General features: G+C 46.0%; 2 protein-coding genes across 2 annotated transcripts; one reads left to right on the top strand and one right to left on the bottom strand.

Annotated features, from left to right (window-relative positions):
- The first annotated feature begins 218 nt into the window (after window positions 1-218).
- Window positions 219-1,550, top strand: LOC140720824 (N-acetyllactosaminide beta-1,3-N-acetylglucosaminyltransferase 3-like). Its single transcript, XM_073035663.1, has one exon. The coding sequence runs from the start codon at window positions 329-331 to the stop codon at window positions 1,226-1,228; it is 900 nt and encodes a 299-aa protein (XP_072891764.1). The 5' UTR covers window positions 219-328; the 3' UTR covers window positions 1,229-1,550.
- Window positions 1,551-30,094: 28,544 nt separating this feature from the next.
- On the bottom strand, window positions 30,095-51,360 carry LOC140720832 (NACHT, LRR and PYD domains-containing protein 12-like). Its single transcript, XM_073035675.1, has 9 exons — window positions 51,256-51,360; window positions 48,986-49,152; window positions 45,152-45,323; window positions 44,988-45,053; window positions 38,556-40,389; window positions 37,366-37,452; window positions 37,040-37,210; window positions 32,604-32,774; window positions 30,095-32,116 (listed from the first exon to the last, which is right to left on the bottom strand). The coding sequence occupies exons 1-9, from the start codon at window positions 51,263-51,265 to the stop codon at window positions 32,029-32,031; spliced, it is 2,766 nt and encodes a 921-aa protein (XP_072891776.1). The 5' UTR covers window positions 51,266-51,360; the 3' UTR covers window positions 30,095-32,028.
- Between the last annotated feature and the right edge of the window lie 20,729 nt (window positions 51,361-72,089).

Genomic DNA, 72,089 nt, shown 5'->3' on the forward strand with positions numbered 1-72,089 from the left:
TCTCAAGCATCATGTAAATGTAAAGTTTTCTTTCAATTAATCCATATTTTTTCTCTATTTCAGGTGAAAGATGAGAAGACATCAGCAATTCTATGTGAAAGTAGTGCTGGGTGTTTTGATTACTCTGGGATTGTTCTTCGTGTTCTGGGATAATGACCAACGTCGAGAGACTGATGATGTTGCAGAAACTGTTCATCGCAAAGATCTGCCCAAGGTTGTTACTGCTGATGCAACTGAATCAGTGCTCAAGTCAAAGTGCCACGCGAACAGGACATTGCTGCACCTGTCCTCATTTCATCAAGAGAAAGAGCACATAAAAAACTTCTTGATGTATAAACACTGTCGAGAATTTGACATGATTCAAAATGTCCCAGACAAATGTGGTGGTCGAGAAGGATCTCAGAATGTCTTCCTGCTCCTGGTGATCAAATCTCACCCTTTCCACCAGGATCGGCGGGAAATGGTAAGGAAGACCTGGGGCAGAGAACGCGAATTCAATGGGGTCCTAATTAAGAGAGTCTTTATCTCTGGTGTCTCTCCTGACCAAAAAGAAAGTAGGAAATTGAATCAGCTGTTAGCCATGGAAAACAGAGAACACAGAGATGTCCTACAATGGGATTTCTTGGATACCTTTTTCAACCTCACCCTCAAACAATACAAGTTGCTGCAGTGGGTCAGTGAATTTTGCCCCAGTGCTAAGTTCATCTTCAATGGAGATGATGATGGTTTTGCCAACACCGATAACATGGTTGATTACTTGCTAGGCATGAAGGTTCACCAACACCTGTTTGTGGGCCATCTCATTTATGGGGTTGGGCCCATTCGCCAGACGTGGAGCAAGTATTGTGTGCCAGAAATAGTGACCACCATCAACTCGTACCCACCATACGTTGGTGGAGGGGGGATACTTATGTCTGTGTATACAGCTCACATCATTTACCACATAGCCCAAGACCTTGAACTATTCCCCATTGATGATGTATTTTTGGGGATGTGTCTGGCCAAGGCTGGACTAGCCCCACGCTCCCATAGCGGATTCAGAACAGCTGGACTCAGGGTTCCTTCAACCCAAGATGACTCTTTCAATCCTTGCTATTACCGTGAGTTGCTGCTAGTGCACCGTTTTCGGCCTTTCGAAATGCTATTGATGTGGGATGCGGTGCATAATGCTAATCTGAAGTGTGCTCGTGCTCCCCAGAAGTCTGCACCCACGAAAAGGACCACATGAGTCATGAGAGAATGTAGCAACTGTTGGAATGTAATGCAGTTTGTAAACATGTGTTAATCAGTTGTTTATGAAATGTAAGAAGGTTAATTCCTAAATTATATTGGCGGATACATTAATTCATAGGGTTGGTGCCTTCCTACATTCCACAAATGTTTGAAAAGCTGTCAGGTGTCATCACTCAGCCTAATTCTTACTGCACCCATAATGACATTACAATATTGACAGGAGCATCACAATTTAAGTCAATTGTAAAGTTATTCCAAGTGAGCAGTCCTTGTTGCATTGCGTGCAGATGGGTTCAGCATGTTCACTTGGGGCATTTGTATAATAAGCCACCAATAAAATTTTTAGTAACAGTTATATCTGTGTATTTTTTCTTGCCGTTTCTTACATGTCCCTTGCAAAATATGAAAGAGACAAATGTGTTTCTTGAACTGGAACTGTGAGGACAACAAAGAATCTAGATCTAAAATTGTCTCAGGGTTGGAGGAATAGAGAAACTTATGGTCATCACTTCTGTACTCAAATGTCAGCCTGCATTGTGTCTGTGTAACTACATATCAAATAGAAACACACACGCAGGAGATGGCTTTAACTGGAGTATTCACATTGCAGAGAGGGAAAGAGATCAATGAACATGTGGGGACAACAGATCAGTATGCATACATAGACGGCAGTCCATATGTAGTGCGAAGGGGAGTGGCATTAGATTTGGCAGGTGTCTTGTCTAGGACAATGTACTCGGTTGCCAGTGTCATGTTGCTGTCATTGACATGGCCATCACTGAGAGGTAAGTCCGGTAGCTTTGACTAGTGGCCAACCTGGACATCGGAGATCTGGAGAGGAGGGAACTTCAATAAGGCTCATTGTCCGAGGGGCAGCTCACGGCAGTGCAATAGAGCAATCGGTCACCAATCAACTAGTGGCCAATCGGCATTTGGGATTGATTAGTAAGAGTAAATTAATGGACGGTTGGACAAACCCAGTGGCCGTCTTCTGAGTAGAAACATAGAAAACCTACAGCACAATATGGGCCCCTCGGCCCACAGAGCTGTGCCGAACATGTCCCTACCTTAGACCTACCTAGGCTTTACCCATAGCCCTCTTTTACTAAGCTCCATGTAACCATCCAGGAGTCTCTTTAAAGACCGTATCGTTTCCGCCTCCACCACCGCCGCCGGCAGCCCATTCCACGCACTCGCCTCTCTCTGTGTAAAAAAAAACTAGCCCTGACATCTCCTCTGTACTTAATTCCAAGCACCTTAAACTATGCCCTCTCATGCCAGCCATTTCAGCCCTGGGGAAAGCCTCTGACTGTCCACACGATTAATGCCTCTCATTATCTTGTACACCTCTATCAGGCGACCTCTCATCCTCCATCACTCCAAGGAGAAGAAGGCCGAGTTCCCTCAACCTATTCTCATAAGGCATGCTCCCCAATTCAGACAACATCCTTGTAAATCTCCTCTGCACCCTTTGTATGGTTTCCATGTCCTTTCTGTAGTGAGGCAATTATAACTGAGCACAGTACTCCAAGTGGGATCCGACCAGGGTCTTATATAGCTGCAACATTGCCTCTCAGCTCTTAAACTCAATCCCACAATTGGAGAAGGCCAATGCACTATATGCCATCTTAACCACAGAGTCAACCTGTGTAGCAGCTTTGTGTGTTCTGTGGACTCGGACCCCAAGATCCCTCTGACCCTCCGCACTGCCAAAGGTTTTGCCTTTAATGCCATAATCTGCCATTATAGTGTAGGGACTGCGGTCTGCAGTCAGGTACTCAGGATCACTCAGCATAATGTTGCACGAACATTATTAGCAAAACACTCCGACACAAGACGGGTTTCATTTTGTTACAGACACAAATGCCAGTTTGGTACTACAAGTAAACTGCATTTCCACATTGGTGGAGAAGTGTGCTGACACCCCTCGCTATCTGTAAAAACTGTGACGAGATGCTAAGGTGTATTCAATATGGACTGTGCCTTTAAAAAGAGAGAGAGTTGGTGTACAGCGATTCAGAGAGAGAGAGAGAGAGAGAGGGCACCGAGCAGCTCGTGAGTCGCCATGGTTACGGAAGGGCGGGGCTATATAATGGACAGCTGGCGCTCAGCATGTTTGGGATATAGACAAGGTCAGCTGGCTTTTCAGACAGACACACAGACACACGGAAGACACAAACAGAAATACAGAAGAAATAGACACTGGATGAACTTTCAGTGCCCACGAAAGGGTGGGTTTTGATCGCAGTGTGGGAAAGGGGTGACCAGTGGAATGTTATCCGTGTGTTTAACCTTTGATAGCTTTACTGCGTGAAGGCGGTACTCCTTTGTGTGATCACAAAACTTTAACAGGACTTCGGAAGGCAACGGAAAGATCGACGACATCAGCTTACTTGGAAAACAAATCACCTCTCTCTCTCACTCTCTCTCTCTCTCTCTCTCTCTCTCTCTCTCTCTCTCTCTCTCTCTCTCTCTCTCTCTCTCTCTCTCTCTCTCTCCTCATTTCTACTCAACTTAATATCACGAATTGAACTGACGTCATCCCTATACCATCGTAAGACTGTATCATTTACCACCTAAGCTGAAGAAGTTTGGGGTTTTATATTTACACACTTACATTTGCATAAACTCTGCTAACCTGTTTGATTTATTTGGTTTTATATTACGAGATTACGTGGATACTGATCAGTAGTGTTTTGTTTGTAACAATACCAGACTCCAGGTGTGTTCCATTTATGCTGATTCTTTTAACCCGTTAGGGGGTACGTAACAAAACCGTTCCAACCCCTACATCACACCGCATTTCTGTAAACGCCTTCCACCCCTACAGCATAAGGCATCTCTGCAAAACCTCCATCATCCACCTCTGTGCATACAGACGACAGCAGACCCGAGAAAGATACCGTCGTGTCAGATTGCATGGCTCATAAAACACTGTTGGCCAAAAGAAACTACAGACTGATCAAGGGCAGGGAAGCAGATAAACCAGTTCTCTCTGTTTCCCCCCATTTTGTGGACTATGAATTGATTCTTGCATTGGAATAATTTAATCAGAGGAACTGAATGTGGACACAGGGAGATTCAGGTAATGATCTGCTAAACCTGAGACCGTTCTCAAACAAGTCGCCATTTGTTATGAGAAGGGTGTGGACTCTGAACTGATTCCTGACTCTGGGACAATCTAATCAGAGCAATAAACCTGAGACCATGCTCAGAGGAGCAGCTACTTGTTATGTGAAATGCCAGACATATCAAAGAAGCAATCTGTAGTCTCGTTAGACTCTGTCTGGGTTGCCTCATTTAACTGGTTTGGACCAGTCAGGGTGTAAAGATACGAATACACAAGGCTGGGGTGGGCAGACACAGGTACAATATGTTGGTTGTAGCTCTGCACAATGATCAGTTACCAGGTGACCCAGGTAGGTCAGGTGACCTTGAGCCAGTGGTTTGGAGATCCAATGGTTCAATTGATGAGGAACAGTATAAGATTCCGGAGCTTCATACATGCAGGGCTGATAACTCTCCAGCGGCCAGAGACCAACCATTGCCGAAAAGTAGGACCACACGGACACGTGGAGATCGGGAACATGAGGATCGGAAGATGATGAGAGGCATTGATCGTGTGGATAGTCAGAGGCTTTTTCCCAGGGCTGAAATGGTTGCCACAAGAGGACACATGTTGAAGGTGCTTGGGAGTCGGTAGAGAGGAGATGTCAGGGTAAGTTTGTTCACTCAGAGAGGGGCGAGTGCATGGAATAGGCTGCCGGCAACAATGGTGGAGGCGGATACGATTGGGTCTTTTTAAGAGACTTTTGGATAGGTACATGGAGGTTAAAAACATAGAGGTCTATAGGTAAGCCGAGTCATTTCCCAAGTAGGGACATGTTCGGCACAAGTTTGTGGGCCGAAGGCCCTGTATTGTGCTGTAGATTTTCTATGTTTTCTATGTTTCTATGGAATGCCTTGCCAGCGTAGACTCTTTTCCCGGGTAATACCTTTTCTCTTCATTGATTGTTCATGGAGTGTCAGGGTTTCCAGTAGGGTGCACACAGGAAGATAGTGTGTAAATCTACGTGCTTTTAGCAGAAATAATAAAAGATACTTGTTGGAAAATACAGATTCTCTGTATCTCACTGATCATTGTTACAAGGGATGATTCTTGTCACAGTGGCGTCCATCATTAACATTGCCCACTAACAGGACGTCACCTCTACAAAGTGTTACAATCGGGAATTAGATACATAAACCTGAAAGCTCAGGTACAGCGATTCAGGAACAGCTTTTTCCCCGCTGCCACCTGTATCTCAGTTTTGTTTTCTCTATATTTATTTCTCCTGTATTTCATTGTACTGCTACCGAAATGTTAACAATTTCACGACGTATGTCTGTGATATTAAATCTGTTCTGATTCTTTAAATGCACCTTTGAAACCTTTGATTCTGATTCAGATGCAGGGGGGATGTGTTAGTTCGAACTTCCATTCGTTGAAAGCCTATCAGAACCTCGTGTACTGTGCTGTAATATTCTATGTTCTGTGCTCGATCGAGTAACCGTATCTTGCTACAGTTAAGTAAGTCGATTAATTATTTAAAGCTATAACGCCTTGCTTTTCCAGACTACTTTCAATGCGTCAGTTAATAAAGTGCAGGAGAATATAAAAAACAATAGGGCATAAATATCAGTATCGACCGCTGGATGATCTCGATAGCTTTGCTTGGAAAGGACTCGCCAAGTATTATGCAATGAGGAATTGCCCTCGGTGTTCAGACTACGCTGGTCATGGGGTATAAAGGGAAGTATCTGGACAAACAGGAACATTAGCGATAGTCAGTATGGGCCAGTGCGTAGAAGGTCACGTCTAACCAATCTCACAGTGCTTTACGAGGTAGTTACCAGGAATGGGGTGGAAGGCAAGACAGTGGATGCCGTCTAACAGGGACTTCAGCCAGGAATTTCTCAAGATTCAGTATGGGAGGATGCTCGGGAAGGTACAGTCGCTTGGCTTTCACAATGAGGAAGTAAATTGGATTCGCCATTGAGTACGTTGGGGAAGCTAGAGTGTGGTAATGGATGGTTGTCTCTCTGACTGCGGACCTGTGATAAGCGGAGTGTCCCAGGGATCGTTGTTGTGCCCGTTGTTATTCGTAATTTATATCAACGATATGGATATTAATGTCGTAAACTTTGGCGATGTATAATTTGCCGATGAGAACAACATTACGGGTGTAGTCGACAGCGAGGAAGAGTACCGGAGCATGAAGCGGGATCTGGACCAGCTGGAGAGATGGGCTGAAAATATCCGATCGGATTTAACGCAGACAAGTGTTAGATGTTGCACTTTGGGCGGACCAGCCAGGGTTGGTCTGACACAATGAGAAATAAGGCACTGGGGAGTACGATAGAACAAACGAATCTGGGAATGCAGATCCATAATTCAATGAAAGTTGCGGAGCAGTTAGACAGGTTCGTAAAAACAGCGTTTCGCATATTGGTCTTCATAGAGCAAAGTACTGAGTACAGGAGTTGGAATGTGACGTTGATGCTAATTACGACTTTATTGAGGCCTAATTTGGAAAAATAATGTGTACGATTTTGCTCAACTACCGGTTATTGCCCGGACTGGGCGTTTTGAATAAGAAGGAAAGATTACATATGTTAGCACTTTATTCCCGAGCGTGTAGGGGTCTGAGGGGAGATTTGATAGAGGTATACAACAACATAAGGGGGATGGCGAGTGTAAATGCAAGCAGGCTTTCTCTACTGCTTTTGGGCAAATACAACTGGAGATCTGGGCGAATGGTGAAATGTGAAATATTTAAGGGAAACATGAGGGAAAACGTCTTCACTCAGACAGTGCTGCCAAGGCAAAGAGCAATTGTGATTTCGATGTCAACGTTTAAGAGATGATTGGATAAGTACTGGAATATGGATGGCCACGGTCCAGGTGAGGTCGATGGGAGCAGGCAGTTTAAATAATTCCTCATTAACTGGACGGGCTGAAGACCTGTGCAGTGGTTTCCTATGGCTGTTTGACTGTATATCTGGGTTAGAACTTCAGTGTCTCACAACACCGACCAATCTAGAAAGTCGATGATACTGTTCTATCCCTCTGTCCTTGCACACACTGAAGCATGGAGACTGAGTTAATGGATGGTTACAGCAGAAGAAGATGGAATCTTTGGAAATTGTTTATTCTGTATTCTCCAATTGCCTGCGATGGTTTTGAAGGAAGACAAGTGTGAGCCCGGATATTTGATTTTGCCTTCGCTGCGTTTTTAGTTTGTGTAGTTTTGTGTGTTTCATTTATTATTGATTTCAGAGGGAGACACGGATTCTACACCGGCCATGTGGATTCAGGGTTAAATGGATCGAAATATGAGCGTATCAACAGATACATTAAAACCACAATTTAGAGGTAAATTGGCATTTGGATAAATTGGTGAGTACTTGAACTGGGAATTTGGAATTGGTATTTTGGAAGAATTGTTCTTTTAATGATCAGCAGAAACTGCTGCAGAACAGTTTGTAATGCTGGTTTTAAGTTATAGGGTTCCACTGGAAAAGATGCTTTGAAGTCATTGTAGCATCTGCCCTATAATATGTAAATTACAGGTCAGTTTCGATAAAGTGGCAGTGCAGTCAATAGCTCAGCGATTTGCTTCCGTCGTCAGCCCTAACTCCATAAATGATCCTGCTGCTGCTGGGTGGTCAGATTAAATCCGTTATTTCCCTCAGCCCTGTTTCTCGGAGCACTCTAATTGCTGACTCCAAATATAGTTATGAAGTGTGCCGAAATTTCAACCCTCCTTGCGGAACACGGCTGCCCTCTGTCTTCCAGCCAGAATGCACTCTAATCATCTGCCTTCTGTTAGTAAGCCAATTCTGAACCAAACAGTCACGTTTCCCTGGATCCGTTGCCTGACTTTCTGACTGAATCTACTGTGCGGAACTGTTCAAACGCCTGACCAAAATTAATACATCCACATCGACTGTTCTGATTCTTCTGTTTCTTTTTATTTTCACTCTTTCAAATAATTCAATCTGACTCATAAAGGACAACGTAACATGTTGACTCTCCGTAGCCAGACTACGTTTCTCCAAATACTTATAAATTCCCTCTACAATAATCGTCTCCAACAGTTTACCCACTACTGACGTAAGACCCGGTCTACAATTCAAAGGAGTATCGTTAATATTTATCTACAACAAATGAATACCATTTGGCACATTCCAGTCATCTGGTTTCGTGGACAGTAAAGACAGAAATATCCTGTCCAAAAGCTTACCAATCCCTTCACTTGCTTTCCCAAATTACATAGAACATAGAATAGTACAGCACATTACAGGCCCTTCGGCCCGCAATGTTGTGCCGACCCTCATACCCTGCCTTCCATATAATCCCCCAACTTAAATCCCTCCATATACCTGTCTAGTAGTCTCTTAAATTTCACCAGTGTATCTGCCTTCACCACTGACTCAGACAGTGCATTCCACGCACCAACCACTCTCTGAGTAAAACACCTTCCTCTAATATCCCCCTTGCCACCCCTTACCTTAAAGCCATGTCCTCTTGTACTGAGCAGTGGTGCCCTGGGGAAGAGGCTTAATATCTTGTACACTTCTATCATGTCTCCTCTCATCCTCCTTCTCTCCAAAGAGTGAAGCCCTAGCTCCCTTAATCTCTGATCATAATCCATACTCTCTAAACCTGGCAGCATCCTGGTAAATCTCCTGGACTATATCCCTTCCGACACCAGGGAATCGTCTATCATAATATTTTCCAAGTTTCCAGCGCTTCCTCTTTCTTAGCGTCGGCATGTTCGAGTATATCTGCCTTTTGACGCTGTGTTCACATTGATCAATTTATTCAGTAAGGAGCCTCACTGCCTCCTTTGACTCCAGACACGTTACCTCGGTTTTCTCTGATCTACCCCACTCTTTCCAGACTCCTCCTGTTCTTCACAGTGCAACTCGCCAAGGCCTTCTCAACTCCCCTTCTACCTCTTCTAAGTCCGTTGTTAAGTTCTTTCCTGTCTACCTTGTGACTCGAGACAGCCTTACCTGATCCTTTCTTCCTGTTCTGTAAGTATTGTTCTTTCTTCCTCTTGACGTGTTGTTCCAACTTTCTTGTCTCCCAGGGTTATTTTACACTGTCATCCTTTCCCTGCGTCACTGAGACAAGCCTATACTGAACCCCGTGTAAGTGATCCCTAAACAATCCCCACAAATGTCCTGCGCATTTCCTTGATTCCATCATTTCCCAATTTACCTTCTCAAGTTCCTGCCAGGTAGCGCCATGCATCGCTGACCCTCCCATGCACTCTTGTCCTATTCCTGTGCAAGGTGAATGGAGGGGAATTTTGCCCTATCGTCTGAAATTTTGACCAACGGAGAGATCTGTCACCCGATCCGTTTCCTTTTCTAATATTAGATCCGGTATGGACTGTTCGCTAGTCCTCCTTTCTTCATATAGTGACATGAATCCTTCCTGACACAACTGAGAAATTATGCCATACCGAAACCTCTTACCCTGGGGAGGTTCCAAAGAACGTTGGAGATGTTTCATTTCCCCGTGTCAACAACATGGTACATGTCCAAATTCCGTTTCCCTCACTGTTCACGTCGCGTATTTTTTCTAAATCTCGTTGGAGGCTGGACAGAATACTACAAATGGGTTGATTCATGTTTCTGTGTTCGTCTCACAGTCCATTAACAAACGTACGCTCCACGTTGTCCTCCCTTTCTGTATCTGCGATCCAGTCCCTGGTTTCCAATCGTGTGCTTTACTTGTCACTGGCCATTTTCAAACATCTAAAACCCGGAAAGCCCTGAAGCCATCCCTGTCCTTATGACAGTGGAGTGTCTGTGATAGTTTGGAACATACTTCTGTGATACTTCAACCAATGTAACAATCACGCCAGCCGCATCGAACGTTTGCATTGCCACCTACCTGAACTGCATGAAACAAGCAATCTTCCGCCAATTATGCAATTTCCGGATGACCAGGCATATGATTGTTTGAATTAATGACATATTTGCCAAACCTGATCATCCAAAAGGGCTTTATTTGAAAACTCCGCTGAATTGTCATTAGACGCAGGCGTTATCTACACAGACAGCCATTTAAGGTAAACGCATACTTCATTCCATTCCTCAGCTCCTCTCTGAATTTCCTCTGTGTCAGTGTATAGATACAAGTATTGGTGCACATGCTGAGAATCTGCAACATGAACCCAAATTGCTGTAGGATATATACCGGGGAACTCAAATATCTGTCCTCGTAAAAATAGTTTTGTGTTTGCCATTTCAGGGAATGAGCTACATAGGGCATCCAAAATAATATGAAATTAGCTGATATAGAAAACAACAAAATCATCGATTTTCTGCGTTTTTCCACCTCGGCATCTTTCTGATTGTCGCTGCTGTGCCGAAGCTTTCTGCGGACTCTATTTGCCACAACGATATGTCTTACGGTTAACCCGTTAAACACCAGGATTAATCCGATTGGTAACAATGGTGTTAAAATACTGCCCAGTAATTGGTATCCTCTCCACTCGGGTGAAGTAGCGTATTCATATGTGGCGGTGCACCACCATGGCTTGTTGTCAATGATGACGTAAGGTTCAAGGGCAAAGTAAAACGGGACACCTGTCCCGCAACTCACTATACCCACGGTCACTATAACCACCGTTGCTGTTCTCTCGGTGCAGTATCGCTCCCGCAGCTTTCGGCAACATATTGCGATGAAGCGATCGAAGGTAAAACTGACCGTGAACCAAACAGAACAGTCCGTCGCTACCATCCCGAATGCAAGCGTCAGAGCGCATACAGGAGTGATGAGCAGGGATCTGGAATAAATGTAGATATTGTTGGTCTGTTCCACTAAAGCAACAACGATAACCACCATCAGATCCGCTATTGCCATACCAACCAGGTAACGGGTGATGTATTTGGAGAGTCCGCATTTTCCCCGAGATAGGATCACAATCGCCGTTAAATTAACTGCAATAAATTTGAAAAAAACCATTAGAAATATGAATAGAATAAATGTAGATATTGTTGGTCTGTTCCACTAAAGCAACAACGATAATCACCATCAGAACCGCAGTTACCAATCCAACCAGGTAACGGGTGATGCATTTTCCCCGAGAGATGATCACAATCACCGTTAAATAAACTGCAAAAAAATAATTTGAAAAAGAAATAGAAATCTGGTCAGCAACAACTCTCTCTGAATGCACCCATTCTTCCAATGCAATGCAGAGTAGGGTTTGTTTGGAAAGGGAAAGCGGAAATTCAGTGTGTACGGTCTCAGTAGCTGCACTCTGGCTGGAGGACAATGACGCATTGGAATGGTAGTGGATTGGCGAAACTCCGACAGTTGACAGCGAGGAAATGAACTCCACGATTGAAGTACTGGTGAGTCGTCGATCTCCCCAGTAACCGACACCATTTCCATTATTAGAGGAAAAAGTGCTGACAGGTTTGTTTGTAGCGATGACAAAGTGGAATGAAGGAGATATATGCAAGAGTTCTCATTTCCTTATTTGCAGAAGAACAGATCAACGTGTCGAAAATAGACTGGAACGTCATTTGAATAAGCTACCATGTTGCTATAATGTCGAATTGTCTGCACTGATAGAGACTCGGACCTGGAAAAGCAGAGACCTGCGTCACTTCATAAAGCCTAGCGACGTGAAATTATGAAACATTGACAATATTGGCACCGACTTAATTGACAAAGAAAAATTTGCGATCGAAGTATGGAAAATGTACATAAAACAATCAGAACTCTGAACCCTCCACTCTGGAAACGTTTCAGCCAATGGTAGCATCTGTGCTTAGTAAGAGCGCAGATACCGCAGCTGAGAAGCAGCAGATTAACGACGGCACCATACATAAAGTAACCAGCTCCGGTATCTTACCGGGGACACCAATCGCTACAAGTGTGGGATAGAAAATGGCTGCGATGTAGTAAATCGCTGGATATCCCATATTCCGTCAGAAGCAGCGTTCAGTTGTACGGAACGTTTCAGCTGCTCAGATGGACCAGTGATCGGTTTAGCAGACTTTTATTGAGGAGAGAGGAATTCCACTGAGGCAATTAACGTAGTTGTCACGTCAGAGACATTAGTGACAACCAACTGCACAAACACTTACGTTAAACTATTTTTACTCACTGTCCCCGTGTCATTAATATGACTCCTCAAGGGATATTGCAATCTATTTACTTTAAAACAAAATATGATGTGAATTTTGCATGTTATTTTTCATGATACATGGCTTCAGCTATTTAAATAGGATAGTTTTATATCTATGTAGCCTTCAAAGTAGGCATTCATCTTGAAGTCGATTTATTTTGTAAAATTTGACGGAGCACATTCGCTTCTGAAATTGAGGGAAGAAGTTTGTTCTGGCAGGTGAAATGGAGAACACTTCTTTATTAAAGGGGAACATTCGTTCATCCTTTTCTTTCGTTTGTTCCAGTCATTCCGGGCGGTGTGAGTGGTGGAATAAACAATGACATCTGACATGTATTACAATAACACTGCACTTATATTCCTCCAAACAATTTAAAAGATCCACAGCGATATTCCAGAGACCTGTGGTCAAAAAGGGAACGAGTCCTCGGGAAATTAGCGGCGGCTGTGAACAATTTGAAGAACAATGTCTTCCAACGTAGTCATCGGCCGTTTGGCGGGACCCTGACCTCTTCCAGTGAATGACTTGAACACCCCATACCCGTGACCTGCGATGCAGTCGATTTAAATGTAAAGATATTCTCAAACTAGCCACAATTCTACGAGTATTTCGCCATCCTTTCTCAGTTTGAACAAAAGTAACAAGTAAAATCTGTGAACATTCCGCAGGGTTTCAGGCTATATTTGCCACGAAGTTGTCTGTCTTTCTCCTGATTTGCTTTCAGGTATATTGTCTTTCATACAAACATAGAAAAAGGAAAACGCACAGTACAGTATAGGCCCTTTGGCCCATAATGTTGTGCCGAACATGCCCGTACCTTAGAAATTACTAGGGTTAGCCATAGCTCTCTATTTTTCTAAGCTCAAAGTACCTATCCAAAAGTCTCTTAAAAGACCCTATCGTATCTGCTTCCAATACAGTTGCTGGCAGCCCATTCCACGCACTCACCACTCTCTGCATAGAAAACTTACCCCTGACGTTTCATCTGTACCTACTCCCAAGTACCTTAATCCTGTATCCTCTTGTGGCAATCATTTCCGCCGTGCGAAAAAGCCTCTGACTATCCACACGATCAATGCCTGACATCACCCTGTACACCTCTATCAGGTCATCTCTCATCCTCCGTCGCTCCAAGGAGAACACGCAGAGTTCACTCAATCTGTTTTCTTAAGTGACGGTCACTATATGTGTGTGCAGAACAGCGAATGTGTTCAAGCTCACCTGTCAATCACACTTCCTTCTGCTCCTGCAGTGCACCGCTCCGTGCCGATTGTGGTTCTCGTACCGATGAGCGGCCCTCGGCTTATTGGAGAGAGTCTCACCACTCTGTTTCCATTGTGGAACTCGTACTGATATGCGGCCCTCGGTTGACTCAAGAATGTATCACCTCTGCCTTTAAATCCATTCTCACAGACACACAGACACACAGACACACGGAGGACACGGAGAGATATACAGAAGAAATAGACACTGGATGAGCTTTCACTGCCCACGAAAGGGTAGGTTTTGCTCGCAGTGTGGAAAAGGGGTGACGGGTGGAATGGTATCGGTGTGTTTAACCCTGGACTGGGTTGACAGCATTACCTTGTGAAGACGGTACCCTTTTGTGTGTTCACAGTCGGTAACTTTAACAGGACTTCGGAGGACAACGGAAAGATCGACGGCATCGGCTTACTTGGAAAACAAATCACCTCTCTCTCTCTCCCTCTCTCTCTCTCCTCAATTTTACTGAACTTAATATCACGAACTGAACTGACGTCATTCCTATACCATCGTAAGACTGTCTCATTTCCCACCTAAGCTTGAAGAAGTTTGGGGTTTTATATTTACACATATATGCATAAACTCTGCTAACCTGTTTGATTTATCTGGTTTTATATTACTTATATTACGTAGATACTAATAAACAGTTTTGTTTGTAGCAATACCATACTCCAGGTGTGTTCCATTTATGCTGGTTCCTTTAACCCGTTACGGGGTATGTCACAACACCGTTCCAACCCTTACATCACACCGCATATCTGTAAACCCCTTCGACCTCTAAAGCACTCGGCGTCTTCGCAAAACCTCCATCATCCACCCTGGTGCGTACAGACGACAGCAGACCCGAGAAAGATACAGTCGTGTCAGATTGAATGGCTCATAAAACACTGTTGGCCAGAAGAAACTTCAGTCTGATCAAGGACTGGGGAAGCAGACAAACCAGCTCTCTCTGTTTCCCCCCATTTTGTGGATAATGAACTGATTCTTGCACTGGAATAATTTAATCAGAGGAACTGAATGTGGACACAGGAAGCTTCAGGTAATGATCTGATAAACCTGAGGCCATTCTCAAACAAATCGCCATTTGTTATGTGAAGGGCGTGCACTCTGAACTGATTCTTGACTCTCGGACAATCTAATCAGAGCAATAAAGCGTACCGTGTCTTGCTATAGTTAAGTAAGTCTATTAATCATTTAAAGCTATGACGCCTTCCTTTTCCAGACTACTCTCAATGCGTCTGATAATACTGCAGGAGAATTTAGAAAACAATACGGCACAAATATCAGTACCGACCGCTGGATGATCTCGATATCTTTGCTCGGAAGGAACTCGCCAAGTATTATAAGTAATGAATTGCCCTCGGTGTTCAGACTACGCCGGTCATGGGGTATGAAGGGAAGTATCCGGACAAACAGAAACATTAGCGATAGTCAGTATGGGCCAGTGCGTATTAGGCCATGTCTAACCCATCTCACAGAGCTTTACGAGGTAGTTACCAGGAATGGTGTGGAAGGCAAGACAGTGGATGCCGTCTACAGGGACTTCAGCAAGGAATTTCTCAAGGTTCCGTAGGGGAGGATGTTCGAGAAAGTTCAGTCGCTTGGCTTCCATGATGAACTATTACATTGCAGTCGCCATTGGCTACGTTGGGGAAGCTAGAGTGTGGTAATGGATGGTTGTCTCTCTGATTGGGGACCTGTGACGAGTGGAGTGCCGCACGGATCGTTGCTGTCATCGTTGTTTGTTGTTTGTCATCTATATTAACGATCTGGATAATGATGTCGTTAACTGGATCAGCAAACTGCCGATGACAGCAGCATTACCTGTGTAGTTGACGGCGAGGAAGAGTCCCAGAACATGGTACCGGAAACGGGATCTGGACCAGCTGGAATAATGGGCTGAAAAAAGCGGATCTGGTTTAACGCAGACAAGTGTTAGATGTTGCACTTTGGGAGGACCAGCCAGGGTTGGTCTGACACAATGAGAAATAGGGCACCGAGGAGTATGATAGAACAAACGAATCTGGAAATTCAGGTCCATAATTCAATGAAAGTTGCGGCACAGTTAGACAGGGTCGTGAAAACAGCTTTTCGCACGTTGTCCTTCATAGAGCAAAGTACTGTGTACAGGAGTTGGGATGTTATGTTGATGCTATTTACAATTTTATTGAGGCCTAATTTGGGGGGGGGGGGGGATGTGTACGGAATTGCTCAACTACCGGCTATTGTCGAGACTGGACGTTTTGAATTAGAAGGAAAGATTACATATGTTAGCACTTTATTCCCGAGCGGGTAGGGGACTGAGTGGAGATTTGATAGAGGTATACAACATTATGAGGCGTATAGAGAGTGTAAATGAAAGCAGGATTTCTCCACTGATGTCGGGCAAGAATACAACTAGAGATCATGGGTGAATGGTGAAATGTGAAATGTTTAAGGGAATCATGAGGGGAAACTTCTTCACCCAGAGGGTGGTCAGAGTGCAGACAGTGCTGCCAACGCAAGTGGTTATTAAGATTCCGATTTCAACGTTTAAGAGGTGATTGGATGAGTACATGGATTAGAGGGACATGGATAGCCACGGTCCGGGTGCAGGTCGATGGGAGTAGATAGATAGATAGATACTTTATCTATCTATACTTTAGGCAGTGTAAATAATTCTTCACAGACCTGACGGTCTGGAGACCCTGTTTCTGTGCAGTTGTTCCCTATACCTGACTGACTGCATGTCCGGGTTACAACGTTAGTGTTTTCCAGCACCGACCAATCTAGAAAGTCGTTGATACTGTTCGATCCCTCTGTCCTTGCACACACTGAAGCATGGAGACTTGAGTAAAATTACCAGGTAGTAAATGGATGGTTACAGCGTGAGGAGATGGAAGTGCAGATGTGAGATGATAAAGGGAGTATCACCCTACAGGAATTTACCTTCACTCTTTCAGTAAAGACAGTAGTTCCGGGCTGGAGGTGGGTATGACAGTGGTCCCGGTACAGTGAATAAATTTGTTGCTTCGGCTGTGGTAATGGGGATCATTCGTCCCGATACTATACTATACTTTACTATGCTATGCTATACTATACTATACAACAAAGCGGTCAATTCATCCGAATCCTATCCTTAAAGAAATTGGAGGTGGGAAATCTTGGCAGTCGTTGGGTGCTTGGAGTTGTGGAGACGTCATATTTCAATTGTGTCGAATACTAATTGAATACAATACATTACTTTCTGCGTCTCTTTGTCTTGAAGTCGAAAGGCTTTATTAAATGTTGTATGGTTGGTATTACAGATATTGTTAACTGTTGAACAAATCAGGGCATGCCATTTTCTGCGATATTTTGCAAATATGAATGCATTGCGGATTTAAATTATAGCATACGGATCGGACATAAGTGAGTGCAATTGAAAGAGAGAGCGGAAGATTACGGCCATAAATGGCTTTATGTGATTCGTGTGTTCTTTAGTTTGTGTTGGGGGATGATTGAATTCATCTTCTTTTTCACAATACATGTGACAAAAAAATTGCGCACCTTGCGGGAAATTATTTCCAGGAACTGATGCGAAATTCGAAGGCTGCGTATCTTTCCGAAGTTCTATGAAGTGTTAGTGTATGTGAGCCTCAGCTCCCCACATCTCACTCTCCTAAGTTCTTTCGAATACGTGTTGAGGCCTTTTGCTTTGGAAGTTGTTTGTTCTGTATTCTCCAATTGCCTGCGACGGTTTTGAAGGAAGACAAGTGTGAGCCCGGATATTCGCTTTGCTCTCGCTGCGTTTTCAGTTTGTGTCGTTTCGTATGTGTCATTTATTATTGATTTCAGAGGGAGACACGGATTTCATACCGGCCATGTGGATTCAGGGTTAAATAGATCGATATATGAGCGCATCTACACCTGATATGATAAAACCACGATTCAAAAGTAAACTAGTATTGGGATAAACTGCTGTGTACTTGAATTGGGAATTTGGGATTGGCAGTTTGGAAGGATGGTGATTTTAATGAGCAGCAAAAGCTGCTGCTGAACACTTTGAAATGCTGGTTTTAAGTTGCAGGGAGCCATTGGAAAAGATTGCTTTGCGTTCATTGTAGCATCTGTCCTATAATATGTAAATGGCAGGTCAGTTTAGATAACGTGGCTGTGCAGTCAACAGCTCAGAGATTTGCTTACGTCATCAGCCCTAATACCATAAATTATCCAGCTGCTGCTGCGTGATCAGATTAAATCGGTTATTTCCCTCAGCCCTGCTTCTCGGAAATGCAGACTCCAAATATCGTAGTAACGTGTGCCGAAATTTCGATCCTCGGTGCGGAAAATGGCTGCCCGCTGTCTTCCATCCAGAATTCACTCTATCTACTACATCATCTATCTTCTGTTAGGAAGACACTTCTGAATCAACACAGCCAGGTTTCCCTCGATCCCATGCCTCCTGACTTTCTGAATGAGTCTATTATGGAGAAACGCCTGACCAAAATTAATGCACCCACATCGACCGTTCTGATACTTCTGTTTGTTTTTCACTGTTACAAATAATTAAATCTAGCTAATAAAGTACAACATGCCCCTAAAAAACACTTGTTGAATCTCCTTAACCAGATTACGTTTCTCCAAACGCTCATAAGTTCCGTCTACAATAATCTTCTCCAATAGTGTACCTATTACTGACGGAAGACTCCCTGGTCTATAATTCAAAGGAGTATCCCTATTATCTTTCGTCAACAAAGGAATAACATTTGCCACACTCCAGTCTTCTAGTTCTTCTTCCGTAGCCAGTGAAGACCCAAATATCCTGTATAAAAGCTCAGTAATCTCTTCTCTCGCGTTCCGAAATCACCTGGACTATATCTCTTCCGGTATCGGAGAATCATCTATTACCTGGACTATATCCCTTTCGGCACCGGGCAATCATCTATCATAATGTTTTCAAAGTTTCCAGCGCATCCTCTTTCTCAACGTCGGCATGTTCGAGCATATCTGCCATTTTACGCGGTGTTCATAGTGATCAATGTATTCAGTGAGCAGCTTCACCGCCTCCTTGGACTCCAGACACAAGGTTTCCTCTTTTACCTCTGATCTGCCCAAACTCTCTCCAGTCTCCTCCTGTTCTTCACAGTGCAATTCGCCAAGGACTTCTCAAGTCTCCTTCTAAGTCTTCTAAGCCCATTGTTAAATTCTTTCCTGTCTACATTGTGACTATCCATGTCCCTACCTGAGCCTTTCTTCCAAAATCTTAAGTATCTTTCTTTCTTCCTCTTGACCCGCTCCAATTTTCTTGTCACTCAGGGTTACTTTACACTGTCATTCGTTCCCTGCCTGACTGAGACAAGCCTATACTAAACCCCGTGTCAGTGCTCCCTAAACAATCTCCACATATCTGTGGCGCATTTCCCTGAGTACATCATTTCCCAATGTACGTTCCCAAGTTCCTGCCAGTTAGCACCATAATTCGCAGAACCCCAGTTAAATACATCCCATGCTCCCTGGTTCTAACATTTTGCAAGGTAAATGTTGGAAGTTCTGCCCTATCGTTCTGAAACGCTGACCCACCGAGAGATCTGTCACCTGATCCGTTCCCTTTTCTAATATTAGATCCGGTCTGGACTGTTCACCACTCTGCCTTTCTTCATATAGTGACATTTCTTCCTGGACACAACTGAGAAATTATGCCATACCTAAACCTTTTACCCTGGTGGAGATGCAAATAACATGGTACATGTCCAAGTTCCGCTCCCGATCGGTTCCTCACTGTTCCCGTTGGAGTCTCTTTATTAAACTGGTGGGCGGGTATACAGAATACTCCATACAGGGTGTTCGCGCCCTTCATGTTTCTGTGTTGGTCTCACAGACTATTAACAAACGAACGCTCCACGTTGTCCTCCCTTTCTGCAGCTGCGATACTATCCCTGGTTTCCCATCACACTCACTTTACACTCTGTTACCCGACCCTGTCCATTTTGAAAAATCTAAAACCCGGGAACGCCCTGAAGCCATTCCTGCCCTTGTGACAGTCGAGGGTCTGTGATAGTTTGGAACAAACTTCAACCAAAGTGACAATCACGCCAGCAGCAATGAGCGATTGTATTGCTACCGACCTGAACTGTATGAAGTCAGCAATCTTCCGCCAATTCTGAAAATCCCGGATGACCAGGCACATGAATGTTTAAATTTATGATATATTTGCCAAACCTGTTCATTGTAAAACGGCTTTATTTGAAAACTCCGCCACTTACCATTAGACACGGGTGTTATCTACACAAATGGCCATTTAATGTAAACACATACGTCATTCCATTCCTCAGCTCTTCTCTGAATTTCCTCTGTGTCAGTGTATAGATACAAGTATTGGTGCACATGCTGAGTACTTGCAACATGAACCCAAATTGCTGCAGGATGTATACCGGGGAACTCAAATATCTGTCCTCGAAAAAATAGTTTTGAACTTGCCATTTCAGGGAATGGGCTAAATAGGGCATTCAAAATAATATGAAATTAGCTGATATAGAAAACAACAAAACAATCGATTTTATGCGGTTTTCCACCTCGGCATCTTTCTGATTGTCGCTGCTGTGCCGAAGCCTTCTGCGGACTCTATTTGCCACAACGATATGTCTTACGGTTAACCCGTTAAATACCAGGATTAAGCCGATGGGTAGCAATGGTGTTAAGATACTGTCCAGTAATTGGTATGCTCTCCACACGGGTGAATTAGCGTATTCATATGTGGTGGTGCACCGCCACGGCATGTTGTCAATGATGACGTAAGGTTCAAGGGCAAAGTAAGCCGGGGCACATCTCCCGCAGCTCACTATAACCACGATCACGATAACCACCATTGCTGTTCTCTCGGTGCAGTATCGCTCACGCAGCCTTCGGCAACATATTGCGATGAAGCGATCGAAGGTAAAACTGACCGTAAACCAAACAGAACAGTCCGTCGTTACAGTCCGAAATATAAGTGTCAGAGCGCATACAGGAGTGATGAGCAGGTATCTGGAATAAATGTAGATATTGTTGGTCTGATCCACTAAAGCAACAACGATAACTACCATCAGATCTGCCGTTGCCATTCCAACCAGGTAACGGGTGATGCATTTGGAGAGTCCGCATTTTCCCCGAGATAGGATCACAATCGCCGTTAAGTTAACTGCAAGAAATTTGGAAACAAAATAGAAATATCGTCAGCTCCCTGACTACCCACATTCTACAGATGCTGTGCAGGGTATGGTCTGTTTGGAAGTGGAAAGTGGGAATCCAGTGTGTGCGGTCTCCGTCGCTGCACTCCGGCTGGAGGACAATGCCGGATGTGAGTGTCAGTGGATTGGCGACCTGCCCACAGTTTAGAGCGAGGCATCCAAGTTCCACGACTCACGTGCGGAAGAACAATCGATCGCCACAGTAAACAACACCGTTTCCATTATTAGAGGCGAAATAGCTGAAGCGATTGTTTGTAGTGGAGTCAATGAGATATACATCACGAGTTCTCATTTACTGACATAGAAGAACAGACCTATGTGTTGAAAATAGACTGGGCCGTCATTTAAATAAACAGCCACGTTGTTATAAAATCGAAGTTTCTGCACTGACAGAGAATCGGACCTAGAAAAGCAGAGACCAGCATCACTTCAGAAAGCCTAGCGAGGTGAAATTATAAAAGAACGACAATATTCACACCAGCTTAATTGACAAAAGAAGAGAACACTGCCATCATCGTACTGAAAATGGAAATAAAACCATTAGATGCCTGAATCCTCCATTCCGGAAACACGTTTCAGCCGACGGTAGCATCTGTGTTCAGTAACAGTGCGGATACCGCAGCAGAGTATCAAAAGCACCATACATAAAGTGACCAGCTCCGGTATCTTACCGGGGACACCAACCGCTACAATTGTGGGATAGAAAATGGCCGCGATGTAGTAAATCGCCGCATATCCCATATTCCGTCAGAAGCAGTGTTCAGTTGTGCGGAGAGTTTCAGCTGCTCAGATGGACTGGTGATCGGTTTAGCAGACTTTTATTGAGGTGAGAGCAATTCCACTGAGACAATTAGCGTGGTTGTCACGTCAGGGACATTAGTGACAACCGATTGCACAAACAATTACGTTAAACTATTTTCACTCACTGTTCCCGTGTCATTAATTTGACTCCTCAAGGGATATTGCAATCTATTTACTTTAAAACAAAGTATGATGTGAATTTTCCATGTTATTTTCCATGATACCTGGCTTTAGCAATTAAAATTGGATATTTTTATATCTGTGTTGCTTTTAATGTCGGCATGCATATTGAAGTCGATTTACCTTGTAACATTTGACGGAGCACATTCGCTTCTGAAATTGAGGGAAGGAGTTTGTTCTGGCGGGTGAAATGGAGAACACTTCTTTATTAAAGGGGAACATTCGTTCATTCTTTTCGTTCGTTCGTTCCAGTCATTCCGGGCGGATTGAGTGATGGAATAGACATGACAGCTGACATGTGTTACAATAACACTGCACTTACATTCCTCCAAACAATTTAGAAGATCCACAGCGATATTCCAGAGACCTGTGATCAAAAAGGGAGAGTGACCTCGGGAGATTAGCGAGGGCTGTGGACAGTTTGAAGAACAATGTTTTCCAGCGCACACATGGGCCGTTTGGCAGGAATCTGACCTCTTCCAGTGAAGGACTTGACACCCCATACCCGTGACCTGCGATGCAGTCTGTTTAACTTTAAAGATATTCTCAAAACAGCTACAATTCTACCGGTATTTCGCCATTCATTTTATGTTTGAACAAAAGTAACAAGCAGGTTTTCAGGATATTGTTTGTCACGAGGTTGTCTGTTTTTCTCCTGATTTGCTTTCAGGTATATTGTCGTTCATACAAACGTAGAAACATAGAAAACCTACAGCACAATATAGGCCTTTCGGCCCACAAAGTTGTGCCGAACATGCCCCTACCTAAGCAATCACTGGCGTTACACATAGCTCTCTATTTTTCTAAGCGCCATGTACCTATCCAAAAGTCTCTTAAAAGACCCTATCGTATCCACCTCCAGCACCGTTGCTGGCAGCCCATTCCACGCACTCACCACTCTCTGCGAGGAAGACCTACCCCCGACATCTCATCTGTAGCTACTCCCAAGCACCTTAATCCTTGTGTCCTCTTTGGCAACCATTTCAGCCATGGGAAAAAGCCTCTGACTATCCACACGATCAATGCTTCTCATCATCGTATACAAGTCTATCAGGTCACCTCTCATCTTCCGTCGCTCCTAGGAGAAAAGGCCAAGTTCACTCAACTGTTTTCATAAGGTAATCGCCACTGTGAGTATGTTCAAAACAGCGGATGTGTTCAAGCTCACCTGTCAATCACACTTCCTTCTGCTCCTACAGTGCACCGCTCCGTGCTGATTGTGGTTCTCGTACCGATGAACGGGCCTCGGCATATTGGAGAAAGTCTCACCACTCTGTTTCCATTGTGGAACCTCGTACTAATGTGCGGCCCTCGGTTGACTCGAGCAAGTAATACCTCTGCCTTCAAATCCATTCTCCCAAAGAGAATCACTTCGTGCCTTTCCGGGTTGAACTCCATCTGTAACTTTCCGGCGATGCTCTGCGTCCTGTCACTGTCCTGTTGTAATCTGTGACAAACCTCTATACCAGGGGTGTCAAACTCAAATACACAGTGGGCCAAAATTTTAAAAATCGGTACAAGTCGAGGGCCGGACTGGTTCAGCGTTTATTGCAAAACTTATTGAAATGAATTTATTACACATATTAATCTGGAACTAACAAAGCTTGGGTTATTGCCTACAAAAACAACATTGAACATCAAATAAATAAAAATTCAGTTGCATTTATTTCTTCTGGCTTTATCTGCAGCTTTTCCGGAGTAATTTCTAATGAAAACATTTTTCCAGAGGCCAACGCTCTGTGATTCACACTAGTCTAAGCCAGATTCTTGGCATCTCATCTTGGATGCAAGTTCATCAATGTTTGGAGTCAGGCTTTGAGCTGAGGAAATCCTCAGAATTGAGTGATGGTGTTCATCAGAAAGACGACTCCTGTGTGATGTTGTGTTTATTTTCATCAAAGAGAACAGTTGTTCACACAGATATGTGCTGCCAAGTGCATTTGAGCAGCTTGGGTACGCAGCTGGGGCATTGTGTCGGGAATGAAACGTAGAAACTGTGCAGCGCCCACCGAGTCATACTTTGCCTTGAGTGTGTCACTACATTGGAGTACAATCAGCTCCATTTGTATGTTGGTTGGTGCGCTTTCCCCGTCAGCTGCAAATGGATTACTGAGCAGTTCAAACCTGCTTTTTTGGGCTTCAAAGTCGGCAAATCGCCGTGTGAAGTCGGCACCAAGTATGCTAAGTTTTTCAGCAAACTTTGCACGTGGGAACACTGCGGTAGAAACCTGCTCTTTCATAGTTTGGCAACACGGAAAATGGCTCAAGTTTTCTTGCTGCATCTGCGTCTCCCACAGGCGCAGCTTGGTTTTAAAAGCCCTCACTGCAGCGTACATGTCTGTGATCACACGACCCCGCCCCTGAAGCTGCAGGTTGAGCGCATTGAGATGGCTCGTGATGTCACACAGAAACGCCATTTCACAAAGTAACTTTTTACCCCGGAGCTCTGTTGTGTCTTTCCCTTTGCTTTCCATGAACTGACAGATCTCCTCACGCAACTCGAAACATCTTTTCAGCACTTTTCCTTGGCTTAACCATCGCACCTCTGTGTGATAGGGCAAGTCATTATATTCTGAACCCAACTCCTCCAGAAACGTCTTGAACTCGCGGTGATTCAAACCTTTGCCTCTTATGAAGTTAACTGCTCGTCTTATGGTGCTCATTATATGTTCCATTTTCAAGGCTTTGCCACACAACGACTCCTGGTGTATGATGCAGTGATAAGCTGTCAGCTCACCTGCGCCATTTTCTTCCCGCATCTTCTCCCGGATCCTGCCCACCAATCCACTCTTTTGACCGCACATCGCGGGCGCTCCATCTGGCGACAGTCCCACAAGTTTATCCCAAGGCAGCCTCATTATATTTACACATCTGGATACCTCTTCAAAGAGATCTTTTCCAGTAGTTGTGCCATGCATTGATCTTAATCCCAAAAGTTCCTCTGTTACACACAGACTTGAGTCCACTCCACGAATAAAAATTGACAATTGGGCAGTATCAGAAGTGTCCCTGCTCTCATCCACAGCAAGGGAATATGCGATGAAATCTCTTCCCTTCCCCACCAGCTGTTGTTGTAGATTGGTGGCAAGCTCACGTACACGGTCAGCGACGGTGTTTCTGCTCAGGCTCACATTTGAAAATGCTTGCCTTTTATCTGGGCACACGACGTCGCAAACTTTCATCATGCAGTTTTTAACAAATTCTCCCTCGGTAATGGGCCGGGCTGATTTAGCGATCTCTGCTGCCACAATAAAACTAGCCTTCACAGCAGCCTCACTTTGTGTTTTGGCTTTTGTGAACATAGCCTGCTGTGAGCCAGACTTCTTTTCAACTCTTCTACCTTCTGGAGCTTCTGTTTCTTGTCCAGATGCTTGTATTTGTCGTGGTGTTTCGTTTCATAGTGTCGTCTTACGTTATATTCTTTAATTACAGCCACACCGTCTCCGCACACAAGACAAACAGGTTTGCCCTTTATATCTGCGAACATATACTCTGCCTCCCACCTGCCTTGAAAACCCCTGTTTTCAAAGTCCACCTTTCGTTCAGCCATTTTTGGGGTGAGGGATAGCTGAAAGTTGACCACACGTGACTAGCGCCATAAGGATGCTGATGAGAGAGTAAGGCAAGCGCGAGCAAAGCACTGGCAGTGCATTGTGGGATTTGTAGTATTAGTGGTGCATGCAATATACCGGCGGGCCAGCTCTAATAGAAATTTTTTTTATTCATTAATGATATTCAGGAAATAAACCAGGGAAACCGAATAAACACTAAAAACCCTGAAAACCTGGTACCTGAATAAACTCAGCATTAGCCATATCATACGCCATAGGCGCTTCGATTACTGTGGCCAGTTTTAATAGTAATTAGATATTATCTCGCGGGCAAAAGCTAATTCCACCGCGGGCCGGATTTGGCCCGCGGGCCTTGAGTTTGACATATATGCTCTAAACCTTTTCTATCCGTGTCCCTGTCCGAGTGTCGTTAATGTACCTGCCTCGACCACTTCCTCCGGCAGCTCCTTCCACAGACGGACCACTCTCTGTGTGTAAAAGTTTCTCCTCGGGTCCCAAGTAAAACTCTAAAACCTGTGCCCTCTGGTTCAAGATTCCCCGACCCTGGGGAAAAGTCTGTTCACATTCACCCTACCTGTGCCCCTCGTGGTTTTACACCCCTCTGTCAGGTCCCCCCTACGCTCCAGGGAATGAAGTCCCTACCTGCCCGACCTCTCTTCGTAACTCAGCACCTCGAGTCCCGGCGACACCCTCGTAAATCCCCATGAGCTCCCGCCTCCGGTACATGGTGAACTGTCCGACGATGGCGGTCATGCCAAACGCCGCCTTCACCGCCCCGTCTGCCTGTGACCCCACTTCCAGGGAACCATAAATCTAGGAAAATCTAGGAATCTAGGAATAATGGTTCATAGTTCCCTGAAGGTGGAATCTAATGTGAATAGGGCGGTGAAGAAAGCTTTTGGGATGCTGGCCATTATAAATCAGAGCACTGAGTATAGGAGTTGGGATGTAATGTTAAAATTGTACAAGGCATTGGTGAGGTCAAATTTGGAGTATTGTGTACAGTTCTGGTCACCGAATTATAGGAAAGATGTCAACAAAATAGAGAGAGTACAGAGGAGATTTACTAGAATGTTACCTGGGTTTCCGCACCTAAGTTACAGGGAAAGGTTGAACAAGTTAGGTCTTTATTCTTTGGAGTGTAGAAGGTTGAGGGGGGACTTGATAGAGATATTTAAAATTATGAGGGGGATAGATAGAGTTGACATGGATAGGCTTTTTCCATTGAGAGTAGGGGAGATTCAGACAAGAGGACATGAGTTGAGAGTTAAGGGGCAAAAGTTTAGAGGTAACACGAGGGGGAATTTCTTTACTCAGAGAGTAGTAGCTGCGTGGAAGCAGCTTCCAGTAAAAGTGGTAGAAGCTGGTTCAATTTTGTCATTATGAAAATGGAGAGGAAAGGAATAGAGGGTTATGGATTGAGTGTAGGTCGGTGGGACTCGGTGAGAGTAAGCGTTCGGCACGGACTAGAAGAGCCAAGGCCTGTTTCCGTGCTGTAATTGTTATATGGTTATAAACCAAAACTTGGCGCGTTCCGTTAATTGAAGGCTAAAGTTCCCCGTCTCTCACCCCTCTCCGTCTCTCTTCCCCGGCCAGCTCCACCCATGCCCCTCCCTCCCTCTCTCTCTTTCTCTCTGTCTCTCACCCCATTTCTCTCTCTCTCTCCCCCTCTCCACTCCTCTCTTTCCGTCTGGCTCTCTCCCCCCTCCCATGCTTCCTCCGCTCTGTCACTCCGCCAAACACCGAATCTCGCAGAGGTTTGTCAGTGGGATCACGGTGATCTTGCTGGTCAACTGCCTGGTCTCGCTGGTGATGTCCGTCCTCACGGCCATCGCCAACTGCAGGGACCTCGAGTGCTGCGCCGCACAGCCTCCAGTGGTGAGTGGGATATTCCTGTGCATGGAAGGGGTGTGTGTGGGCGGCGAGGGATGGGGCATGGGTACAAGATGGGGAGGTGAACAGCGTGGGGAGGGAGTAGAGAGCGGGAGGGGTAGAGAGAGATGGAGGCAGAAAAGGAATAAAAGGGTGCGGAGAGGGGTGGAGAAAGGAGGATAGGGTGGAGAGAGGATGATGGGGTGGGGAGAGGAGTATAGGGTGGAGAGAGGAGGATAGGGTGGGAAGAGGGGTGGAGAGAGGATAGGGTGGAGGGGTGGAGAGAGGATAGGGTGGGGAGAGGGGTGGAGAGAGGAGGATTGGGTGGGGAGAGAGAGGTGGGGGAAGAGATGGAGAGAGAAGAGGGGACAGAGAGACGCTGAGGGAGTGGGTCTCATCTCCTCTCCTCACCTTCTCTTTCTCCCCTCCCATCCTCAATCTGACCACTCCCTCTCCCCCACCCCCCTGCAGAAAATGGTTGAGATCCACGCCAACCAGCCTGCACCGCCAGACCTCGCCACCATCTTCTCCGGCAAGCCGGCGCCCACTCCTGCCTTTGACGGGCTCCAGTGACAACACGTCCCCCTACTCCATGGAACAGCCTGAACGATTCGGGCCGAGCAATCTGAGGCTCAGCCCGAAAGAAAAGTCAAAGCAGGACTTTCAAGATTGAGGAGAGGAGCGGGGGCGGGTAACGGTGCTAGCCTCTTCCCGTAGTCACATTCCTCCCCCGTGGGAACCTCCCAGTTCCATCTCCCTTGTTACGAGACACCCTCTCCCACCCTCGGCTCCCGTCACTCCTGAAACACTCCGCTCTCTGTCCCCTCGCTCTCCCCTCTATCACTGCCCATCTCACCCAGGTTGAAGGCCATTTTGTGATGGTTACCAATGACAACCGCTCTCCCACCATTGTAGAATGGGGCAAACCCTTTTCCTCACCTTCCACTCACTTCCCTCCCTGTTTATTCAATCTCAACTCCTCATTCCTCCTCTCCTTCTCCTCGGTGCCCGATCTCCTGACTCTCCATTTAACCTTCTGCCGACAGCCATTGTGTGACAGTGTGAGACCCTCCTTCCCACTTCCTCCACCACGAAGTGTGTCACTCCCTCTGTTACGTACTCATGACAGTGGTACCCTTGTCACGTGACTGGGGTTGAAGTTATACTGGACTTGAGGTAATGGTCTTGTGATGGTGGAGTGATGTCATTTTCCCGCCAGTAGAGATCATGTGACAGTTTTTTTTTACAGGGTATAAAAGGAAGACCCCACCCTGTCAGGTGGGGCAGTTCGTGGCTGGATTTGCCATGTTGACTTCATGCCACTGCGTGATTTAATGTGATGACGCAGTTTAGTTGAAAAATGAAGTTTTATCTAATGCCTAAAGTTTAAAAGGTCATTTTGCCAGCAGTTTCTTTACAATACTGTTGGTTAAGAATCAGTGGAGAGTGAAGATCGGAGTTCGGGAGTTAAAGATCGAGGAGAATCGATTTTCGACGGTGGAATGGGTTCGACCTTGTGTGATCCTCATTCGGAAAGATTTCGTTGACTGTTCTCGTGTTAATCTCTGCGGGATAGCAGCAAATTGAGGACAGTGTGATAAAGGAAAGGTCAGTGCCTTTACGCCGTTACGTTTCATAAAATTCTTCGTGGGAAGAGTTCAACTTTGGAAACTGAAGGAAAACGACGTGGAAGAGAATTTAAATCACCTTTAAAAGTCTCTCCTTTTAAATGGACTGTGAGCATTTTGAACTTTTGGCATACCACTTTTAAAGAACTGTTTTTGCAACGTCGCTTTAAGAACTGTTAAGCTGCTGCACAGCAGCTGTTTTCCGGTTACATTAGTGTTTGTTTACTTTTGGGGGGTTTGTTTTCAGTGTTTAATAAACGTGTTATTTGTTATAAAAACCCTTGCCTAACTCACATATATTTGTTGCCTGAATACGTAACACCTCACACTCACCATCTTGTCACCCTCCTTCCCAACCCGTCACTCGCAAACCGTTTCCCTCCCTCCCCTCGCTCTCCTCTCCCCGCCATCTCGATGCTCTGCATCGTATGCTGTTTCGGGCCAACCGTTTTACGATGCCAATCTTCACCTCTCCTCATCGCCCTCTGTCTCTCTGTTACCCAGTGTCACTCCCCTACTCACCCCGTCACTCCTGACACCCTCCCCTCTCTGGCCCCTTGTCCTTTCTCCCGTCATCCACCACATCCTGGGTGGTGAACATTTTCTGATGGGAAATTCTGCTCCCGCACCCAATCCCTTCCCTCCGTCGTTGAGTGAGTCGCTCCTCTCTCCCTCTGTTGGGACACTCAACTCTGTCTCATCAGCCCTGGCAGCGTCCCCGACAACCCCCCCCCCCCCGCTACCCCTTGCCTCCGAGCACACCCCCTTCCTTGCAGCTTGTCTTATTTGCGAAGGCATTTGTCACCACCCATTCATCTTCCACTATTGAAATTGTCACTCCCCCACACTCCACATCCTGTCCAATCAGACCACTCCCTCCCATCCCATTACATCCTCTCCCTTCCCATTACATACCATCCCTCTCCCTTCCTGTCGTTTCACTCCTCCTCACCCCGTCTTTGTCTTCTCCATGTCGGCCACCAGTTTGTGACAGGAACTTTCACCCCTCCCCTTTCCGTCCCCTATTGAGTCAGTGACTTCGCTACACTCACCGTCTCATCAGTCCATTCCTCGTCCCGTCACTCCTCTTCCTCCCAAACCCCTCACCCTCCTCCCCAAAGCCCACATGTATATGTGTATGTGTGAATATCTGAGATATATACAATAGTTTATTCAATGACAAAATTATTGGACTTAAAACATATATACAACACCCAGGACTATATAAAACACAAATTAAAATACTGTTATTACAATCAATAACACACTCGATCCTGGGATTGTATCCATGGGCACCGCATGTTCCTTCGCCATAGATTCTGTGTGTGACAGTGGCCACTGTAAGTCAGTGTCTCACTCCATCCCTGGTGGCCACATTAACCAAGGATTCACCCATTTTAAATCAGTGCGTCCCTCCCTCTCTTGTGCTCACTTCTACCAAAGCCGCCACTCTCTCCCCAGCGGCCATTTCAAGTGAAGCTTCGGACATCCCACCTCTCCCGGAAGTTCCCAGAGTCTCCCGCATATTGATATTGGCTCCCTGACACCCGCAAATTATATACAATCTCCCGCAAATCGATTTTTTTGAGAGGGGGAGGGAGAGGGATGGAGAGGGATGGAGCGCTCCATGGCAGAGTATTAAAAAAAAAGAAAATACAAAATGTACTTCACCCCAGACTACACTAAAGTGTACCCCTGCCTAATAGGGGTCAAGAATACTGACAGTGTTGCTCGCTGCACTGTTTGCAACAGTGACTTTTCTATTGCTCATGGTGGGTTAAATCACTGTTGAAGTGAGTTTAACGGGTGTCATTCGTTCATTAGCATAGCTAACGTTATTTAAACTAGCTGGCTGGCTGCTAAGGAGCTACACTATTGCAGACATCCCACCTCTCCCAGGAGTTCCGGGAGTCTCCCGCAAGTTGATGGTGTCTGCTTCCCTGAAATGAGATTTTGCAGGGTGGGATTAATTGAGTGATGGAATGGTGCAGACGGAGCTTCACTGTGTGTTTGGCACTGCAAGTGTGTGATGGGACGGTGTGGAGGGAAATTCACTCTGTGTCTGACCCAGGGAGTGTGTGATGGGATGGTGTGGAGGGAGATTCACTCTGTGTCTGACCCCGGAAGTGTGTGATGGGACCGTGTGGAGGGAGATTCACTCTGTGTCTGACCCTGGGAGTGTGTGATGGGACGATGTGGAGGGAGATTCACTCTGTGTCTGACCCCGGGAGTGTGTGATGGGACGGTGTGGAGGGAGATTCACTCTGTGTCTGACCCCGGGAGTGTGAGATGGGACGGTGTGGAGGGAGGGTCACTCTGTGTCTGACCCTGGGAGTATGTGATGGGATGGTGTGGAGGGAGATTCACTCTGTGTCTGACCCCGGGAGTGTGTCAAGGGACGGTGTGGAGGGAGATTCACTCTGTGTCTGGTCCCGGGTGTGAGTAAATTTACAAATGTAAGTTAAACAACGTGTGAGCTGCTGACGTGTGGGAATAAATAGGTTTCTCCTGACTCACTCACAGTCACACACAATTAACTGACCTGCGACAAGGAGTGACAGTTTCAATAATCAGTCCCGTTTCTCACCCTCACTCTGCATCGGGGAACCGATGATTATAAAATCACACTTCAGGGCCGTGTCCGGGATCGCTGCAGATCCAGGATCACTGCCGAGGGATTTGTCAATTTAACATCATTATATCGGCCAGGCTGCCGAATGCACAGTCCTCAGCAAAGGGAGCAAAAGGATTCTCTCCCGGGATAATCCCACCCCGGGACACCGGTGTCCCAGACTGAGCCCCGGCCCCCGGGCTCTTCCTGTCTTGGTAAATCCCCGGGGTGTCACGTGGGGGAGTCTCGAACACTCACATCCGGCGGAAGCTGCGCCGCCGGACAACAGGCGGAAACACGTCACTGCGGGACCGCTCTGAGCGACACACAGAGCGAGACCTGAGCCGGTTCCATTCAAACCGCTGGGAATCACCCCCGGTGCGCAGCCATTAAAGGTAAGGGCGGGAGTTAAAGGGGCGGGCGGGGAATCGGCCAAATGTCCCCATCCTGCGGGCGGGAATGTTCACACATTCAGATGTTCAGACGGTCACTCTCAGTCCGGGTCTGGGTTCCTGCAGAGATCTCAGTTCCTTCCCCCCTGTTTCACTGAACTGATTCATCCCCAGCCTGAAAGAGATGGAAGAATAAATATGAAATAAACAGATTACACAACAGTGTCAGTAACAGGGGACTGGGGTTAATGTTTCACCAGCACTCACAGACAAATATCACCAGAAAACCCGTGGATCCACTGATATTTTATCACATTGAACATTAACACAAACACTCACTCGATCCGCTCCAGACTCGGGAGGGTCAGTATGAGGCGGCGGAGAGTGGGGACAGATTGGTCTGTCAGTGAGTTTAATCCCAGGTCCAGCTCCGTCAGTGATTGGTTTGTACTGAGAGCGGAAACGAGATCCTTGACACCAGAATCTGTGAGACCGACATTGTGCAGTCTGGAGATGAGAGAGAGTGAGGGTGAAGGACACAGAGAGACAGGAGACGGTACAAATCCACAGTGTTTATCAGTAACACAATTACTGATCACATTAATGTTCAGTGTCAGACACCCAGTGACTGTAAACACAATCTCCCACAGTCTGGTACTTACCACAGTCTCTGTATTTTACACTCTGGGTTCCTCAGAGCCGCAGACACCAGTTTCACTCCTGAATCTCCCAGTTTATTAACACTCAGGTCCAGCTCCATCAGTGATGGGTTTGTACTGAGAGCGAAGATGAGATCATCGGCACTAGAATCTGAGAGACCGACATCCCTCAGCCTGGAGATGAGAGAGAGAGTGAGGGTGAAGGACACAGAGAGACAGGAGATGGTACAAATCTCCAGTGTTTATTAGTAACACAATTACTGATTTTGTTCTTCAGCACAACTATGCAAGTCGGTCAGTGAGAACAGCGAGATGAGTTTAAAAGGGAGACAGATTTACAGAGTGAGCGTCAGAGGAGTGGTTGACAGAGTAGGAAGGCTTTGGATCAATGGGGCTTCGGCGATAAAGGGTCCAGGCGAGGTAGGTTATCTGTTTACAATACAGACAGAGAGTATGTGTGTGAGGCTGGTTTTCTGTGCTCGGTGTCAGATGTGGGAGACGGCAACATCTGCGCCCAGTGTGTTGAGTTGCAGCTCCTTAGGGACCACATTTGGGAACTGGAGATGCAGCTCGATGACTTTGTCTGGTCAGGGAGAGCGAGGAGGTGATAGAGAGGAGTTACAGGCAGGTGGTCGGACCGGGGCCACGGGAGACTGAAGATGTGGGTCGCAGTCAGGAGAGGGAAGGACAAGAGGCAGGTACTAGAGAGTGCCCCTGTGGCTGTACCCCTTGACAATAAGTACTCCTGTTTGAGTACTGCTGGAGGGGGTGACAGCCTGGGGGGTGGGGTGATGAAGCAACAGTGGCCGTGCCTCTGGCACAGAGTCTGGCCCTGTGGTTCAGAAGGGTAGGGAAAGGAAGAGGATGGCAGTAGAGATAGAGGACTCTATAGTTAGGGGGTCAGACAGGCGATTCTTTGAATGCAGGAAAGAAACACAGATGGTAGTTTGACTCCCAGGTGCCAGGGTCCGGGATGTTTCTGATCGCATCCAAGATATCCTGCAGTGGGATGGAGAACCGCCTGAGGTCGTGATACATATTGGTACCAATGACATAGGTAGGAAAAGGGAGGAGGTCCTGAAAACAGACTACAGGGCATTCGGATGTAAGTTGAGAAGCAGGACCTCAAAGGTAGTAATCTCGGGATTACTGCCTGTGCAATGCGACAGTGAGAATAGGAATAGGATGAGGTGGAGGATAAATGCGTGGCTGAGGGATTGGGGCAGGAGGCAGGGATTCAAGTTTCTGGATCATTGGGACCTCTTTTGGAGCAGGTGTGACCTGCACAAAAAGGATGGGTTGTACTTGTATCCCAGGGGGACCAATATCCTGGTGGGGAGATTTGCTAAAGTTATAGGGGAGAGTTTAAACTAGAATTGCTGGGGGGGGGGGGGGAGGGAACCAAATTGATGCGACGGAGGACAGGGAGGTTGGCTCAGAAACAGAGAAAATTTGGAGACAGTGCGAGAGGGAGGATAGGCAAGTGATAGAGAATGGAAGCACTCAGTCTGATGGTTTGAGATGTGTCTATTTTAAAGTGAGGTGTATCCTGAATAAAGAGCATGAGCTTAGAGCGTGGATCAGCAATTGCAGCTATGATGTTGTGGCCATTACAGAGACTTGGATGGTGCAGGGACAGGAATGGCTACTTCAAGTGCCAAACTTTAGATGTTTCAGAAAGGATAGGGAGGGAGGCAAAAGAGGTAGGAGCATGACACTGTTGATCAGAGATAGTGTCACGGCTGCAGAAAAGGAGGAAGTTATGCAGGGGTTGTCTATGGAGTCTCTGTGGGTGGAAGTTAGGAACAGGAAGGGGGTCAATAAATCTACTGGTTGTTTTTTTATAGACCACCCAACAGTAACAGGGACATCGAGGAGCAGATAGGGAGACAGATTCCGGCAAGGTCTAATAATAACAAGGATTATAAAGAGTGAGATTTTAATTTCCCAAATATTGACTGGCATCTCCCCAGAGTGAGGGGTTTAGATGGAGTGGAGTTTGTTAGGTGTGTTCAGGAAGGTTTCCTGACACAACATGTAGATAAGCCTACAAGAGGAGAGGCTGTACTTGATCTGGTATTGGGAAATGAACCTGGTCAGGTGTCAGGTCTCTCAGTGGGAGAACATTTTGGAGACAGTGATCAGAATTCTCTCTCTTTTACCATAGCGTAGAGAGGGATAGGAACAGGCAAGTTCGGGAAACCTTTAATTGGAGTAAGGGGAACTATGAGGCTATCAGGCTGGAACTTGTAAGCATAAATTGGAAACTGATGTTCGCAGGGAAACATACCGAAGAAATGTAGAAAATGTTCAGGGGATATTTGCGTGGGGTCCTGAGAAGGTACGTTCCAATGAGACATGGAAAGGATGGTAGGGTACAAGATCCGTGGTGTACAAAGGCCGTTGTAAATCTAGTCAAGAAGAAGAGCTTACGAAAGATTCAAAAAATGAGGTAATGATATGAGTCTGGAAGATTATAAGGCTAGCAGAAAGGAGCTTAAGAATGAAATCAGGAGAGCTAGATGGGGCCATGAGAAGGCCTTGGCGGACAGGATTAAGGAAAACCCCAAATCATTCTGCAAGTATGTGAAGAGCAAGAGATTAAGATATGAGAGAATAGGGGGAATTAAGTGTGACAATGGAAAAGTGCGTATGGAACCGGAGAAAATAGTGGAGGTATTTAATGAATCATTTGCTTCAGTATTTATGACGGTAACGGACCTTGGCAATTGTAGGGGTGACTTGCAGTGGACTGAAAAGCTTGAGAATGTAGATATTAAGAAAGAGGATGTGCTGGAGCGTTTGTAAAGCTTCAAGTTGGATAGGTCACCGGGAGATGACAGGATGTACCCAGGCTACTGTGGGAAGTGAGTGAGGAGATTGCTGAGCCTCTGGCAATGATCTCTGCATCATCAATGAGGACGGGAGAGGCTCTGGAGGATTGGAGGGTCGCGGATGTTGTTCCCTTATTCAGAAAAGGGAGTAGGGATAGCCCAGAAAATTATAGGCTAGTGAGTCTTAAAGTCATCAACTAAGTAGATGGAGAAGATCCTGAGGGGTAGGATTTATGAACATCTGGAGAGGCAAAATATGATTAGGAATAGTCAACATGGCTTTGTCAACGGCAGGTCGTGCCTTACAAACTTGATTGAATTTTTTGAGAATGTGACTAAGCACATTAATGAAGGAAAAGCAGTAGATGTAGTGTATATGGGTTTTGGCAAGGCATTTGATAAGGTACCCCATGCAAGGCTTATTGAGAAAGTAAGGAGGCATGGGATCCAAGGGGACGTTGCTTTGTGGATCCAGAACTGGCTTGCCAACAGAAGGCAAAGAGTGGTTGTAGACGGGTCATATTCTGCATTGAGGTCGGTGACCAGTGATGTGCCTCAGAGATCTGTTCTGGGACACTCAATCTTTGTGATTTTTATAAATGACCTGGATGAGGAAGTGGAGGGATAGGTTAGTAAATTTGCTGATGACACGAAGGTTAGTGGTGTTATGGATAGTGTGGAGGGCTGTCAGAGGTTACAGCGGGGCATTGATAGGATGCAAAACTGTGCTGAGAAGTGGTAGATGGAGTTCAACCCAAATAAGTGTGAGGTGGTTCATTTTGGTAGGTCAAATATGATGGCAGACTCTTGGCAGTGGAGGATCAGAGGGATCTTGGGTTCTGAGTCCATAGGTCACTCAAAGCTGCTACGAAGGTTGACTCTGTAGTTAAAAAGGCATACGGTATATTGGCTTTAATCAGACATGGGATTGAGTTTAAGAGCCGAGAGGTAATGCTGCAGCTATATAGAACCCTGGTCAGACCCCACTTGGAGTATTGTGCTCAATTCTGGTCGCCTCACTATAGGAAGGATGTGGAAACCATAGAAAGGGTGCAGAGGAGATTTAGAAGGATGTTGCCTGGATTGGGGAGTATGCCTTATCAGGATAGTTTGAGTGAACTTGGCCTTTTCTCTTGGAGTGACAGAAGATGAGAGGTGACTCGATAGAAGTGTACAAGATAATGAGAGGCATTGATTGTGTGGATAGTCAGAGGCTTTTCCCCAGGGCTGAACTGGCTAGAATGACAGGGCATATTTTTAAGGCACTTGGAAGCAGGTGCCTTATATCAGAAGATATCAGGGGTAAGTTTCTAACAGAGAGAGTACTGAGTGCATAGAGTGGGCTCCCGGCAGCAGCAGTGGAGGTGGAAACGATAGAGTCTTTAAGAGACTCCTGGATGGCTACATGGAGCCCAGAATAATAGAGGGCTATGGTAAAGCCTAGGTAGTTCTCAGGTAGGGACATGTTCGGCACAGCTTTGTGAGCTGAAGGGCCTGTATTGTTCTGTAGGTTTTCTACGTTTCTTTGTTTCTACTGATCACATTAATGTTCAGTGTCAGACACCCAGTGACTGTAAACACAATCTCCCACAGTCTGGTACTTACCCCAGTTTCTGTATTTTACACTCCGGGTTCCTCAGAGCGTCAGACACCAGTTTCACTCCTGAATCTCCCAGTTTATTACCACTCAGGTTCAGCTCCATCAGTGATGAGTTTGTACTAAGAGCGGTGGTGATGTCCTCGGCACCAGAATCTGTGAGACCGACATTGTGCAGCCTGGAGGTGAAAGAGAGTGAGGGTGAAGGACACAGAGAGACAGGATAAGGTACAAATCCCCAGTGTTTATCAGTAACACAATTACTGATCACATTAATGTTCAGTGTCAGACACCCAGTGACTGTAAACACAATCTCCCACAGTCTGGCACTTACCACAGTTTCTGTATTTTACACTCCGGGTTCCTCAGAGCCGCAGACACCAGTTTCACTCCTGAATCTCCCAGTTTGTTCTGCCCTAGTCTAAACACAAACAGACAAATTGATGAACAAAGTGATTCCAACCATGGTTCTGAGGGAATTTCTCTCACTCGGATATTTCAGGAAACATTAAACCCTTCAGTAAATCACTGATCATAGTTCCCATCACTGTCAATGTCCTTCACTGCCCAACTCCAGGGGATTCACCTAACATCAGTAATTTAGTCTGTCAGTGTGACCCTGTAAACTCCACATATTCCGTCTCATTCCCCGAAGGTTAGAAAACTGTTCCTGATGTGAGAGGGTCAGAAGGAGCAGGTTTGAAGAGTGAAAGTCTCACAGTGAGGAAGATTTGTGTGTGGGAAAGTGTCGATGGGAGATGGTGGAAGTGAACTCACCTGAGGAAAAGGGATAGGAAGAGAAAATCTGCAGGAGGAAGGAGAATGGGAAAGATACCCCAAAGGAGGAAGGAGAAGGGGTCCAACAGATGGAAGGAGGGGAGATCCCACAGGAGGAAGATAGGTCCACAGGAGGGTACCGTTGGGAAAAGATAAAACAACAAGACGAGATTTCAAAAATAGATTGTATGGGAGGGGTGTGTCTGAACTGTGGCCCACAATCGGGAGAGGAGATGCACCCATGGGTTCTGGGTATCTGGTAGTGAGCACAGTCACACAGGTGGACTGATGGTGATAGTCACACACGGGGAAGGACAGGGGAAGACAATCTCACAATGGTATTTCTTTCCTTCTCACTAGGACAGTCTGCTGACGGTCTCTTGTCCCACACCGGGAAGGGGGTGTGAATCTCTGACCCACCTGCCACAGTCAGTGTCGGTCTGGGTGTCAGTAACAGTGAGAAGGAACATTGTCAATGTACGTGTCACAGACAGCGAGAAACACGGCCATTCCTGTGATTTACTACCATTAAACCAATGGCCGTTGTTCACTGATCTGATGAAGTCTCCAACATCCCTTCACAAGGAACCACAGAACCCTCCCATCCTTGGGGAATTATTGATCGATACCCTGGCATTTGTCACAATTCTTTACAATCTGATTTACTAGTTTTACCCAAATCCCTTTACAGTGAAGCAACACAATGGAACAGTTTCACAGTTCAGAGTGAGAGATAAATCAAGTTACCTCAACTCCTGGCACTTGTGCAGCCCGGGTCCCAGCCGCTGGATTCCTTCACACTGAATGTGGCAGAGAGCCAGATCGAGGTGCTTTATTGTATCACAGAGTCTGATGGCATGAGACAGGACCGTGCAGTCAATCGGGGTCAGTGTCATTCCACGGAATGAAAATGTTTCCACAGATCCCAGTGCGGCCTGAGCCAGTCCCCGATTCTGAGACTCAAACAGGTAGTGCAATGTGTTCAGGAGGCTCCTTTTACCAGCTTCACTCTCTGTGTTTCCCATCTGGCGTTTAACCTCCTCCTTCACCCAGTCAATCACCCGGCAGGTTGTTTCATGAGGAAATGGACCCAGAAACTCCTCCAAGCCCCGAGCTGTCATTGGAGAGGAGAGACCAGCAACAAAACGGAGAAATACCTCAAATCGCCCATCTGTCGTGTTGTGGGCTTCAGTGAGGAATTTCAGGATATCCCCGGGATGTGGATTCAGGAATTGTGCGACTGCAGCTACAAACTCTTGGACGGTGAGGTGTGGGAATGTGTACACCACACTCCGGGCAGAATCTTCTCTCTCCAAAAGCTCCATCAGGAACCCGGACAGGAACTGGGAAGGCTGCAGACTGAACTTGATCAAATCTCCATCTGTAAACACAATCTTCTGCTCGGACACTCCTCTGAAGGCCATCTGACCAACACTGAGTAACACATCACGGGGGTTCTCAATCTCACGGCCGTGGTTTTTCAGGATGTTGTAAATATAGTAGGAGTACAGTTGGGTGATGGTCTTGGGAACTCGCTGCGGGTCCCTGACTCTTTGTGTGAAGAAGGGGCCCAGTGCCAGAGCGAGGATCCAGCAGTAGGAGGGGTTGTAGCTCATGGTGTACAGGATCTCGTTCTCCTTCACGTGTTTGAAAACAGCTGCTGCCACTGTCTGATCTTCAAAATACCTGATGAAATACTCCTTCCGTTTCTCACCAGAAAATCCCAGGATTTCAGCCCAGACACCGATCTTTGCCTTTTCCAACAAATGTAACGCAGTGGGACGGGTGGTCACCAGCACTGAACACCCTGGGAGAAGCTTGCCCTGGATTAAACTGTACACAATGTCAGACACTTCACACCACCACTCGGGATCTGGGCACTGGTGCTTGGGTTCTGTATCTCTCCGAATGTCAGCAAAATCGATTCTGTGTTTGAATTCATCCAAACCATCGAATATAAACAGCAATCCCTCTGGGTTCTTCCAGACCTCTCTCAGGATATTCCCAAAGTAAGGATACTGATCCAGAATCAGTTCCTTCAGGTTTATTCTACAGTTAATGGAGTTTAAATCTCGGAATTTGAAACTGAAGACAAACTGGAACTGTTGGTATATTTTCCCTGTGGCCCAGTCATAAACAATCTTTTGTACCATTGTTGTTTTGCCAATTCCTGGGACTCCGGCCACTGCTGCCGAACTCCCAGATTTGGATTGTGCGAAGAATCTTTTCATTTTGTCCCAAAAACTATGTGAGTAACTATTATGAAACAGATGAGCAATCCGGATTTTTTCCAGCTTTGCATGGAGATGGTTCTCTCTCCACTCCTCATGGTCTCTGCCTCTTACTAGCAGCTCGTGTTCCACCAGTGTCCGATCTCGAACAGGATAAATGACTGTGAGCTCAGCGTATCGATCAACCAGTTGGAAAACCTTCACCTTCTCCCTCATCAGGATCGTGTTCACTCTCAGTGTGTCAGTTTGTGCCCGCAGAGTCTCCCTGTGTTTCTGTTGAACATCTTCCATGGGAACAGACAGTGGACAAACTGTTAGATGTCTCAACTCAGAACTCAGTATTTCAGTACCTAAGAATGGACAGGATGGACAGAAATTGGTTGTCAATGCCAGATCTGATGAACACGGAACACTCACGGATTTCTGCTAATAAAAAACAACTTGTTAAAGACATTGTTTGGGTGAAATTAAGAGCTCGGAGACAGAGTGTCTAAAAATGGATGATGGCACAGAAACATTTCGGATCTGATTCAGATTCGCTGATAAAGGCTCAGCTCTCCCCTCTATTCATAGTTTGCAGATTCCCCAGTGTTTCTTATTCTCTGATCTGGTACGTGAACACAGGCAATACACCCACACCACATTCACAATATCCTGAAAAGGGAGGGTGCGCAGTCAGAAGTCGTGACACATATTGTTACCAATGACATAGGGAAAAGAAAAGGAGGATGTCTGGAAAACAGAACATAGGGAGACCAGTGGGAATGACGGCAGAGCAGAGATGACTGAAGTTTCTGGGAATAGTTCACAAGGCGCAGTGTAGATGTGGCCCACAGAGGAACAAGTTCTCAAATGGCAGGTGCAGGCAACCATGGTTGACAAAAGACGTTAAGGATGGCATAAAAGCCAAGGAGGGGGCATATAAGTTAGCAAAAGTGAGTGGAAAATTGGATGAATGGAAAACTTTTAAAATCCATCACAAGACAACAAAACAAGCTATAAGAGGGAAACGATGAAATATGAGGGCAGCCCAGACAAAAGTATAAAGCAGGATCATAAACACTTTATCCAGTAATATAAAGAGTAAAAGGGAGGTGACAGTTGATATTGGACAACTGGAAAATGATGTTGGTGAGATAGTAATAGGGGACATAGATAAACGCAATTGGTTCTTCGCATATGTCTTCACTGTGGAAGATGCTAGCGGTGTGCAGTGGTCCGCGTGTGACGGGCAGTAGGAGTGAGTGCCATTGCTATTACAAAACAAAAAGTGTTAGGCATACTGAAATGTCTTAAGTGTAAAGGGGGGTTTCTTCTTTTTCTTTGTTACTGTGTATGTAATCAAAATGGCGTCTTTGTTTTGTTAAAAGTAGGAATTCTGGCGCCTTTGTGAAAAGTAGGAATGCTGGCGTCTTTGTTATGATAAGTGCTGGAAGCTTGTTTGGGACTGTAAACTGATTGTTGGTGGGATTTTGGGGAGTCGGCGCGATGGAGTGAGAGAGAGAGGACGGGATGCTGGAAGCTGGGCGACGGAACGGACCCCGAGCGGGGGTCCCCGGCCCAAGGTTTTCGGTGAGGAGAGGAGACGGAGATAGAGGAGTGTGGAGCGTCTGGTCGGCCACCGTGGGTGGTCCCAGGAGGCGGGTCGAGGAGTTCGGAGGGGATCGAATGCCAGAAGACTTCAGTAATTGAGCTCCAACGGTTGTGCACGAAGTGGTTTGGACTTTGATAAGTTTGGCGCCTTTTCTTTTTTTTTCTTCATATATACTGTATCATTAGTAATCGCTTAGTTATAGTAATCTTTATAAATTGTACTCATTTAATCGCATAAGGTGTACTGTCTGTTTTTTGGGCGAGGCGGGGACATCACACAGCATCCACACCAGCTGATTACCCAGTTTGGCGGGGCCGAAGGCTGCTCCCCCTAGACTAGAACGAGCTGAGCGAGCCTGAGGCGACCCAGGGTTTACATTGTGGGGTGCTCGTCCGGGATTGATTTCTGTGGAAGCTGTGTGATCGCCCTCTTTAAATTATGTCTGCAGCGAAGAGCTGGTGTGCCTTTGTGGGTGTGTGATTGCCGGTTATCTCTGCATGTGTGTTGGGTGGGGTGGCTGCTGTTGGTAGCCCGGAGGTCATTGTTCGAGTTCCGACTAGCGCTGACGAAAAGGTGGTGGGGCCATGGGCTGTCCATGCTGTTAAGAGAGCAAGGAAGGTCTGGTTGGAATGTTTCAGCAGTGGTGGGCTCCGCCCGGTTGTTGGAATAATGTCCAGCCCTAAAGGGGCAGAGCAGACCTCTCAGTTGTTGGGTGAGTGGCAGTGCTTGGCTGATGGAAAGCGACCGGGATTGGTTGAAAGTTTGAGTAGGTGGGCTGTCGGGCGCAATTATCACGAAGTGACAGCTGCCAGTTCTGGGAAAGTGTGGGAAAATGCGTGTGGTTCGACTGGAAGTCAAATGCCGCAGCTGGGGGGCTTATCATATCGTGGCAGGAGATTGGTGGGAAGTTTTTAGGGTATCCCTTTTGGTTAGGAAGGCAGATAAATTGCTTGCGGAGCCAGGGGGATCTGTCAAGGGGATCAGTTGTTCCGTTGATTCGAGAGGTGTTGGGAAACTTAGAGGAGGCCCAGTGGGGGAACGGCTTGGGTTCTCTGGGGGAGCACGTTCCCAGCAATGTACCAAGGAACTCCCGCAAGGAACAGACCCTATTCCTGAAGGCTTAGAGGGACCACGCACTCAGGTGTTGTTACGGATGGATGGAAGTCAAGTTAAAGCCATCCTCGGCACCGGGGGTACCGGTTAAGTTGCTGTACAGTTTGTTTTATAACCGTTTTTGGAAGCCTTTACCCTTGACGACATTGACGGCACTGGAGATTTGGGGTACCAGCGCTGGTGATTATAAAGACGACGGTTGTGGGTCAGTGAAAATGGAGTTCTTAGAGGCAAATGTGGAGGTGACTGAGGTTCGTGAATTGTTAATGCTGATGTGTCCGGACCCTGTTGTAGAATGAGTTTGAGTGATGCCTGAGGCGACCCAGGGGTTACAGGTAAATAAGTCACCTGGGCCAGAATGACTCCATCCCAGAGTCTTGAGAGAGGTTGCCTGAGAGATGCAGGTGCATTGGTCATGATCTTTCAAGAATCACTGGAGGATTGCAAATGTCACTCCACTCTTTCAGAAGGGAGGAAGGCATAAGAAGGGAAATTGTAGGCCAGTTGGCCAAATCTCAGTGGTTGGGAAGGTGTTGGAGTCTCTTATTAAGGTTGAGTTTTCGAGATACCTGGAGACTAATGACAAAATAAGTCAAAGTTAGCATAGCTTCTGTAAAGGGAAATTATGCCTGACAAACCTGTTCTTCGAGGAAGTGACAAGCAGGGTGGACAAAGGAGTCAGTGGATGCGACTGACTTGGATTTTCAGAAGCCATTTGGTAAAGTGCCACATATGAGACTGCTGATCAAGATAAAGCCATGTGGTGTTACAGGAACGATATTGCGGAATGGCCGTCAGGCAGCAGGGAGCGAGTGGGAATAAAAGGGGCCTTTTTTCTGGTTGGCTGTCTGTGACTAGAAGTTTTCCTCAGGGTCAGTATTGGACCGCTACTTCTCACATTGTTTGCCATGATTTAAATAATGGAATTTGTGGCTTTGTGGCATATATTGCAGACGATACAAAGATAGGTGGAGGGGTAGGTAGCACTGAGGAAGCAGAAAATGTAGACAAATTGGAAGAATAGGAAAAAAAGTGGCAGATTGAATACAGGGTTGGGAAATGTATGATAATGCATATTGATGAAATGAACAATAGTGTAGAGCATTATCTAAATGGGAGGAAGGTCCAAACATCAGAGGCGCAGAGGAACTTAGGATTCATCCAGCAAGTTTCCCAGATGGTTAATTTACAGGTCGAGTCTGTTCTAAAGAAGGCAGCTGCAATGTTGGCACTTATTTCAAGGGGAATCGAATATGAAAGCAAGGAGATAATGCTGAGCAATTATAAGACACTAGTCAGGCCGCTCCTGGAGTATTGTCAACAGTCTTGGGACCCATATCGCAGAACAGATGTGTTATAATTGGAGAGACTCCAGAGGCGATTCACGAGGACGATTCCAGGAATGAAGGGGTTACCATAAGCGGGGCACTTTGACAGCTTTGGGCTGTACTCACTGGAATATAGAAGAATGCGGGGGGATCTCTTTGAAACAAACTAAATGTTAAAAGACTCAGGTAGGGTGGATGTGTATAGAATGTTTTCTGTGGTGGCGGTATCCAGAACTAGAGGGCACAGCCACATAATTGAGGGTGATCCTTTAGAACAGGTAAGGAAGACCTTTTTTTAAGCTAGAGAGTAGTGAATCTCTGGAATGCTCTGTCAGAGATTGCCATGGAGGCCAAGTCCATGGGTATATTTGAGGCGGAAGATCCTATTCGGTTAGGGCATCAAAGGATATGGCGAGATGGCAGGTGTTTGGGGCTGAGTGAGATCAGGGATCAGCAATGATGGAATGGCAGACCAGACCCGATGGGCTGAATGGCCGAATGTTGCTCCTATGTCTTGTGGTCTTATAGAGGAATAACAACAAATCTCGGCTCCACTTTGGATCGGAGGTGTGAGATTTCCTTTGCTGGAGTTGGATGTTCCAATTGGAATGGTTTGGCATCACTTTTGTCAAATCTCCAGATATTCGGTGCTAGGGAAAGGGAAACATTGAGGTTTCATCTCGGATTGACGGGTATGTCTGTTCATAAGTCTCATCGAGGCCTCTGGATGCACAACCCGAGACCCCGAAAGGTGCCAGGTGTTGTGACAAATGCATTTGGTTACCTGTCCTGCAACCACAGCAACAAGAACCTGTCTCCCAGACTCTGACAGTCTCTAAACAGTCAGCCAAAGACAAGTATTCAGACTCTCAGAGTGAAATAAAAACATTGACATTTCTGTTCCATCGCTTACCTTTCAGATGCGTGGGCACTTCAGATAAACCCCGCTCAGTGTCCATGTAGGCGATCTGGCCGTCACCTGTTCAAACAGATTAACCTGCATTAAGTCTGTTCCGTGTAATACTGTAAATTCATCAGCATTGACATCTGTAACACACAGTGTATTGTTCACCGTACCACGTTCCCGTATTTCATTCAATATTCTGCTCAGCTTCGGTAAATGGTGATGTAGTTTCACAAAGGATTCCCACATCATCCTCCCAGCCCCAGAGCCCTTCTCCATCACCAGATCCAGGAGGAGTTTGGAAGCGCCCGCTCGGTTTCCCTTCTCCGCGAGCTCAGTCACTCTCTGTAATGAACAATGGGGAATATATTGAGGAGCGGAGGGATGGGCACAAATCTACCCTGAGCGTGGACTGACCCAGCACATTCTGCTCGCCACAGATCACTAAGAGACATTGAAGTGTTCATAGCGGGAGAAAGATTTTAAAAGAAGTGAGCAAGGTCAGTCATTACCTTCTGAATGCCAGAGATTGCAGGGAATCATCCACTTGGCAAGTTTTAAGCAGAGCACACCCTAGCGTGAGTGAGTCAGAGATAGAGTGGGGAGTTGAGGCTTTGTGTCAGAGAGGTTTCAGTGAGGAGAGGCGGAGGCTTGGGTAGATTTTAGATAGTATTTTCCCGTCATTTTAATGGTTAGAACAGTGAGAATACCAGGCAGGATAGTGGAATGTTCTTCATACGGGGTGTGGCAAGGCAGGGAGACCTGCAGGGTCCCTGACCTTCAGGAATTGCATCCAGCTGCAGCTTCTTACAGACTGTGCTCAGGAATTGGAGCTGGAGCTGGATGAACCCAGGATAATTCATGAGGCTGAGAGGTTGACCGACAGGCTTTACAGGGAGGGAACTACACCCAAGGCACAGGACACAGGTAACTAAGTCACCGTCAGCGGGAGGGGAGGGGGATGTGAAGGAAGGGGATAGAAGCCACTGCAGGAAACCCCTCTATAACAGGTATGCGGCTTACAGTTGCGGGGTATGACCTAGCAGAGGAAAGCCACGGCGATTATGCCTCTGGCAATGAGTTTGGTTTTGTGACTCAGAAGGGGTGAGAAGAGTGAACTGCACTAACAGGGGAATTCAGAGGTTAGAAGAACAGTCAGGAGGTTCTTTTGACGAGAACAATATTTCTGGATGGTGTGTTGTCACGGCCAGTGATACCTCGCGTCGACTCTGAAGTTTTCTTAAGGACACGGTGAGCAGCCGGTGGTCGTGGTCCACGCTGGTACCAATGACAAGAGTAGGAAGTGTGACGAGGTCCTGCAAAGTGAGTTCATGGAGTTAGATGATAAGCTGAAGCGCAGGATCTCCAGGGTTGTGTTCTCAGGATTGCTACCCTTACCACGGGTTACGAGAGAAGCGGGCTCATACTGTGAGTTTTACTTTAAGAGCACCTGAGTGAGTCGGGACTATGACATCAGTCACAAGTTGCAGCGACCTGCTGCAGACTTAAACCCATTGGGAGTGGGAGAGGGGGGAGAGAGAGAACCAACACACAGTTAACTTATGTTTAATTTGTTTAAGTTACTATAATTTGTTACTAATAAAGAGAGTGGTTTTAACAGTAAAACCCAACTCACTGTATAATCTATTGTGACTGGTATGTAACACATGTGCTAGTGAGGCCTGAAATAGGACGATAATACAGTTTAACGTGTGGCTGACGAGATGGTGCATGACCGAGGCTTCAGATGTTTGGATGTTAGGGCTCTCTTCCAAGGAAGCTGGGACTTGGTCACACGTGATCGTTTTGCACTGGAGGCGTATTGATACCCTTGCAGGAAGAGTTGTTAGCGCTGCATGGGGAGGAGGAGGTGTTGAATTAAAGGGGGCAAAAAAGAACAAGAGTGGATAGTGAAGTGGCTATATGGGAAAGATGTTGTTAAGCCGACATACAAAGTCAGGAAACTAAAGGATGAGTATCGTGAAACTTTTTTTTCCAAAATGTGTATTATTTCAATGAAAGGAGTACTGTAGGAAAGACAGATCAGCCTAGCGCGTGGATCAGCACTTTGAGTTACAGCATTAATGTGATTTTGTTGGAGGAGGTGCAGGACTGGCAGCTCAGCATTCCAGGGTTCCGTTGTGTTAGTCACGGTTCGATAGAGTGGGAGGGATAACAGATGGAGGGGTGGCATAACTAGTCAGAGAAAATGTCACTGGATTGCTCAGACAGGACAAACTGGATCGCTGGTCCAATGAGACTACATAGGTGAAACTACGGAACAAGAAAGGGATGACCACGTTAGTGGGATTATATTATAGAGCACCCAATAGTCAACGGGATTTAGAGCAACAAATACGCAGGGAGATCACAGAAACAAGAAACACAAGATTCTGATGGTAGACAATTAACTTTCCATTTAGTGACTGACACACCGAGTTAAAGGGCTGGATGGGATAGTGCAGGTCAAATGTGACCAGGGAAGTTTCTGTAACCAATATATTCAGGTCACAACTGGAGAGAGCGCATTCTGGGCAAGGCAGGGCAAGCGACAGAGGTGTGTGCAGAGGAACAGTTCGGATCTGGTATAGAAATTTAAAAAGTCCGATGGGGAAGTATTGGAGAATAGCTAATATTGTTCTGCTGTTTGAAAAGGCTGTAAGAATAAGCCAAGAAATTACAGGTTGTTGAGTCTAACAGCAGTAGTGGTAAAGTTATTGGCAGGTATTCTGAGGGACTGGATATGAGCATTTGGATAGGCAAGAATTCTTTAGGGATTATCAACACTGATTTGTACCTGGCATATCCTGTCTGACCAATCTTATGGTTTCTCGAGGACGTTACCAAACGAGTAATGAAGGCAAGTGAGTGGATGTTGTCTACATGGACTTCAGCAAGGCCTTTGACAACTTGAAGGAGAACATCTTCATTCAGAGGCTGGTGAGAGTGTGGATCGAACTGCCACTGTTAGTGGTATATGTGCATTGGATTTGAACCATTTAAAAACAATTCGGGTAAGTACGTGAGTGGGAGGGGTATAGATATCTCTAGTCGGTGTGCAGATCAATGCGACTAGGCTTATAATAGGTCAGTGTGGACTTGATGGGCCTAAGTGCCTGCTGCTGTATTGTAGAGTTCGATGACTATGGCTGAGTCAAACTATGACGGGGTCACGGGGGCAAACTCTGGTGAATCGCAGCTGGTTCACAATTAACTGCCCGACTCCATGAGGGTCCAGTGTCAGGCTACAGCTGGGAACTGGCAGTAAGGAGCAGCCAGCAATTGCAGGACAATTCTACATGTCAGAGAGACCAAGGTCAAATGGTAGTAATGCAGAGAAGGAACTTTGGATTTAAATTGTCATCTGTCTCGTGTGGAATGTGAGGGTTAGGGGTAATGCGTGGATTTTCACTAAAATTCAGTCCGGTGTGCAATAGGTGAATGTGTCCCAGTAAGACGAGGACCATTAGCAAGGCGTTTCTTGGTAATTCCGTGTTAGCTGCAGATGAGAGGGTCAGTAGTTGAAAAGAGAGACAATATTCAGTACTGCATGTTCAATTTGCGATGTGGTTGAAGGTAGACTCGGGAAATGAGCTGAGAAATTAGTTACTATACATTTGATTTGTGGGAAACCCGGGGGTAATCAAGAGAGTCTGGTGAATGGCCATTAAGGTCGAGCATTGGGAACATGATGTGATGTCAGACGGAGCGGTGTAAAGTGGTTCTCTGTCCACTTGCAATGTCCAGCAAGTGTCACATCACTAAATTCACCTCTCAATCATTGTCTGCATCCTAACCTGTCTAAAAGTGAATGTTTTCAGAAATATGGAGTGAGGCTTGTATTAGTTAATAAAAGTTCAGGGTTTCTGGCAAACGAAAACTCTTCTCTTGATGTTGACCACAAGCATTAAAGGATGTTCATAGCCCTGAGATTGCGTTACACCGTTTCTGTCGGTCTGTGATTGATTCGGTAGAATCTACACTCAGTCTATGTTCCTTCCACTTACGTGATACTCTGGCCCGGTGAAGTGATCCTCGCCCATTAACATGAAGCTGACTCCCTCCACACCCTCCTCAATCGCCTGCTCCAGTCGCTCCATGTAGAATCTCGTCAACCGGAACAGGTGGTGATCCTCACAATTTGACAGGAAGGCGGAGATTGCTGAGTTCAGATCTGTAGTTGGTCATAGAACATAAAATGGTAGAGTGTACCATGCGCATGCGGACACGATGCCAATTTAAACCAATCCCATCTTCAGGAACATGATCAATATCTCTCCGTTCCCGGCCTACTCATGAGTTCAAACGCCTCTCAGATGCTGCTGAGTATCTGTTTCCAGTCCCTCCCTCGGCAGCTCATTCCAGACACCGATCACACTCTGTGGAAAACCTGCATCCTAAATCCCCTTTAAACTTTGCCCTCTAACCTTAAACCTATCCACTCAAGTGTTTGATATTTACACCGAGTCACAGACTATCGAACGTCGCTATGCCTGTCGTAATGTATGAATTCTCTGAGATTGAGGTTTCAGTCTCCGATCCTCCAGAGAATGCAATCCATGGTTGATCGACCTCTACCGGAAGCCAATATTCTCTTATCTGGGTAACCGAGTATATTCTGTAAGCGTGGTGAAACTCATCTGCACCCTCGCCAGAGCCTCCACAACATTCTCGTGATATGGCTACCAGATTTGTGCACAATACAGAGATTGTCTCTTAACCAACGTTCATCCAGTTACAGCACAACTTTCAAAAATATATACTCACACATCAACTCGGCGTTAGCACGCGACCAATTGTGTTGCCACTTTCAGGGAGCTCTGCACATCCATCACAAGACCCGTCCGAACATCAACCTTCCTAATGGTCCCAGCATTCACTGCGCACATCGCTCATGAACTTGACCACCCAAGGTGCAAATCCTCACATTTGCCCGAACTAACTGTACTTATAACCATATAACCATAAAACCATGTAACAATTACAACACGGAACCAGGCCATCTCGGTCCTTCTAGTCCGTGCCGAACGCTTACTCTCACCTAGTCCCACTGACCTGCACTCAGCCCATGCCCATCCATTCCTTTCGTGTCCATATACCTATCCAATTTTTAAAAATGTACTTGGCGACTATCTGTTCATATTTCTAATTGGATGCTGAACATTTTGACAACAGTCCCGAATTTACACAACTCCGCCGAGTCTGTATCTTGACGAATCAGTCCACCTATGTGATTCTATATATATATATATATATATATATATATAATTACTTTGAGTAATACATAGTTTATGATTAAGTTATTTACATCACACACGACGCATGACGAGCCAGTGTGATCCTTGCGGAGACTACTGGTCACAGACCTTCAACCAGTGGAACGCTCCTCCAGTCCTGACTCTATTTTATGTGACCAAGACAACATTGAAGTCAATATACAACATCTCCGCTGAAGATTCCACCGGAAACGTCGACAGTTAATTTCTGTCTATAAGTGCTGCCTGACCTGCCGAGCTCCCCCACCATTTTGTGCGTTGCCCTCTGTACTTACCCTTTCGTTTCACTTTAATCTTATTCGCCAAGGACAGTCATTTCCTCGGTAGCCCACTCAGATTCCCTGTTTAAAATTTCTCTTGTTCATTCTATCCCACACGCAGCCCGTTCTCCCACAATATAACGTTCCTTAACTGGGTCACAGAAAACAGACACCGGGGAACTCCCCTCACCTCCATCGTGCAACAACCCGAAAATCCGGGGAGAATTCACCACTGGCCTTCCAAACAAAAAACAGACAGCGGGAAACTCCCCTCACCTCCATTGAGCAACAACCCGAAAATCCGGGGAGAATTCACCACTGGCCTTCCACACAGAAAACAACAACTGTTTCTCTCACTGGCTGTTGGAGGCATTTCCCACATCAGTGAGTATCATATACTGACAGAAATTCTGTCTGTTCCCTGGACTGTTACATTGCCCGCTGTTTCATTCCTCTCCGAGTTTCACCCACACGCACTGTACTTTCGGGAGCTTCCTCTCCTTTCACTCAAGTGAAGATTTGCATGGTCAGCGGAGTGATTCGACCATTCCCGTTGTTAGGTCCCTGCGCTGGACCGGGTGAATTGTTCCTTTGCTCAAGTCGCTTTACCAGTAGGATCAATGACGGCAGTTTTGCTGTGCCCCTTTAGTGCCCAAGTTTAATCCTATAAGCTGTTGATTATTTGACTACACGTGTACCATGATGGCAGAGCTTTAATGAGGAAGAGCCCAGTGAACATACCTGTGTCCATTCTGACTCCTGACTGTCGTTGCTTGATTGTCGTCTTCTTGTCTGCCTTCCGGGTGGAGGAAAGCACCACCTGCTGGCGATTATCTGAATTACACCAATAACAAGTGCGAGTCAGTTACTCTGCCTTTCACATTTAAAACACTTCTGTAAGGTCGCTGCTCAGTCTCCTACATTCCAGGGAGTAAAGGCATAGAGTGGCCATCCTCTCCCCAGAACTGAAGCCTCTAGCCCTAACAACAGATTCGCATATCTCTGCAAACTTTACAATTTAACAAAGCCTTTAAAAACATGCAGCGGCTAGAACGATACTTTGTACTGCAAACACAGTCTCACCAACGACCTATACAACGGCCCCATAGTGGTTAAGACAAGTATTTACAGTTCGAACGACCCAGTTACAATTCCCGCCGCTGCCTCTAAAAGTTTGCAGCTTCTCCCGGTGATCGCATCGGTTTCCTCCAGGTGATCCGGCTGACCCCCCCCGACACTCCCCCCCCCCCCCCCACAGTCCTAAGACGTACCGGTTGGCTGGTTAGCTGGTCATTGTAAATTGCCCTGTGACAAGACTATGATCAAACTGGGGGATTTAATGGTCAGCGTGGCTCGCTGTACCTCATTAAAAAATAAATTAAATAATATCGCAACTCCTGCACTCAGTACCCGAACAGTTGAAGGACGACGTAGTAAACAACTCTTCACCACCCCTTGTCGCCGCATTGAGCGAAATGTGCACTTAAACTCCTCGGACCCTCTGGTCTCTGATAATGTCAGACCATGAGCTACTTGTGGCAATATTCAGAATCAATTTGAAGAGCAGCAGGAACACCAATCTACCAGCAAAGTTTGATGTTGATAGCATTACTCAGGAACACAGTGGCCTGCATTCGTTTGGGCACTCTTGGTCAAAATTTCTGTTACTGCGAATAGCTCAGCGAGTAAAAGATGACCTGATTTCAAAAAGGCATAAAGTTAAAGATGACACATTTCTTTAATATTTTAAGCAAGATTACATTTTTATTTCCATCGTTATACTGTTTCAAAATAACAAGAAATGGAATAGGGCCCAACGCACAAGTTTGGGCGCACTGCATGGTCCGTACTTAGTAACACCCCCTTTGGCAAGTATCACAGCTTGTAAACGCTTTCTGTAGCCAGCTAAGAGTCTTTCAGTTCTTGTTTGGGGTATCTTCCCCCATTCGTCCTTGCAAAAGGCTTCGGGTTCTGTGAGATTCTTGGGCTGTCTGGCATGCACTGCTCTTTTGAGGTCCATCCACAGATATTCGATGATGTTAAGGTCAGGGGACTGTGAGGGCCATGGCAAACCTTCAGCTTGTGCCTCTTGAGGTAGTCCATTGTGGATTTTGAGGTGTGTTTAGGATCATTATCCTGTTGTAGATGCCATCCTCTTTACATCTTCAGCATTTTTACAGACGGTGTGATGCTTGCTTCCAGAATTTGCTGGTATTTAATTGAATTCGTTTTTCTCTCTACCAGTGCAATGTTCCCCCTGCCACTGGCTGAAACACAAGCCCAAAGCCTGATCTATCCACCCCCGTGCTGAACAGTTGGACAAGTGCTTTTTTCATGTAATTCTGCATCCTTTTTTCTCCAAACATACCTTTGCTCATTGTGGCCAAGAAGTTCTATTTTAACTTCATCAGACTACAGGACTTGTTTCCAAAATGCATCAGGCTTGTTTTGATGTTCTATTGAAAACTTCTATGCTGAATTTTGTGGTGCGGATGCAGGAAAGACTTTCTTCCGATGACTCTTCCATGGAGGTCATATTCGTGCACCACCACTCCAGAGTCTGCTGAATCTTCCTGAACGCCTTCGGCAGTAAAACCAGGTTTTACATTTGCTTTTCTAGAGATCCTAAGAGCAGTTCTCTCGGAAAGTTTTCTTTGTCTTCCAGACCTCAAATTGACCTCCACTGTTCCTGTTAACTGCCATTTCTTAATTATATTACGAATTGAAGAAAAGGCTACCTGAAACACTGTGCTGTCTTCCTATAGCCTTCTCCTGCTTTAACGACATCATTTATTTTGATTTTCAGAGTGCTTGGTAGCTGCCTAGAGGAGCCCATGGCTGTTGTCTGTTGGGACAAGGTTTGAGGAGTCAGGATATTTATAAAGCTTTGATATTTGTATCACCTGGCCTTACCTAACGATAACAGTGAACAGGCCATAGCCCTAACAAGCTAATTAAGGTCTGAGACCTTGGTAAAAGTTACCTGAGAGCTCAAATCTCTTGGGGTGCCCAAGCGTTTGCTTGGTGCTCCTTTCCTTTTCTCTCTCTAAAATTGTACAAAACAGAAATAATACACTAGTCTTGCTTAAAACGTTGAAAAGAATGTTTCATCTTTAACTTTATGTTTTCTGAAGATCAGTTCATCTTCTACTCAGTTAACTATTCACAGTAAACAGAAATTTTGACCAGGGGTGCCCCAACTTTTGCATGCCACTGTATGCAGTGGAGGTGCAGAACAGATTGATGGATTAAAGCTGGTGGAGAGGAAGCCAGAAGAGCTATGAATGGAGTAAGGAGCATTATACAAGAGGTGCCAACAAAAAGTATTGCAAACAGAAAGAAGACCAGGAAAGCAAAATGGCTTTCTGCAGAAGCTGAGCTGCGAAGGGAAGTGAAAGCCAATGGAGACTGGAACAAATACCTCCAAATGAACACAACGCTCAAGATGATGGAAAGGAGAGATAAGGAAACTTACTTAAAGAAGCGATGCAAAGAAGCTGAAGAAACCAACAGAATTGGAAAAGCAAGAGATCTATTCAAGAAGATTATAGAAACCAAAAGAACATTTCATACAAAAATAGGTATAGTAAAAGACAAAGAAAGGGAGGCCCTTACAGAAGCAAAGTCAGCAAAACGTGATGGCAGGAATACACAGAAGAATTGTACAGGAAATATTCAAACCGCGAAGACAACTACAATGACTCCCTCGTCGATCTAGAGCCGGACATTCTGGAAAGTGAAGTCGAATGGGCGATAGAAAATATTACCAATAATAAGGCTGCAGGATGTGACAAGAGTCCAGTTGAATTGTTCAAAACTTTTAAAGGTGATGATGGAAAAGTGTTGCATGCAGTTTGACAGCAGACCTGGTAAACCTAACAATGGCATTTAGACTGGAAAGAAAACAGTTTACATCCCAATCTCCAAGAAGGGAAATGTAAAGGAATGGTCAAATTACCAAACAATTTCACATGGTAGCAAGGTAACACTAAAGATCACACAAGTAGGACTCCAGCAATATACGGAACGAGAAAAGTTGGATGTACAGGCTGATTTTAGAAGAGACAGAGGCACCAGACACAAAATTGCTGGACAATTGAATAATCAAGAAAATTCCAGAAAAGTATTTCTCTATGTTTTAATGACGACTCTAAAGCCTTCAACAGTGTGGACCACAATAAACTATAACAAATCCTTAAAAAAATGAGGATACTTGGGCATCTGATCTGCCTTATGAGGAACTTGTACGGAGATCAAGAAGAAACAGTTAGAACTGACCACGGAAGAACAAACTGGTTCACGATTCGGAAAGGAGTGCGATAAGGCTGCATACTTATTTAACATGTATACTGAACACATCATGAGGAATGTTGATCAAGAGGACTCAAAATGTTGGAATCAAAATTAACAGACAGAATATTAACAGCTTCAGATATTCAGGTGACACTATTCTAATGGCTGAAAGTGAGGAGGATCCGTGGAAGTTTCTAATGAAAGTGAAAGAAGAAAGTGGAAAGTTGGCTTCTTGTTCAATATTAAGAAAACTAGCCAGTCCTATTCTCTCGGTGGTATTCAATGGAAAGGAAGTGGAAGCAGTGGTGGATTTTGCCTTCCTCAATTCAAAGATTACTATTGATAGCAAATGCAGCCACAACGTTAAACGGCGCTTACTTCTGGGGAGGGCAGCAATGGGAATTTAGATAAATTACTGAAGTGCAGAGACATAACATTCTCTACAAAGGACTGTATAGTTGAGTCTATGGTATTTCCAAATGTGATGTATGTCTGTGAGAGCTGGACTAGTAGCAAGTGTGAATACGAAAGAATCAACGCCTTTGAACTTGGATGCTGGAGGAATGTGTTAAGGGTTCATTGGACAGCAAGAAGATACAAGTAAATACTTGAAATATAGCCAGACTGCTCACTGGGAAGCTTGAAAAGCTTCAATATCTTGGCCGCATCATGAGAAGACAGGATTCCTTGGAGAAGACAGTCATGCTAGGTTAAATAGAAGGTAGAAGAAGGAGAGGATGACAGAGACTACGATGGATAGATAATATTACTCAGGAAATGTCTATCACCTTGGGGTATCTTAGAGAGGCAGTTTCCAGCAAAAAGCCTTAGTGTGCAGTAATGCTGTCGTATTTGGCTGTGTTCCTGGGTTTTCATGTATGTTTTGAATGACTAGTAAACGTTCTTCTTTATCTAACTTTTTATTGGTTAAATTAAGAAGTACACACACACACACATACACACACACACACACACACACACACACACACACACACACACACACACACACGCACATGTATACACACATATATATATATATATATATAAAGAAGAGGAGAATTACCACAAATATCCATATCAATAACAGTTCGAATAAAAGGAAAAATAAGCATTATCAAGATCAAACAAGGTATTAATCTAATAGTATATAATAACGAGAAAGGTAATTGATTCTCCTCTTATCCACAAAAAGAATAAAAAGATAAAGAAACTTTTATAATTGACTATTAAACTTGAACATAAGTTGGACAATGATTGTATGATAAACAAAATACAGAATAAATATAGATGTTTTCAGTCAATAACAGACTTGTAAATGTTGCATTTTTTCCCTAATGCAGACAGGGAGTAACCATACTCCAAGCATCTGTCCCCACAACACCCACTGGGACACACTCTTGGCCCGAGGTGCGTCTGTTTACTCCGTTGTTTAAACCCAGACACCTCAAACAAAAGGCAGCCACCGGGTCCCTCCACCCCACCGTGTCAGATAGTAAGATCTTGACTTGCTCTCAAAATCACCCCCACACCGCACTTGCAGGGCAACACTTTGCCAGTGTCCGCTACAAATATACTGAAGCCTACTCCATCTTTGCTGGTTCAGAGGAGATAAACCCCCAGTACTCCCATTACAATCGTCGCCCTTACAGCTCCACCAACTCCTTGACGAGGAAGAGTTACTTTAAAAAACGAGCTTGTTGGATCTTTCCCAGGAGTCAGGTTTGGAAAAACGTGGCGGAGTCTACAGCGGGAACTCCTTAATGACGATTCCCATATCCCCATTGGTTGGTATGCTAAATTGGCATTTGTCGTCATCAATGAGAGACTAGTATATCTCACGTCACTTCACGAGAGATACCGGATACGGGAAGCATACGTAAATCATCTCATCGTCAGCCCGGGAGCGCTAGGGTGACGAAGTTCCGCGAGAGGGCGCGCGTGGGGCAGTGGGTGGGGCGGTAAGCTGGAGCGCGCGGTAGATGGGGAGACTGTAGGGTCAGGAACAGGGAATGGGGAGCGCGTCCCTCGGTCCCGAACCGCGCTGGCCAGCTCACCGAATGAGTTCATGCTTGATCGGCAACCCGCTGGGGCACAACATTAACACACAAATCTCCATTTATGTAGATAATCAGACAACATTTAGAGAACTCGGAAGAAGGCTGAAAAGCAGGACTTCAAGGGTGGTTATCTCCGGTTTGCTTCCAGTTCCTCGTGCCGGAGAGGGCAGGAACAGGGAGATAATGGATCTGAATGTTCGTCTGAGGAACTGGTGCAGGAAGCAAGGATTTATATTCTTGGACCACTGGGATCTGTTTTGGGGTAGGGATGAATTGTACATAAGGGACGGGTTGCACCTTAATAGGCGGGGGACCAGCATTCTGGCCGGCAGGTTTGCCACTGCAACACGGATGTGATTAAACTAAGTAGTGGGGGGGCGGAGGGGTTGAACTGGAAATATAAGGATGGAGTTAAAGGGAAAGTGAAAATAAGCAAGGTTAAAAAGGACAACAAAATCAATGGAGCAGAAAGCTCAAGAAGAGATCATACAGTATGGCCAAATGAAATAGGAATTGATATGAAACGTGAGGGGAGTAACGAGTTAAAAGTATTATATAGGAATGCACGAAGTATAAGGAATAAAGTAGATGAGCTTGAGGCTCAGTTGGAAATTGGCAAATACGATGTTGTGGGAGTAACAGAGACATTGCTTCAATCGGACCAGGCCTGCGAAATGAATATTCAAGGATATACGTCTTATCAAAAGGACAGACTGACAAGCAGAGGGGGTAGGGTGGATCTGTTGGTGAGGAATGATATTCAGTCCCTTGCGACGGGGGACATAGAATCTGGGGGTGTAGAGTCAGTATGCATAGAACTGAGAAAATCTAAGGGTAGAAAGACCCTAATGGGAGTTATCTACAGGGCCCCAAACAGCAGTCTGGATGTAGGGTGTAAGTTGAATGAAGAGTTAAAATTGGCATGTTGCAAACGTAATGGTACAGTTGTCGTTTGGCCCATCGAGTCTGCTCCGTCACTCAATCATTTTTCGCCTCCTCAGCCCCACTCCACGGCCCTTCTCATCGTAACCTACGAATCTCCCTCTTAAGTACCCCCAACCTGGCCTTCACAGCTCTCCCTGCTGATTCCACATCTTCACCACCCTCTGGCTAAAGAAATTCCTCCGCATCTCTGTTTTAAATAGGTGCCCCTTTGTCCTGAGGCTGATTCACCATTTTAACTGTGTGGAGATTGACCGCCTGGGTTGCTGGTACGCAGGGAGAGTTCAATGAAGTGTGGATGTCTTTGAGGAGCGGAGATAGTTGGAAAACGAGTAAATGGCCGACAGTTCGGGAAGTTACCCGTACTCACTGCCCAACATCAGACCTGCCGACTCGAAACTGGCCTCAGTACTCACTGATGGGAATCTGATTTTTCTCCCGGCCCGGCTTTCCGCCCGAGGGGGCGCGGACCTGATCCCGATCCGATTCAACAACGAATTGGGAGAAAAACCATCGCCCATCCCGGGGCTGTGAGCATGCGCAGGGTGATTACTGCGTCAGAGCGGAGGGTCTCCCCAGGGAGCAAATTCCAGTGACCCACCCAGCAGACTCCGTGAGGAAAAACATACACGCCCCTCATATCTCCATTAACCTACCCCCTCTCACCTCAAATGGATGGCCTCTTATCTAAAATATTTCATCCCTGGGGAAAATATACCGTCCATCCACTCATCTATTTCTCTCGTAATCTGATAAACGTCCATCCAGTCTCACCCCAGCCTGCGCCGCTCTGGAGAAAACAACACAAATTTGTCCAGCCTCTCGTTATAGCTCATGCCCTCTAATCCAGGCAAAATCCTGGTGAAGAATACGTACACAACGCTGGAAAGCTCAGCAGGCCAGGCAGCATCCGTGAGAAAGATCCCTGATGAAAGGGCTCGGCCCGAAACTTTGGCTTCTCTTTTCTCACGGAGAACGGAGGCGACCAGGACTGTATGAAACACTCCAGAAGTGGTCTGACTTATAAAACTCTAATACAAATTCTCGACTTTTGAACTCAATGTCTCGACTAATAAACATAACCATACCATTTGCCTTCTTAACCACCCGATCAATCTGTGCAGTCTCTTTCAAGGAGCGATGAACTTGGAATCTGAGATCCCTCTGATCATCAACACTGTTCAGAGTTTTGCATTTAACAGTGTACTGTCTCATACATTCGACCTGCCGAGCTGCCAAGATGATCATCACTAATCAAATCTCACTGAGATTTCTCAGGTCCTGTTGAATTTATTGCCAAGTGCACAAGTACGGAAGGTACAGGTACAGAGAAACACTGACTTGTGGCAGCATCACAGGCAAGTACATTCAGATAACACACGGAACACAAATTATACGATTCTCTGTCAGTAACAAGATAGAAACATGTTTTACTTCATCCTGCTAACAGGATCAGAACAACAGGGGCTCAGCGGCGGCTCATCTCAGACGGTTCGGTGTGAAGGTCTCACAACCCGGACCGATCCCGGCAGATTCTGTGAAGGAAGCGAGGCCAGTCCGCCAGTTCGGGAAAGTTCATCCCCTCCCCCTTCAGGTTTCACCGATCACCTTGTGTTTCTGTCTCCCTCCCACAACCCCACCTTTTATTCCCCAGTCCTGCCGAAGGGTTTCGGCCGCTAACGTCGACTGTACTCTTTTACTGGATGTTGCCAGGCCTGCTGAGTTCTTTCAGCATTTTTGGCACGTTGCTCGCATTTCCAGCATCTGCAGATTTTCTCTTGTTTGAATTCGGGAAAGTTAAAGGGACTCACTGCCCAACATCAGTCCTCCCCGCTCGGGACCGGCTTCAACACTCCCCGGAGGGGAATTCTTGCTGTCGCCCGGCAGAGAATAATCCGTCCCCGGATCCCCGCAGATCCCGATCGCACCGCCGACCCGCTTCAACAAAGAACGATAAAACTCACTTCCTGTACTGAGCATGCGCGATGCCGTCAGCGCTTCGTCAGAATGATGGCGGGGCCTCGGAAACGGATCAGCCCTGCGGTTAAACGGGATCACGTGACAGGTGGACGGTCTCCCACGTGACTCGGTGACTCCGCTCCACGCCCCTCACACGCTGCCCGACCCCCACCGCATTTCAAACATTATCTCATAATTATACTAGATATATTATAAAACTTCCCTCTGCATCTTCCCCGTCCCCATCCTTCCACCACCGGGTCACAGTTACGGGTTTGAATCCCATCCCGGTCCCGCACACATTTTAGACCCAAACCAGAATTGTGCTGATTTCATTTAAATCGGTCGATGTTTATAAACACTAATTTCTATTCACCTTCCCCCGGACTCACTGAACAGGAACACGGAATCATGAAGCGAGAAACAGCAGGAGGTGGCCATTTAGCCCCTCTAACTATCAACAAGATGGCGGATGCTCTCCCATCTCAGCCCCTTTTTTCTGTCTGATCCTCATTTCCTCTATCCCTGCAGTCTCCACACATCAGCCGGCCTCTGTTTTACGTGAAGATGGCCACTGAATCTTCACCGACCTGTGGTGGGGATTTACAGACATTCACCACCCGCGGAGTGGAGTCATTTCCCCACATCTCAGTTCCGGACAGTCCGCCCCCTTTTCAGAGACTGTGATCCCAGGTTCAACCGGTAATGATGTTGTGCGTTTCAATGCGTTCACCTCTCAGTCCTTGATTCTCTAAATGAAAGGGTAATCGCATTTGATCTTTCTTCATATGATGACCCCAACGCCCCAGGGATCAGTCTGGTGAATCTTCATTGCACTGTATAACAAATACTCTCTAACCTCTTTGTTAATCCTCCTTGGAATTAATTTCCATCTTCTGCAACCCCGTGTTGCCCCAAAAACTCACCTCCCACTCCTGTCACTACTTCCACCTTTCCACCTACCACTCACCTGGATCCACCTCTCACTCCCCAGCTCTTGCCCCATCCCCACCCCTCACCTCTTTTCTCTGACTATTCCCGTCCACTCTCAGTCCAGAGATAGTATCTCGGCCCGAAATGTTGATGGTCCATTTCCCTCCACAGATGCTGGCCGACCCATTGAGTTCCTCCGGCAGTTTGTTCTTTGGTCTGTATAACCAGTGTTAGTATGAGGAGCGGGATTTTACACCATACTCCAGGTACAATCTCAACAAAGCACAAATAATTACTTCAAACACGAGAAAGCCTGCAGATGCTGGAAATCCAAAGCAACACACACAAAATGCTAGGGGAATTCAGCACAAAAGGCAGTATCTTTGGACAAGAGTAAACAGTTGACATTTTGGACCACCAGCCTGTTTTAATTCCCGAGGAGGAGGAGAAGAGATCTGAATAAAAAGATCGGGGAAGAGAAAGAGGCTAGCTGGGAGGTGATTGGTGAAGTCAAGTGTTGGGCGGGTCAAGGGCTGGAGAATAAAGAATTGGAGCATTGTCAATAGGAGAAAGGGAAGGAGGGGACCCAGGGGGAAGTAAAGAGCTGGTGAGCAGAAATGGAAGTTCAGAGTGATAGATAGATAGATAGATAGATAGATAGATAGATAGATAGATAGATAGATAGATAGATAGATAGATAGATAGATAGATACTTTATTCATCCCCATGGGGAAATTCAACATTTTTTCCAATGTCCCATACACTTGTTGTAGCAAAAACTAATTACATACAGTACTTAACTCAGTAATAAAATGATATGCATCTAAATCACTAACTCAAAAGCATTAATAATAGCTTAAAAAAAAAGTTCTGAAGTCCTGGCAGTTGAATTGTAAAGCCTAATGGCATTGGGGAGTATTGACCTCTTCATCCTGTCTGAGGAGCATTGCATCGATAGTAACCTGTCGCTGAAACTGCTTCTCTGTCTCTGGATGGTGCTATGTAGAGGATGTTCAGGGGTTTCCATAATTGACCGTAGCCTACTCAGCGCCCTTCGCTCAGCTACCGATGTTAAACTCTCCAGTACTTTGCCCACGACAGAGCCCGCCTTCCTTACCAGCTTATTAAGACGTGAGGCGTCCTTCTTCTTAATGCTTCCTCCCCAACACGCCACCACAAAGAAGAGGGCGCTCTCAACAACTGACCTATAGAACATCTTCAGCATCTCACTGCAGACATTGAATGACGTCAACCTTCTAAGGAAGTACAGTCGACTCTGTGCCTTCCTGCACAAGGCATCTGTGTTGGCAGTCCAGTCTAGCTTCTCGTCTAACTGTACTCCCAGATACTTGTAGGTCTTAACCTGCTCCACACATTCTCCATTAATGATCACTGGCTCCATATGAGGCCTAGATCTCCTAAAGTCCACCACCATCTCCTTAGTCTTGGTGATATTGAGACGCAGGTAGTTTGAGTTGCACAATATCACAAAGTCCTGTATCAGTTTCCTATACTCCTCCTCCTGTCCATTCCTGACACACCCCACTATGGCCGTGTCATCAGCGAACTTCTGCACATGGCAGGACTCCGAGTTATATTGGACGTCTGATGTGTACAGGGTGAACAGGACCGGAGAGAGTACGGTTCCCTGTGGCGCTCCTGTGGGGAATAGAGAAGTGGGTGGGGGGATTTGCTTACAGGAAGGAGAATTCAATATTCATACAATCAGGTTGGAGGGTACCCAGATGGAATATATCCTGCTCCTCCACCCTCTGGGTGGTCTCATTCTGGCACAAGAGAAGGCCATCGGTCAAGACCTCTGAATGGGAATCAGAATTAAAATGTTTGACCACTGCGGAGTCCCCCTTGTGGCAGATGATACAGAGATGCACGACAAAACGGTCTCCCAATTTATGGCGGGTCTCACCAGTGTAAATGTGACCGCATCTGGAGCACCGGACACAATAGATGACCCCAGCAGGTACGCAGGTGAAGTGTTGGCTCTCCTGGAAGGACAGTTGTGCTTCTGTAAAAGCACATACTTAAACCGAAGCCCAGACACTGACAGTCCCATATTTGCTGGAGCTCCCATTTCAAGATTGTATCTCAAGCACCAACTCTCCCAGGGCTATTTGCTGCCGGTAATATGCGGCAGTGTCTCAGCTGATCCCAGTTCAAAACCTTACACTCCCACACCAACCCATGACAGAACTGAAGCCTGATGATCCTTTGTCTGGACGGGGATCGGGGGTGATGATACTTCTCTCCACAGTTACATTGAGCACATTTGTTCATTATTTTATTGTTGAGTGCGGTGTAGCCCAGGTCAATAACAGGAACAAAATGTTTTAAAATTAAATTGAAAATATAGCACTGGAAACTCAGTGCAGGAGATTTCATTTTGTTTCTTTTGTTGCAGAAACGGTTGACTAACTGCAAAATGTTTGACACCCAGAACAGAATTGCATAAATACAATCCCTACACTCTTTTTCATTCCATCCCGGACAGTAAATGCTCAAAGCATCCTCGTATCTGAGGCCACTCTCTCTCCGCTGAGAGTCAGCAACCAGAGAGCGATAAACATGTTCAACACTCTCTGCAGCTCTGGTGAGCTGTTGCCCTGGTGACGGAGGAAATGGCTCGCAAAGATAACCGAGCGGGGAAATAACAAACTCAGTGTGACACGTTCTCGGTTTCATTGTGACAAAGATGAACTGAATATTCAGCCATTTTGTAACGGTGATACTGAAATTCCAGTGGTTGTTTTTACCCCTTCGAGGTGCATTCAGTAAATCTCATGGTGGTTCCAGCTCTACAGAGCTCTCAGTAAGCTTGAACAACACCTCTAATCACTTAACCACCCTCCGCACCCAACCCACTACTAAGTTAACATTTCCTGACAGTTCTAGACACTCCTGTGCCTAAAGTAACTTTATGGACAGACAATCAATACCAGTCTCCGTATGTCCAGGCTTTCCTGTGCCTAACGTCACTTTATGGACATACAGTCAATCTTTTTTAAACTATCATACTTTATGTATTGTGTTTCGTTTATTGTTGTGGTCTCTGTCATTTTTTTTCTGTCCTGAGTAACAATTATTTTGTTATCCTTTACACTTGTGTACTGGAAAGACATCAAACTATTTTGAATCTTGAACCCTGGGTAAAATAGCACGATCAACCACATTATCTAACTCCCTCTTGATTTCATGAACTCCCTCAATGTCAGCCTCATTCTCCTCTGGAATAAAGATCCAGCTCGGCCAAACGCTTCTTATGACTCGTCCCTCTAGTCCAGGCAACATCTTCAGCAATCTGTTCTGCACCCTCTCCAGCTTGATAATATATTTACTACAGTAGGGTGAACACAACGGTACATAATACTCTGTGTAGCCATTTACATTCATGAATAGTGAATTACAGAGGTCTCGACACTGACACACACATCCCACTCGTCACAGGCCTCCGGTCGCTAAAACCATCTTCAATCATCTCCCTCTGCTTCTTGTTCTCGAGCCCGGAGTGAATCCACCTCGCCAGGTCCCCGTGAATTCCACGTGACCGAACCTTCCCGATCAGCTGCCATGCGGAATCTTATTACAGACTTTACCAAAGTTCAGATGAACAATATCACTGCCCAACTTAACCCAACTACCTAGTTAACTCTTAAATTATCTGCAAAAGAACTTAACAGATATGATGTCCTATTGGGCCGTTCAGACGGTGATTTCCCTACAAACAATGCCCAATCGCCCAAGACTTCAGCTTCACTGCAAACTGAGAAAATTCTGATCCCAGTTGTCGAATTACCAACCTGGACTGAAGCCCATATACTGCCAGTTACATATCCTCAGAGTCACCAGCCCAATTTTATCATCCATACAAAGACGCTTTGGTGCCGGCGATTGCCGCGATGTTCTTGCCGTTTCCGATTCACAAGCTAAAGTGGAATTGGAACCCAATGACCCTGTGCCGGGGCCGGTGCTCAGGCCGGTTCCCCGGTCTGTATAGAGGATCCGGATACACTTCAGCCTGACACCAGCAGCTAAACCGAGCACATTTGATCACAATCTTCCTGCTGTGTGGGATCTTGTCCAGCACAGCTGGCTGCCATGTTTCCTGCAGTGCAGCGGGAACAAAATGTAAAATTATAAAGTAGAAAATGCTGGGAACTCAGTCCATCAGACTACATCTCTGAAAGGAGAAATGGTAGAAGACCCAGTTCCAGAACTGAGACTGTTCAAGTTGCTGCCGATCTGCTGAGCGTTTCCAGTATTTTCTCCTCCTTACTTTAAATTTCCTGCAACTGTAGTATTTTCTCCCTCTTCATTTTAATGCACAGATAGTAACTGATTGCCACCCTAAACTGTAAATGCAACCCCCACCCCAACCAATTTGTTAGTTCTGAGTTAATTCTGACCCTGGTGTAACACATCCCATACAGTCAATGCTCACAGCATCCTTTCCTCCCACTATCACTCAGTTACATTTGCTCCCGAGGCCACTGTCTCTACGCTGAGAGGCGGTGACCACAGAGCGATAAATCGTGCAACACCTGCTGCAGCTCTGACGGGCCGTTACCCTGGAAACAGAGGAAATGGTTCACTGAAAATAAACAAAAAATGAAATAACAAACTCAACATCAGATGCTATGGGTTAACACTGTAGCCATTTTGTAACGGAGAAACTAAAATTGAAATGGCTGCTTTTACCCTGCCACGTGCTGTGTTCGACTAAACCTCTGGTAATCCTAACTGTCAGAAAAGCAATTCTGGAAAAGATGCAAAACAAAACTTCAAAATGAAGACAAAGTTTGAAAGAGAGATTGCTGAAATATATCATTGCAGCAAAGGGAACAGTCTGGGCAGAGGTTGAACAAGATTGTTGATATATATCTTTGAGGTGATGGGATACAGCCTGGACAGAGATTGAACAAGATGGTTGATATATATCATTTAGGTGCTGGCATACGGATTGGACAGGGGTTGAACAAGATGATTGATATATATCTTTGAGGTGGTGAGATTCAGCCTGGACAGAGATTGAACAAGATGGTTGATATATATCATTGAGGTGGTGGGATACAGACTGGACAGAGGTTGGATAAGATGGTTGATATATACTGATGGGATACAGACTGGACAGAGGTTGAATAAGATGGTCGATATATATCACTGAGTTGGTGGGACAGAGGCTGGACAGAGGTTGAATAAGATGGTCGATATATATCACTGAGTTGGTGGGACAGAGGCTGGACAGAGGTTGAACCAGATCGGCAGGGGATGAGCAGATGGAGCCAGATGGGAGAATGGGATGAAGGGCGATCTCTGATGTTCCTCCCGCAATACACAGATCCTGAAATAATAGTACGCACTAGTAGATAACAGATTCCAATATAACAAAACCAGAACAAACAATAAGAATTTTGGTATATGTCATTTTCGACGACACACTTTATCAATTCACCGCAGAAACTATCCCATCTCGATACTTCACATCTTCATATAGCTGCAGCTCTTCCTTTAATTGAATGAAATAGTGGAGAACAGTGATAGAGCTGAGTACGTAATAGAAACCAACCTCCTCTCCATGGACTCTGTCTATTCTTCCCACTACTTCAGTAAAGCAGCCAACATAACGAAAGATCCCCACAACCCTGGACATTCTCACTTCTCACCCTGCCATCGGCGCGAAGATAAAGCAAAACAGAAACATTCCACCGGGCTCAAGGACGGTGTCCATTCTGCTGTTATAAGCGAACAGCGTGATGAGTGGACTCCTGACCTTACAGTCTAAATCGATGTAACCTTGCAACACATATCTACCTGCACTGCACTTTCTCTGTAACCACCAAGATTTGTTTCGCCTCAATGTACTGCTGCAATGTATTGATCTGTGTGGAGAATACCGGAGACACGATTTTCACTCTACCTCTGTACATGGAAAACAAAACAAAGATTCCCCATTTCAATCGTGTGGGAATATTAGACAGCCTCGGTTGCTCCTTTGGGAATTCCGGAGGGTGTGTACACATTTCCGAGAAACACAGATAAACGAACAAGACTTATTTCTCGCAATAATAGGGCCGCTTCCAGTGCGCTGGAAATATTTAAAACAATTATCGACCCCAGGCGTCCATCCAGGTGATGTTTGGATCCAATACCGGGCCGGGTGATGGAGGTCAAGTTCACCAGTGGATGTATGCTTAATGGATGGGTTCAGTCTCGGCATCACCACCTCATCCCGCTCCTGGGACCAGAACACCAGTGGCTTAGCGGCGGCTCATCTCAGGCGGTTCGGTGTGAAGGTCCCATAACCCGGACCGACCACGACAGGCAGTATCCAGGAAGCGGGACGAGACCACCGGTTCGAGGATGTTAACGGGACTCCCTGCCCATCATCAGATGCCCCCCTTCCCCCGGGATCGGCTTCAGTACTCACCGATGGGAAAATGTCGGTCGCGTTCACCCCTAATGACCGGTTATCAATACTCGCCGATGAGAACTTGATCAATTGTTCCCGCAGACAGCGATCGGTCCTCCAGCTCCCAGCCGACGACCCGCTTCTACAGAGAACGGAACGAAAACCCCGCCCATCCGGAGTCTGTGAGAGCGGGGGCGGGGCCTCGGAAGCGAAAACCTGAGATGCTGCAGATCTGCGTTTGAAATGGGAGCGAGAACCTGGATCACGTGACGGGTGGGGGGTTTCCCACCTGAACCGGTGAATCTGCTCCTCGCCCCTCACACGCTGTCCAATCTACGAACCGCATTTTACAGATTATTTCATATTTAGCCCAGCTACATTTTTAATCTCTCCCTCTGCATCTTCCCCGTCCCAAGCGCTCCACCACCCGGTTCTCAGAGTTACTGGATCAATTCTTATCCTGGTCCGACACTGAATTCCCACCCGAAGAAGAATTGTGCAGGTTTCATTGAAATCACTTCTACGTTTATAAACACTAATTTCTATTCACATTCCTCCAGAACCTCACTGGACAGGAACACTGAAACATCAAGTGAGAAACAGCAGGAGGTGGCCATTCAGCTACTCAAACCAGCAACAAGATGGCGGCTGCTCTCCCAGCTCAGCCACATGTTTCTGCCTTATCCTCATTTCCTCGATCACTTCGGTCTCCACTAACTGCCGGCCTCTGTTTTATGTGAAGGCGATCACAGAGACTTCATCGTCATCCAGGAAACAGGCTGGTGAATCTCTAAAACAAACTCTCTCTTACTTGTTAGATAATCCTCCATATAATTTCTGCAGCCCCGTGTTGTCCCAGTCACTCACCTCCCACGCCTGTCACTATTTCCACCTTCCCACCTCCCCCTTCACCTGGATCCAGCTCTTGCCCCATCCCCACCCTTCACCTTTTTTCTCTGACTATTTCCCGTCCACTCTCAGTCCGGAGGGAGGGTCTCGGCCCGAAATGTTGACGGTCCATTTCCCTCCACAGATGCTGCCCGACCCACTGAGTTCCTCCGGCAGTTTGTTCTTTGGTCTGTATAACCCGTGTTAGTATGGGGAGTGGGATTTTACACCATATTCCAGGCACAATCTCAACAAAGCCCAAATAATTGTTACGGTAATTGCCACACTTAAACACGAGAAAGCTTGTAAATGCTGGAAATCCAAAGCAACACACACAAAATTCTGGAGGATATCAGCACAACAGGCAGTATGTATGGAAAAGAATGAACAGTCGGCAGTTTGGACCACGAGCCTTTTCATTCCTGAGGAGGAGGGGGAAGATATGTGAATAAAAATGTCGGCGAGGATAAAGAGGGGAGGTGGAAGGTGATAGGTGAAGTCAAGTGATGGTCAGGTCAAGGGCTGGAGAATAAAGAATCGGAGAGTAGTCAATAGGAGAAAGGAAAAGAGGAGACCCGGGGGAAGTAATAGGCTGGTGAGCGGAAATGAAAGTACAGAGTGGAGAAGAGTGAAGTGGGGGGCGATTTGTTTACTGGAAGCAGATTTCAACATTCATACAATCAGGTTGGAGGGTACCCAGATGGTGTTGTTCCTCCACCCTGAGCACGGTCTCATCTTGACACAAGAGGAGGCCATTGATCGAGATCTTTGAATGGGAATTAGAATTAAAATCTTAGGCCAATAGGAAGTCTCCCTTGTGGCAGATGGTAAAGAGATTCTCGACAATACGGTTTCCCAATTTATGGTGGGTCTCACCAATGTAAAGGAGGCCGCATCGGGAGCAGGGAATACAATAAGCGACCTCAGCAGATACGCAGATGAAGTGTTGCCTCACCTGGAAGGACTGTTTTGTGTCTGAATGGAGCTGAGGGAGGGAATGTACGGGTAGGTGTAGCGCTTAGTCCGCTTGCAGGGCTAAGTGGCTGGAGGGAGATTAGTGAGGAGGGCTGAATGAACAAGGCCATTGTGGAGGGAGTGATCCCTGTTGAAAGAACAGAGTGGGGTGGTGTTTAGTTGTAAGATCTCTTTGGAGATGGTGGAAGTTGCAGGGGCTGAAGGCGTTGTAGACAAGGACAAGAGGAACTCCATCACTAGGAGGGCGGTGGGAAGGGGTGAGCACGGACGTACTAGAAATGGAGGTGATGCAGGTGAGGACAGCATCCATAGTGAGATCAAGTTCAGCGGATGCAAGAAAACTGAGAAGAGTGAAGAGTATCTTAACGATGATAGGTTGGGAAGAGGTATGGTCGAGATTATCATGGGAATCAGGAGGTTTATAGTAGAAGTAGATTCAAAATCTGTCTCCAGAGATGGAGACAGAGAGAGAGAGAGAGATCATGAAAGGGCACGAAGATGTGAGAGATGGAACAACTTATACCAAATAACTCTTACAGTAAGTTCACTGTACCTTTGACTTCTCTCCCTACCCACTGCACCTGAGTCCCTCACCATTTAAACACACTCAGTGTTTCCGTTTCTCCGACAGAACTCGGTGATCTCACATTCCCCACACTGGGCTCCAGCTGACCTGTTGTTCCCCACTCACTCCTTTTGCCTCCGTTACCCCGAACTTCTCAATAGCAGACACAGACCATAGAACAGTACAGCACAGGAACAGGCCATTCGGCCCACAATGTTCTGCCAAACCAATTATATTTGTAATCAACTGTCCAACTAAACTAATTCATCCGGCCTACACAATTCCCACAATCCTTCCATTTCCCTCACGTTCACGTGCCCATCTAAATATCTCTTACAAGTTCCCATTACATCGGCCTCTGGCACCTTCCAAGGCAGGACCTTCCAGCTACACCACTTTCTGTGGGAAAAAAAAACTTGTCTCTCACACCTCCGATGAAACAACCCGACGTCATTTCAAATGCATGACGTCCGGCATTAGACATTTCAACTCTGGGAGAAAGATATTGTCTATCTACTCTCCCTTTGCCTGTCATAATCTTATAAACGTCCATCAAGTCTCAGCCCAGCCTGCACCGCTCCAGAGAGACAACCAAAGTTGTGACCCAAGATTCCTGGGAAATGGACTTGTGTAGAACACTCAATTTAAATTAATTCACCCAGAGAGTGGTGGATATGTGGAATGCTCGGCCCCAGAAGGCAGTGGAGGCCAAGTCTCTGGATGCTTTCAAGATAGAGTTAGATAGAGCTCTTATAGATAGCGGGGTCAAGGGATATGAGGAGAGGGCAGGAACGGGGTACTGTTTGTGTATGATCAGCCATGATCACAGTGAATGGCGGTGCACGCTCGAAGGGCCGAATGGCCTACTCCTGCACCTACTGTCCATTGTCTATTGAGACACTGCTGGGCTTTCTTTGCTCTGAGATTCTCCACCAGGTGAACACCAAGAAATTTGGTGCTCTTACCGATCTCTACCGAGGAGCCGTCGATGTTTAGCAGGGAGTGCTCGCTCTGTGCCCTCCTGAAGTCAACAACCATCTATTCTGTTTTGTTCACATTCAGAGACAGGTTGTTGGCTCTGCAACAGTTCGTTAGCCACTGCACCTCTACTCTGTATGCTGACTCGTCGTTCTTGCTGATGAGACCCGCAACGGTCCCCTGAACATCTTGTCCCCATCGGATCCACCCAGACCTCAGCATTTCATCGAGGTTTCTGTTCCCAGAGTCACCAGCCTTCCATTGAGAACAGGCCCAGAGACACCAAATGCCCCAAACGTTTCATTCCCGAATCACTCTTATGAACCTTGTAAACAACAACTCTAACGACCACATTTTCATGTATAACAGACAATTTGGTGGCAGGATAATTCATTTAGAAAACCTTAGCCTGCACCACTCTATAGAAACAACCCAAGTTTTACAATGAAATGATCCACGTTTCCTGGGGAATGGACTTGCGTAGAGCACTCAATTTAAATTAATTCCCCTACAGTACAGTGTTTGCACAACCTCTCGTTGCTCATGCCCGACAACCTGTATCCAACCACCCGACCGGAAACCTGCTTTACTGCAGAAAGAGGAACATCCAGCCTCATCTGTAGAATCACAAACCTGGGCCAAAGCCAAACCCCGACACTGCCAGTTCCATAATCCTGGAGTCCCCATTCCGGGATTTTAGCCCAAGCACCAACACTCGGAAGACTCTTTCCTGTCGGTAATATTCTGCAGTGTCTCAGCTATTCCCAGTTCTAAAATTAACACCCCCCACCCCATTCCAAACAGAACGTGAAACTGATCAACATGTACAACAAGCTGGAGGAACTCAGCAGGGCGGGCAACATCCATGGAAACGAGCAGTCAACGTTTCGAGCCGAGACCATTCGTCGTGATCGATAAAAATGTTGAACACTCTTTGCAGCTCTGCTGGGCTGTTACCCTGGTGATGGAGAAGCGGCTCAGCAGAACTAACTGAAAATATGAAATAAGGAACTTAACCTCACATGCTCTGGGTTTCATTATGGCAAAGATGAATACTGAGCTCTCAGCCATTTTGCAATGGAGAAGATAAAATTCCAGTGACTGTTTTACTCCTGTCCCGAGGTGCCTCCAGTACATCTGCTGGTCGTTCCATCTCTGAACTTCCAGTAGTGCAGAATCTGTTCCAAAATAAAAACAGGTTCTTGAATGCGGCCTGTCTGCTCTATTTCATGTCCACTATAGGATATTTATAAAAGGCATCACACAAAATATTGTGGTGATAACTGTGAAATTTCGTTCTTTGTTCAATTAAGTGGATAAAAATTCCGTCATGTTCTTGTGTCTGCAAGTAACGTATAACTACGATCAACCCCGGGTATTGATATGCGATATTCAGATCCTGCGACCGGACAGAATGATGAACGAGAAGGTCCTCAGATAAAATTTAATGGGTTGAGATGGTAACCTCAGATTGTTGAAAACATCAGAATCAAGTCGTTTTTGTTCTCATTTCTACAATAACCGCTGGTACAGTGCACAGTAAAAACGAAACAACATTCGT

This window comes from Hemitrygon akajei, unplaced genomic scaffold (assembly GCF_048418815.1).
Source record: "Hemitrygon akajei unplaced genomic scaffold, sHemAka1.3 Scf000047, whole genome shotgun sequence".
Classification (NCBI taxonomy): Eukaryota; Metazoa; Chordata; class Chondrichthyes; order Myliobatiformes; family Dasyatidae; genus Hemitrygon; species Hemitrygon akajei.

What these genes read in the sequence shown, in the direction of transcription:
- LOC140720824 (XM_073035663.1), top strand. Translation starts at nt 329, where the DNA reads ATGTATAAACACTGTCGAGAATTTGACATGATTCAAAATGTCCCAGAC.
- LOC140720832 (XM_073035675.1), bottom strand. An exon ending in AGTGCCCACGCATCTGAAAG is followed by an intron (nt 40,390 to 44,987) that starts GTAAGCGATGGA and finishes GTCCATTCTTAG; the next exon opens with GTACTGAAATACTGAGTTCT. An exon ending in TGTAAAATACAGAAACTGGG is followed by an intron (nt 32,775 to 37,039) that starts GTAAGTACCAGA and finishes TCTCATCTCCAG; the next exon opens with GCTGAGGGATGTCGGTCTCT.